Source organism: Lagopus leucura, unplaced genomic scaffold, assembly GCF_019238085.1.
Source record: "Lagopus leucura isolate 7727_CA_CO unplaced genomic scaffold, USGS_WTPT01 Super-Scaffold_100047, whole genome shotgun sequence".
Lineage (NCBI taxonomy): Eukaryota > Metazoa > Chordata > Aves > Galliformes > Phasianidae > Lagopus > Lagopus leucura.
This window is the reverse complement of record NW_024962293.1, coordinates 2,366,674-2,438,762: the sequence shown is the minus strand read 5'-3', so window position 1 is coordinate 2,438,762 and position 72,089 is coordinate 2,366,674. Positions and strand designations below refer to the sequence as shown.

The window sequence follows — 72,089 nt, the reverse complement described above, 5'->3', positions numbered from 1 at the left end:
GACCTCCTCAATCTTCCCAGTAAATCCTGAGGCTTATCAAACATTTATTGAAACTTCGCAGTTGTTTTGCCAAGGGTTTATGATAGACGGAATTTCGGTAACTTCTGAAAATTAGGAGTGGATGATGAAGTTCACATGAGGAATTTGTTGTCTAGCACAGAGTTCAAGGGCCCTGGCCCACTGGCATTTATAGAAACTAAAGTTTCACTCTAGCTTTCAGTCAAGTATGTTTTACACTACAGAAAAGCAAGCTTGTGTCAACTCAGCGCAACGCAGCCCTGAGTGCTGTGCTGCACGAGGGAAGGGGAGGACTGAGCCTGAAAGCAGAGCAGACAAACAGACGTGCTCAGCTCCTGCAGGGCTGAACCAGCTGCCTTTCACAAGTGCTAACCAACTGGCACAGCCACATGTGGCACCTCTTCCATTTGCCCAAGTCAGTGCAGGTTCAGAAGCTCCCAGCACCTTGAGCTGCAACATGCATCTCCGCGCCTGCGGTCCAGACTGGGAACACGGTCGGAGTGCTAACACCCATAAAAGCAGCACGTATTGTGGCCTCTGTTTTCCACAAGTAAGATGTTCCCAGCCAGAGGATTATAAGTGCCATGCTTCGTTACGTTTTAAACAATAAAAATGAATGACCCATCTCCAGCTAGTGTCGTATTTCTGGAAGGGAGGATAACCCGAGTGGTCAGGGACACGTCCTAAATCTATCTGCTTCATTAACCTTTGGAAGTTGGAACAGTTCTAAGGTTCGAGAAGCAATTAATATCCTGTAGGCAACAACATTCTTGAATGGATGACCCAGGATTTCAGTTACACCTGAGCAGAAAGTAACACCTCACCAAGTGCTCTCAAAGAGCAGCGAAACAAAAAACAAAGAACAACGACAAAAAACACCCAAAAATCTCATTTCAAAGTGCAGTGAGAGGTGATAAAAATCGTAGATGACTTTAGTTAGCCATCTGTAACAGGTAAATGCAGGGGTATAACTTCCTGGAGAAAGGTCTGTATGATTTTCCAGGGTTATGAATACATAAATAACAATGGTCACTTCAGAGGGACAGAAGCTTTGGGATTGACCTTTCCACACATTTCTAAGTTACCTGCTGACCCAGTAAAAGATTTTTCTGTTTGTTCTCCGCATCAATCATGACTATAGGAGATGTAAACATTTCTCCATCTACCTCAGAATGGAAACCAGAAAATAATCACCCAACCTTTACAATTAGTTGTTTACACTCAAGCTGCCTTTCAGTAAATGCATGACTACAGGAATTTTTGTGTAAGAAATTCATAGCTTTATCCATGCCATGCATTACTGCCATTCCAGAAATGAAGCCACCCTGCCCAGGTTTACCAAGAGCTCCCTCAGTGTTCAAGTACAAGAGATCACTTCCCCACCATGGAATCAAGAATGGTTTCAGCTGTTTGCTTCTCTGAGGGAGGAGAAGCAGCATCCACCCCACTGTGCCCACATCCCAGAATGTCCCCACGAATGGCACCCTGACCTCCTGAGGCGCAGCTACAGCTGGCAGCCCCTACAGCAGGGCCATTAAGAACAGGCCTGGGCAGTAAGCAGCACAAAGCCGAGCACTGCAGGTTCAGTACATTCCAGAACCTTTGTCTAGTGAGGACTTCAAGCCATGATGCACATGATATTATTTTGATGCACATTCCAACTCAAAGCAATTGGGAGACTTTTGGAAACTCAAAAATCAAAGTCTGTGAGCGCAATGATTTCACTGAGCAAAGATATTTGTGATATTTGTCTGATCTATTTTTGATTGAAACCCAGAAATACCTCAATCTGCATACAAATATTAGTTCAGTAAGCATTACCTGCCTCAGCTATTCACATCTCTATTTTGAGATAACAAATGGATATAGCCACAAATAAGGTATTTTTTTCTGTACCAGGTAGGCAGCCACTGGTATCAGATATCTGCTCATTCCCTGCTACTCAACCCCAGCAGCAAAATCCCAGCTCCCTGCAATCCTTTGTGGATTTTTAGCCCTTTGACAATCTAGAAAAGCAAAAAAAGATCTGTACCCACTTCTTCTGGGAGGAGACAGGAGCACATGGTGGGGTGGGCTGTGTTACTGCCCAAGGCCAAATAGGAAAACTATGGCAAGATCTTGTGTAAAGGGCCTTCCTTCACTCCTTTCGTGGCAGCAGGAATTTCTACTCCTCCCCACTGACTGGGTTTTCTCTTTTCCCCCTCCATGTGCTGTGTTACAGTGGTCTGGCCGACACACGTTGGACTCTCAGCACTCACAGAACCCAGAAGGCATCGCACCCCCAGCATGGCTGGGCTGGAGCCCACAGCCCAACAGTGCAGCAGGAACAACAGAAATAGAAAAGGATGGTAATTTTTACCTTGGAATGCTAAGCTGCAAACCGTGGAAGGAACAGAATCACTTTCTGTGCAGCCCCCCCCACACCAGGGGCAATACCATTTGATTTTAAGATTTCAGCTCAGTGTGCAATGATTTGCACCTGGTGATGCCCCTTCCTCCCTCTGCTTTCCCCCAGCTAAGTTTCCCTTTAGCTCGCAGGGAACACGCCAGATGTATTTCAGCTCCTCTCTAAAACAGTCACAGTTCACATCTCCTTTAAGACACAGAGCCCATCTCAGAGCCTTCCTCTGCTGCACACCTTTCCCCTGTGGCAGAGGGATGCAGAGAAGTGCAAAAGTTGGCAACAGCAAAAATCAGAGCCTTCAGGTTCACACAACACTGGAATTCCCAGGCCTTTAGGATTTACTTTCTGCTCTGTCACAGTGGAGAATGATTTCAGTCTGGCCTACTGAGTCACAACATGATGTTTTAGCACAGGTATTTGTCAAGGAGACCAATAAAATGAAACAAGTAGGGTAACAAGGTAGGAATTAAATACAGCGGGGAAAGCAACAGCAACGATCTTTGCTTTAAAAGCACAAAATTGGATTCCTGTTTAGTAAAGCAGATGCTTTTATGAATGTCCGGAGAACAGCTAAAGTTAGGCAATAATTGGCAGGGACTGACCTCGGGCTCATTTGAACGAATGAAATTCAAAGGAAACTTGTGCTTTCACAAAGCACTGCTCTATTCACACGCCTTTACCCCAAGCACAAAATTATTTTGAGAAAAAGAGAAGCAAAAACTGCACTGCAAAGGAAATTGATGTTTTTGAAGATAAACAATTCATCAATGTCAAAACAAACTCCTGGGTTTTGCTGTTTTACCCCAGAAAATGCACACGCTGCCAGAGGCTCCCACAAGTTAAATGACAGAGTTGTCTTCAGATGGCATCAGTACCAAAGCTTGCTGCTAATGAGTTGCAGATCTGCATCATAATTGACCATCCGGATTTCCATTTACAAAAGCAGGATGTGGTCAGCAAGACCAAATACTGCTGCAGAGCCAAAAAATAAAAATTACAGAGAGATTTGCAGAGTTAAGGGTACAGTAAGCGACATAAGTATCAGCCTAATTGCTGCAGACACTGCGTGAATGTACCAGCCGCTGCTGCCCCGCTCTGCACGCAGTGTGTGACATCAGCTGCTGCTGTACCTCCTCCCAGACATGGCCGTCTGCGGCTCTCGCCTATCGCTGCCTATCGCTGCCTATCGCTGCCTATCGCTGCCTATCGCTGCCTATCCAAGGAGTTAACGGCCACGCCGCCCTACTGGGCTGCCCCAGCACTCTATCACAAGCACCGTCAGGGGCCCATGCGCAGTGGCTAATTAAAACAATTACAAAGACAAAGGAGGTATCAATAGCATTCCAAGCAGCAAAGAAAGAGATGAGGTAGTGAAGATTTAAACCGTCAGTAGCTGAGCTCTGCGTGCCGCTCCGGGCGGTCCCACGGCACGGCCAGGGCCGCCTACCGAGCCGCGGAAACCTCCCCGTGCAGACCTGCGGTGGTTTTGTGTTCGGTTATACGAGGTTTTGTGGTTTGAGCCTCTCTAAACGGACTGTGACATAGATTTTTTTTTTTTTTTTTTTTTTTTTTTTTTTTTTTTTTCTGCCAGCAATTGCAGAGATAAAATAGAAACGCTTCGGTTTTCATCACGGGTTTTCACAGACGAGGTGGATACACGTATGTCAGGGAGAGAAGCGACAGCAGGAAAAGGAACGGCTGTGACAACGAGGGAAGTTCCTCAGAGCCTGCGAGGGGTTCTCCCGAGCGTTTTGGTGAACGCAATTGCACAGCGCAGCCTGACAGCGGAGCACGCGCTGTGCAGACGCACCACTCACCTCCCGAGGAGCATCGACGGCAGCGGTCGCTTTGCTCGCGCACGGAAATGAAGGCTCTCCTCCCGCAGGGCAGCCTCGCCTCGTGTCGTCTGTGCGCCCGACAGAAAACGGAACTTCACTCAGAAACGCTTTCGCCCAAAAAGCTTTGTTACAGCGCTGGGTTCTCCCTGGGAGCGCAGGGCGCCCGCGGCTGTGTGCAGGCGCACGTTGTGCGGGTTTACAGGAGTTCGGTTTGCTAAATTAATCGGGCAAACCAAACGGCTGAGCTGGGTGTGTCGGCCTGTGAATGCATTCTGATTCCACTCAGCTGTTCTTTTAATCATCGGGATAATTAGCCCAGGTGAAACCTGGAGGGGCAACGACAGCTTTTTCTGATTTCTGCCTCTGATGGAAGAGAAGGGGCTGAGAATGCAATAACTGGAGAGGGAACGGCCACTGAAACACAGGGATATGTATGTGGACACAGAAAACCGCAGATGTGGGCTGTTTTTCTAAAGAAACATGCCTGAAAACACATCTTTAGTGAACCTGGACTAAGAATTTATATTAAGGTCTCCTATGAATGTGTTGTTTCCCCCTGAACAACTACTGTGGTAATTAACAAGGCACTGCCATTCTACATGCACCTGAAAAGCTGAAGAGCAAGAGAAGGATGCTAAAAAGATGATGTGTATCTTTAATAGATTCTAACAACTCTATAACAACCTGAGAAAGCTTGAAGTTATGGGGAAAAATGTAGTTCTGAAATGATTGTTGTGTGGTCTTTGTTCGCATGCAGCTCTATGCACACAGTTTGCAAATATGCTGAAAGATCCCCACAGCAGATGAAAGGCAACGTGACACAGTTTTCTGTGTATTTAACATGTCTTACTTGGGCCAGATTCTTGGTTTTATTACACAAGTGCGCCAAAACGTCAGGGAGATCATAACAGAAGAACAAAACCACAGGAAAGCTGTGAATTCAGCTATCAGAGCAACCCTCACTTCTCACTGCAAGTTATCCAAAGGGCAGTGCCAGTTTGATTGTAGTTCATCCAAAACTTGAATGAGGCTCTGATAAGTTTCAATAAGTGATCACCAACATTATTCTTTCACAGCCAATGCTGCACGAAACCCAGATTTCTTTGGGGAGGCTTCATGCTCATGGTGTCACACCTCCAGCATGGGCACGGTGTGAATGACTGCCCAGCATCAGGAGGATTAAACTGACACCAAACTGTTTGACCACGTTTCACTGCAGAACAGAAACAACGATACTACTTGCCACGCAGGTACATAAGCACACAGTGAATTCATTTAAAACCTGAAAAGTCTTCTTGCTAAATGGAGTCTGATTTGTTCCTGGGCATCCAAAGCCCAGCAAAACCGGCACCGTTAGATTTTATGGCAGTCTCTAAAGCCACCACCTCCCAGGCGTGTGCAGATCATTGCACAAGGCTGTTTGCTTCACTGCTCTAACAATGGAAGATGATTTCAGTAATTTCTGCCATTTCTGTGTCTCTGAGGTGGGAGGGCAGAGGATGCGCGCCTGCTTTACAGCAGGGCCATCAGTGCCATAAATTCGCAGCTCCCGTGTCATCGCGCTGACTCCCAGCATTCATCCATTTATTCTGCAGCTGGTAGCTTGGCCAGCAGAGGCAGATTGGGTATAGGAGTAAATGTGAGGTCCCTGAATCAAAGGAAAGTGGAAAAAAAAAAAAAGGAAGACTGGCCGGCCATTTGTGCACTGTAAGCAAAATCTTCCCTTATACGTTCCCTTGCACTTTCCTAACTTTACCTAGTTTATAAAGCTGGCCACGTTTGTAACATGGGAAACATGAGAATTTATTTTCTTAGCTACAAAGCTGTAGATATCAGCAAAGTTGCACCGCACAGCTCAGGGGAGAGGCTCCACACGCTCCATTTTCTGAGAAAAGCAGAACTGAGACAGTGTCCCTGAGTGTTATTAACCAGCACCATTGCTTTCAACGCATCAGAAGGAAGAGAAGACTTGAAGCCCTGTTTGTATAATGATGGAAACGCTGTGCTTTATCAGCCTGCTGTCTCTGGCCACCAGCACTGGCTGTGCCATCCCTTAACGCCGCTGCTCTGCCTCTCCCGTGCCTCAATTCTTGCCACACTGATCAGTGTATCCTCACCACATCCATATCCTCAGCACATCAAGACCGAATTTGTGTCACTGCTGCCTTCACACAGCTGCACATAACGCCTGCTGAGTCGAGTCCTGCAGAGCTGGCTGTGGGACTTCCCTACAAAACACCAATTTTCTGCCCGTCAGTAATTAGGGACATCAGCATACACAAGTAGGAAAACAACCAATGCATGCGTATTTGAGAACTCCATTTCACTTCTCACTCAATGGGAGCTGGTTCCAGAAAGGAATGAAGACTCTCAGCTTTCTGGGGACTCCTTGAAGCTTTTCTGAAAGCTCGGGGAACGTGTCCTACACTTACATCACAGAAGCAAGATAGGATTCTGTAGTTACACTTTTATTACTGTGATAAAGATGGCTTTACTTTTATGGAGGTGGACTTACGGAGAATGCAATACCTATAAAGCACAGTGCTGGGGAATTCGCAGACGTGTTGAGAGCTGTGCTCAGCTCCTGCAGCAGGTTCCTTCCAGCTGCCTTCTGAGCACACAGCTGTGCTGAGCAGAGGGGCTCTGAGGTGCTCAGCCCCTGCCTGACCGCAGCTGCAAACACACCAGGCTTCCCTTCCACCTCCAGGGCTGCCCGGCTGCCTCCTGCATGCATGGGAGGCCTCACACAGCCCTGGAGGTTTCATCAGAACGTTGTACTTACAGCACAGCCTCCCTTCTCCTGGGTTGGGGATCGGTTCTGCCCACTCACAAGCTGATTTTCTTCCTGTAACTCCAGAACTCCACATGTAGTGCTGCTGCAGCAGCACATTTCTGACCACACAACTGCCGTGATTTGCTGCTCCTCGGGGCAGGCAGCACTGCTGTCCAGGTTTTGGCTTGGATCGTTTCAGGAGCATTCATCTTGCAAGATTGCCAGGGGAATGAAAGCTGAAGTCACCAAATAACAAAGGAACTGAAGCTGCTGTGTTTTGGAGAATTCTATCAAATTAAAAATTCTCTGAGAAATAATTCCTTCTGCTTTTAATAGCGACTTCAGAGTTAAAACCCCTTTACATTTAATCAACCTGCTTAAAATTCTTGCCCCCAGCAGGAAAGAATCTCAATCAGAGGGAGACAAACATTCATTAAGCCCTGTACAATAAACCTGCTCTGCAGCCAAAGTGCTATTAATATCATTTTACAGAAAGAGGAAATGGAAGAATAGTGAGATGGGAGTAACTCGTTTGGGGTCACAAAAAGGTTCACGAAGGCACGGTAGAGTAGTAAACCTTGAATCAGAGCTGCTTCAACCCAGAGCAGTGTGCCCTCCTTGCTGTGCTTTGCCATGCTGCCTGCCAATTACCAGTCATTATTATAAGAAAAAAAAGAAGGCAATAAAGCTTATAAAAAGCAAATACACTGATTTATCAAAGATCTCAACTTTTGTGGAGTGAGACTTTAAAATGTGATAAAATAAAAGTGACTCTTCTTATTCTCACTTCCCTTATGGACGAGCTCTGTTGAAAAGGGATGCTTCCATGTCTTTGCAGTGCCCAGATACTGAACAGAACAACCCTGGCACCTCTCCCTGCTGGCTGGATACCAGTGTGAGGCTGCTACAGGTCTGACTTGAAAGCCACTGGAAGCTGCTCGTGGTCTCTTGTAGCACGGCACTAACAGCACTCAAAGGAACAAAGAGAACCAGCAGTGCAAGACCTGGCACTGGTTATCACACCAGCTGCTTTACTACAATATTAGATCACTGCAGCTGCAAAGTGGAGTACTAATTCAATGCTGTGTGCAGGGATTTACACCTGTGGATGTTACCAGAGCTGTGCCCTGGCTACGCAGCAGCTCGAGGGACAAGGAGTAGTGCTGTGCTAGCTGTGTGCTGACTGGATGCTCACCTAGGCACCCAGCTGCCCCACAGCATCCCGTAGGAGCACTTAAGAGCAGATGTGAGCTGCTGCTCCTACAGCACAGCCTGTTCCCAGCCCCTGCTTACACCATCCTAACACTGTGCCAGCATGAGTATGGAAATTGAAAAGCCATCATGACTGTATTCAAAAGGCCTGCAATACAGCTAGGATTGAATGCAAGCAAAGGGCAAAAAAGACCCAAACCCTGCAATGTGTAACAGTGCTCCCAGTATGTGAGCACTCAGTGCAGCCCTGTGGGTGCCCCCAGCACACCGAGCTCTGCCCTCCCCTCCTGCACTTCCCCTCTGCAGGTTGGTTGGCCCTGCAGAAGGAAATAGGAACTAAAAGGACTTTTAGTTGACTTAATTAATGCTTGTAACACTAGCCAATTGACATCAGCACCTTGTCTGTCACTCACTGTGGGAGGGGGAGATGTGTTAAAAATAACAGCCAATTTCCGCTCCTTTAGCCTGAGCTTTGCTGCAAGGCAGCAGCAAAAAGCCAAGGCCAAGTCAGTTAGTGACATCTTAAGGCTACTCACAGAACTGGCTGTGTTATATTTGCTGCATTTCATACAAAGAGAAGAATCAGAGCGCTGCTGTTGCTCAGAGCATTTGCAGGCGGGCGCTGCTGGGCCACAGCTGGCAGTCAGCAACATTGCTGCTATGCAGCAGCAGAGCTCAGGTCAGTTCAGAATAAACATCGTTTAATTTAACAGTCCTCCTACTTATGAATCTGAGAACACATGGTCTGAAACTGAGCCAGCACAGACAGAAGGACAGGGATTCATACACAGGGCATGGCAGCACAACGTTTCTCCACCGGCATCACAATGGGCACCAGTAGAGGTGCATGAGTGCAGAATGTTTGAGCATTTTTACGTTTGATAAGTGGTGTTTTTTAATTTAAATAACTGAGATGGTACCTCATATCCATTTGCTGAGCAAACAGCGAACTGATCCCATTGATACATTGGCAGAGTTTGCCAGTGGAGCCTCTTGGGATCTCTGGCACAGAAAGGACAAACCGTGGTATCAGTACAACTACTGACACACATTTTTAATACTTAACTACTGGATTTATATATAATCAGAGCTGATAGAGTTCAGCATAGAAGGGTATTTTAAAGTGCCAATAAAACCACTTAGCTTTTACAACGCACTTTGCTTACTCCTTTCCCCCCTTCCTCCAAAAAAGGCTTTTCTTTTGAACTAAGCAATTTATATGTTGGGTCGGTGTTATAAAGTAGGAATTTATAGCAGATTGCAGTGGAAGCTAGAATAAAGGCAGCTTGCTTTTAAATGCAGCACAGAGGGAACTTTACATTGATAGGATTATCACCTGTTTGTACGTGGGATGCGGTCACTGAAGGGCCGCAGATCCCATCTCTATAACTGCCGCTCAGATTGTTTGCTTTTCTAACCAATTCCTTATACTGCAACTTCCCTTCGTCTCGTTTAGCATCAGCTGGGCAACACGTTCATCTGCTAGAGCTGAACTGCGGAACTCACCGGTAACACTGCGCTGTATTTCCATTTAACCTTCTCCTTTCTAAACCCCACAGTAAACGCTTCACAAGGCCGGCGATAAAAGCAGCTCTGAGCCGGATGAGCACCGTAAGGCCATCCTGCGCCTGCACCACCCCTTTGGTCCAGAGGCGCTCAGCAGAGCACAGGACTGCCAGGCTGCCTTTCACCTGCCCTAGCACTTGGCCCAGCCCCGCTGCGCCTGCACACACGGCACCCTGCAGCAACGGGCGCTGTGGCCGCACGTCTCAGCACAGCGCTGCAGAGCACAGCAGGCTGCTGCCAGCTCCCACCTGCATGCACAGTCGGCTCCCTGCGCCCCCCGCTGCAGCCCCAACGCTTTGAACCCCCCTCCGAATCCCAACGAATTCACACAACCGCTGACACTGTACTGAACTTTTGGGGCTGGCAGCAGCCAGCAACTTATTCATGCCGGACCTTTAGAGGAAAGTTCTCACTCATCATCCATTATAAAGAGCTCTGTCAAACTGTAACCGTTTTAATTTTACTACAATTGCCCCTGGAGGAATTGGTGAAAGTTATACCAGCTGTACATTTATTTCACTGTTTTTCCTCCCTTTTTTCTGATCATCAGTCTGTCAAGGCTATCAAGATTTACATTTAAATGTAAAACTGGACTGTCCACCAAACAGCCTTTGAAGCTATTAGCTGTGAAAGATAATCAATTGGGAACGGCCCCCGCAGAGCATTTCTCAAGCAGAGTCATCACCAAAAAGCAATTTTGCTGGCAGGCTTTAAAAAAAAAGAAAAAAAGAAAAAAAGAACCACGAATATCCCTGTCCAATAAAGTTATATCCATGGCTGATCCATGTGGTTTTACAACTTAGGAGAAATTAACGTTGTTTAGGAACATTGATTCATACGTACAATAAATCAGGAAGTTTTTTAGAGGGAGCAAGAAGCAAAGGTGGGAAACATCCTCACAACCCCATCTGCCTGCAGAACCAAAGAGAGGAGCAATAAGCAGTAGATGGGTCGGTCCTGTTGGAGCTTAAAAGCAAGGCATACAGTCAACACCTCATCTGCTTTGCAGCTATTACACGGCACCTTGCCAGGCTGGTCTGACACAGTGCAGCCATTTGCAGCCCCTCTCCCTTATCAGAAGAAAAAAGCACATCTCACAAAGAGCTCTCATCTATTAATTATGTCTGTTCAGCTCCATGCATCCCCATTCTCCCCAGTTTCCCTCTAGGCCACGGGTGGCTGTGCCCATCCCAGCACACATCGCTCACCACGGAGGAACCGCAGCTTCCTCAGCCCCACTGCACCCATCAGGTGCATCACTTCTCTGGGGCACTCAGCAGCACTGCTCCCACAAAAACATATTCATGTTACAGTACATAAACACAGCCAGTAAGCAGAGACATGCTTTGGAAATACGGAGCTGCATCTGTGTTAAGATGTGGGGGTGAATTTCCTTTAGAAGCTGACATCTAAAAACATCCATGGATTTCCAGCTTCGCTACGCTTCTACTTTGTGAGCAAAAGAAAAGTGTTAGAAATCTGTCAGAGCTGCTCTGTGCATTAACCCCCTGCTCCCTGCACAGCTCCCACACCCTGACCAGCCCCTGCAGGGCCAGACTGCAGCTCTGTGTAACTCCTCCTTACACACAGCCCCAAGTCCTGAAGCTGATGGAAGTTACAGCAGAGCATTCAGCAGCATCACAGCAGCAGGCAATGGGACCCACACATACTTGTTACACAGCATTCTAATACTACAGGGCATTAAAAACCCCTTTGCTTTGTCTCTTTTTGTCTTTTTTTTAAACCTTTTCCTACAACATTGTGAAGTCTCTAAAAGATGAAAGACGGCCGCGTAACCAAATCTCGTGTGTTTTATGAGCCTTTCCCCATGTCTGGAACTGGAATAAAAGCAAAGGCAGAACTGAATACCTGAGAGAGAAAAGGAAGCTCTTCCCGCTCAGATTTTTAATTCGCAATGATACCTGAGCTGTTATTTCCTCAGGACAAATAGAAACTTCTGTCGCCTTCTGAAAGGTCATTTGGGTAAGTGACAGGAGAGATCAGTTTCTCTTAACAATATTGGTTTCTCTTCTTGGAATTTGAGCAGGGAGGCTGAAGGTTCTCCATGTGGAGATGCAGGCGGCCAGCAGGGCTCCCAGCCACGGACCTGAAGGTGCAGAGAAGCCTTCCTGCTAGGGAAATAACAGTGTATTTACAGACATCAGATCATCACAATGCAAAAAGGATGACAGGCGTACGAGCACAAATAACCCAAAGGTCAGAAATACACACTGCACACAAAGCATATCTGAGAGGAGGCACGTTTGGGCATGCCTGCATCACTGCTAAAGAACGACTTCAAACCACACAACAGAAGGTACTTTCCACTGCAGTCGGATAACAGCAATAGAGCTCTGCCAAAATGATTGGGGAATACTCTGAAGGTAGTTTTTTAATTGCACAGCTGATGTGTTCTGTACACATTTGGTCTTCCCCCCAGAGCCCACAGAACGTGCATTGGCACAGCTCAGCACTGTGTCTTTCTGCGGACACAGAGCAGTAGCACACAGATAACCCTACAACTAAAGGTGGCGAAGGCCAAATCGGTGTTCTTCCTGCTGCATGCTTCTGCCTCACACAAGCAGAGGGCAAGCACATTTAGCAAGCACTGCAGGGAAGCAGCCTCTGCCCATGTGATGCCTGGGGCTGGTTTTAGAAATATGACAGAAACCAAGCTTGGGAGGGCAGAAAGAGCAGAGGGCTGCTCACCTGGAAATGCACGCACCACAGCTTAGTTAGCTGTTAGCTGCTAACATTCGTGCTGTTAGCTCAATTTCTTTATGCAGTCAGAGACACTCAGAAAACAGGGAGCTGTAACACCCTGTGATTCTCACTTGGGATCTTGCAAGCAGGCTGCTTAAAAAGGACAGAGTTTATAGAACAAAATTAACAGTGAACATGTGGAAGGAACATACCATAGCCTATTTAGCTGTACATTTTGCTCTCGGGAGCAGCTCAGTACAATGCAGTGTAAGCATCACCCATTTTGTGCAGTGTGAGGTGTGCTCCCAGCCAGCAGCCCGGTTTGCTCGCTTTGTGCAGAGCACATCTTGGTGCTCACCAGGCAGGGCATGGAGATCCTGAGGCAACAGGAACAAAACCCATCAAAATATTTTCTCCTGGAAAGAGACAAGTTGCTGCAGAGCTCTGTGGCTGTGGCAGAACTCTGGGAGGATACGCAAGCTCCACAAGAGACACTTGTTATGAATTACCATGCTCTCTCAAGGGACAGATCTGTTGATAACATGAAGAATGTATGAAATGAACTTTAGAGATTAAAACAATCTGCTTATCCCAGCTCCAGAGCACAAAGACCATTACTGTCAAACACAAAACAGAAAACTGAAAATTGCTCCCAGTTCAGCCTTGCTTATCACTTCTATTTTTGGGGGTGGAGGGAGGAATTCCAGATTGTTCACTTAAACATAATGCAATCAGCTGAACAATGCTGAAGAAGCAGCACTAAGCTTTGTCTATTCATTCACACCATTTGCTATCTTTCCTGTTTATCTCAGCCACACACAGGAGCAGAGTGAAGGCCAGCCTTTACAATATGACAGATCTGCTGCTTTCCCATGTTACAAGGTAAACTTTTTTTTTTTTTTTTTGAAACTGAACTGCAGATAAGAGAACTGTGCAACATTAAGTGTGACATGAGATTGAAGATGAGATTCCTGGATGTGCTGCTGCATCCCCTGAGCACAGGTCTGCTGGCCAAGTGCAAACTCAGATTAAGTGCAACTCCAACCAGCAGCTTTGTGAAAATCTCATTTTCTATCACTGTTGCACTGTACTGCAATTCTGCAACTGCAAAATACACACAGGCCAAAACCAATCATCAGGGAGTCAAAAATCATCAGTTTATGCTTAGTTATGAGATGGTAATTCTGCTTTGTAGGATATCAACAGCAGAAAACCGTACTTTCTAAGTGAATGCTTACATCTATGCTTTCTGAAACTCACAGAAGTGGTTTTGGAAGTATTTTTACCACCTGTACCCAGGAAAGAGTTAAAAGTAGGGAACTTTTTAACAGGAGGGATACCATCAAGGAGAACAGACTGCACTTTGCATTTATCTGGATCGCTAGCACCACCTATAGCTGATACAAAATACTTAATGCAGGAAACCCTGCCCAGGAATTCAGATGTATCCAGGAGTGAAGGAAAACCAACCTTTTGCTGGTGTTTACAGCAACTGCTGGACCAGGGCACAGACAGCCTGATGGTTCAAATCATGCATGCACATATGCTTACGCTTGGAGACAGGTTAACAGCAAAGAACTGCTGCTGTGCCACGCATTTCAATTCAAACACAGCACAAGGCTAGGAAAGAAATCTTTGTACCTCTAATTATTCATGAATCATCTCCCTCTAACTGATGTGTGGTCTACTCTGGCATCTGTAAGTGGAAGGACACACTGCCAGGCAGTTCACATCAGAGATCAGAAGACCAAAAACGTTGATTATTTGGAAAGTATTTTTCCTCTGCTCTAAAAGAGCATGAATTTTGAATGAAGGATTAGACAGGCAGAATGGATCTCTAAAAATACTATTTCCCATCAGTAATGAAGGCAGGTTACTGGAAAACTCAAGTTTAAGCAACCTTTGAACAAGGAACACGTTTTCAAGAACAACCTGTACTTGCAAGTTCTGATGGAATTTTCCCATCTATATGGTAGAGCTGAAAGCCTTCGCTGTACACTGAGTCCATAACCCACAGAGGGAAGCAGCAGGGAGCCCCCCCACATACACAAAATAAAGGCTGGAAAACAAAACAAAAAAGCAAAAAACTCAAACAAGACCAATTCAGAAAGTGGCCCTGATGATATAATCTCCGTAAGTTTCCCAGCATGTTTCTAACATAAAGCAATCACTCAATGTCTTCCACTAGCAAATACCATAAAATTTTACTTGACTTTATTTCCCCACGAGGGAATCTCCAAGCTAGTTTTGATAACAGCCTCTCTCCAGCCTTCCTGCATGTTAACAATCGTCCTTGGGACGCTGCCTGGCTGTGAAACCATCCTTCATTTCTGCAGTTCCGGGGACCCATGGAGCTCACTGTTTTCTCAAGCCGAGAGTCTGTTCTCAGCTGGATCATTCTGCAGTGATGGCATCACTGGCTACAAGAACACCTGTCAAACAGGACTAATGCTGTGTAATGCAGAATACAGCCCAGCATTCATTCTAGATATGCACATCATTTCATGGTAAATTACTATCTTGTGATGCAATGCTAGAGTTGCAAACCTTGGATTAGAATCTCTTTATTTTATATGTTTTAATTGAATGAATTCACTTTCTTCCTTTTTCCCCTTTAACTTGAAAAGAACAGCGCCAAAGTGGAAGGGACTGCTTCCACACATGCAGCTTCAACACATACCAGCCAAATAAAAACAAAACTTAAGTAGCATTTGTAAAAAATATATTTGTGATTGTTCTGTTTAGAACACAGGTAACTCTGACACAGATCATTGTACCACATGTAAGATTTGCAGCAGCGATCTTGCTGACAAATTTAGCAATTACTGATGAGCAGACAAAATTCTTTTGCCTTCTAAAAACAATTGACTTGGTCTTCTGCATTAAGAACTTCCAAATCAAGCATCACATGCTACCAGCTTCCACTGAAACTAAGGAATAGGTCACATAATCTACGCTAGGCCTGCATTAGCCCTGGTTGTAGACGTTTCTTACAGATCAGCTACCAGCCACATCCACCCAATGCATACACAGCATGCGATCGAAACAGGCCTTACTTGGAAACGCATTCTGGGTGGCTTGGATCATCTATTTCCTGCATCTTTTTGTGTACACAGGAAAGAAGTCTGATGTGAAAATAAGTCATCATAAGGTGAGGCTTTCTTACTTTAGCCAGCACAACATGAGAATCATCTTCAGGGAAGCTTGGTGAAATAATGCAACACATTTTACAAAGGACACATCCTTCTATTTCAGTAGAGGCGTATAAATACACGCATCTCTTTTCCACATACAGGATGTATGTTTCCATGTACAGACAAGAAAGATGCGTACGGAAATATTTGGCTTTATAGGACAAGTTCCCTATTCACTTCCACCCTGTGCATTTCTGCTGAAATTTGCTTTGTGGCTAATCTGGTATGGAGTCTGCTGGACACAGTAGAGCTGTATGGGCTCCACTCTGGATGATGGAGTAGGTCTGTTTAGGGGCTTCTGTGTGAGAGGATGAAGAGAAAATGGGAGGAGGAGGGGCTGAAGTGGACACTGTAATGCTCTGACCTCCATCACTAACCACAGTCACTTCTGTTGCTCCTTCTTGTATCAAGGCATTCAGGCCTTCTAAGTCAGCGCAGCTGATTCCAGAGCTGGTGATGAAAGCCTGGTTTGCCGAAGCCTCGTGGCCGCTGACAGCGGCAGCAGGAATCAGAGTCTGATGCAAAGCAGTTCCATCACTCTGGTCATGGGTTGTGAGAAGAACTGCTGGCTGGGTCACAGGCCCTGCTTCACTCTGAGAGCTGGGAGGTGGCGGCGGCGCCAACAAGCTGACCTGGCCCAGAAGCTGCAGGCGGCTGTTGGCAGAGAGCTCCTCCTGATTCTGGCTGACTAACGCAGGGGGCACAACGTTCACTGACGCAGCCTGAACTATGCTGTTAGTCTGAGGGACCTGGTGACCCACAATGATCTTGACCCTTCCCTCATTATATGGAGAAACCTGAGCAGCCTGAATCGGGACCTGGAGGTGACTGACGGTGATCGGGGCACTGGCCTGTCGACTGGGGTCCATCTGGAGCTGCAGAACAGCCAGTTCGTTACTTTTAGATCCACTGTACATACTGTGCTGCTTCTTGTGACTCCTAAGAGAATCTTCTCGGACAAAGGAGGCGTCACACAGATCGCACTTAAATGCCTTCTTGGCATCTAATTTGGCAACCTGCCTGGAGCCGCCTTGCTTTGGCCTATCTCCTTCCTTCTTCTCCACAGTTTGCTTCTTGGTCTTGACTTTGTCTCCATGAGCTTTCCTCATGTGAGTTGTCAAGTTACTCCGCTGCTTGGTGTCAAAGCTGCAGAACTCGCATTTGAACGGACGATCTTTGCAGTGAATTCGCTCATGCACTTTCAGAGCTGCCTTGTTGGAGCAAGAGTAGTTGCACTCTGAGCACTTCACTGGCTGCTCGGGCTGGTGAGTTCTTATGTGGTGTCGAAGGCTTGTTTTGTTTCCACACTGGAACTCACACTCTGGACACTTGAGAGTATTTTCCATGCTGTGTTTTATACGAATGTGTGATTTCAGGTTTCCTTTCATAGCACAGCGAACCTCACAGTACTCACACTTGTAAGGCTTCTCACCAGAATGCACACGCATGTGCCTTTTCAAGTCCGAGTTGATTTTAAACTTAGCAGGACACATCTGACATTGGAAAGGAGCATCTCCTGTCAACAAGGAACACATTTCAAATTACAGAGGAGACACAGAGATCCATTTTTCTCCTTGAGACCAAGGTTACAGTGAAATACATACAGTTGATTTGTTCTAAGTATCTGTAGCCTTCCAATACATTTTCAAGACACAGGGAATGTAAAGCGCACGGGATTTATCACCTGGACTGGCGTAATTGTGTGCAGACTCTCAAGAGAATGCCTGCCCACACTTACTACTTTTATTTGTATGTCAGGTAATCTCAATTTCTAGTTCATTTTGCTTGTAAAACTGTTCAGCGCACTCCACAGAGTGACTGAAGTTTCTCATTTGGACTCCTTCAGCAACAGTGGCTCAACTAGCATTGAAAAACATTTAAAATAAACACTGTAACAGCTGCTCTATTTTTGAAGTCTAAGAACACGAACACATGCACACCTCGGGCCTGAAGTACAAGATCCGCAGTGAGACCTCTGGGTTAGCTTTGAGCCCAGGTAAGTTCCAGGCTACTACAGAAACAGAACAGCACTGCAATCTTATGTCTATGATACAGGAAAGTGTATGGACAACGTCAGGAGACTGCAGCACAACTGTGCTACAACAGTGATACAGAAATGGGGGACATCACAGGCACATACAAGAAGCTAAAGAAGAGAAATGGGAGACTACTGAAGCACGCATGCAAATATGTGGTATTTGCATCACAGCTAATATTCTTCTACAGGTTCAAGAAAATCTAGTATCAGCTTGTATCCATGCAGTATTAGTTCACATCCATGCAAACAAACATACAAAATATTCATAACATCACAGTTTTTATGAGAGTAATCCTGACCCCAAGCCTATTTAGCTGAAAGTTTGGCCAAATTCTTAACTGCAAAAGCATGAAAAAAAAAATAAGATCATCAGCAGGATTGTTAGCAGCCTGGTCGTGTCAATACCTACACAAACAACCACACACACTGCTTGGATCTAACCTGCTGCTGGGCAACCTCCTGATTTGCAGACCCACATCACAACACGCATGGCCAAACCAAGCTGTACATCACTGATCAGAATGCAGTCAATTCCAGAGTAAAGAACACTTATGGCTACTAAGAGAAGTAAATAAACACAAAGCAAATACCCCAATCCTACTGAATAACACCCCTCACCTTTTTCTTTATTTGAAATATATGGTTTTCCAAACTACCCAAGCATAAAGTTTTCTGGCATAATTTTGAAGAAGTGAGCAATTGTATCACTGGGTGCTAAGATGTGCTTGGTGCAGGGAGGAGGAAAACAGCAGGTTTGGTCCAAGTGTTGTTCCTCCCTACCAATCAAACTGCAAACAGCTAATCTTATATGGTGGGCCAGACTTGAGAGACACAGATAAGACCCTTGATGCTCCCAAGGATCTAATTATTTACTGATCCATTAAGCTCTATCAAATTAAGAATACCTTAATAAGCAGCTCCAAAATGAAAAGAACTACCAAGAGTCAGACCTGTCTTCCAAATGCTTCTATGTACTTTCAGGAAGGCTGTGTTGTCCCACTAGATTATATCCCAAGAAATTCACAGCAGCCTGATGCCTCCATGCTTCTGAGAATTCCAACAGGCACTTCCTGGCACTTCGATGGGACCTGCCTGCCTTTTAAAAACCTTCCCAATGGCTTCCAAACTTTTACAGGCCTGAATTTTGGTATCAGCTTACCCGTGTGGGATCTGAGATGTACAGTCAGCTGGCTGGAGTTGCGGCTCGCATAAGGGCAGATCTGGCATTTAAAGGGACGCTCATTGGAATGAATGCGCTGGTGCTTGTTGAGACTGCTGCTGTCAGCAGCTGCATAGTCACAGTGCTTGCACTTGTAAGGCTTCACCCCAGTATGAGACCGCATGTGCATCTTCAGCTTGTCTTTGCGACTGAAACATTTGCTGCAAACATCACACTTGTGGGGCTTGTCTCCTGCAAGGAGCAGAGCATCAAAACGTGAAGAATTTTTGCCTCATAAGTGTGTTACTGAAAAACAAACCCCACTAACTAAACACTTCCAACCAGCAGTATGATTAGTTTTCAGACACTGGATATAGGATTTCAATTGTCTGCTAAGGCTTCAGAAGGCTCACAGGAACTTTCTCCCTGTGTCATCAGTGAATATACGGATGTTATAATTAAGAAATATACAGGCTAAACCAACAAAAAGTAAAATAAAGCAACCATACAGACCTGTGTGTGTTCGCAGATGACGTTCCATGTCCTTCATACCATAGGAAGTCTTGAACTGGCAACCTGACAGTAGTAAGATTGATGAATGCACACCATTAAATTCATGGAAAAATCTAATAAAATACTAACAACAACAAACTACTGTATTCTGTATTTTGTTTGTTCCTCAAGAGCATTTTTGGTGGGCAGCTGCTTCCTGCATCACTTGTGTAGTAAAAGCAAATAAACCAACAAATCTATCATTACCTACACAATCAAAATGTGCCTTTCAAGAGAAGACAGGCTAACAAGAGAAGGAGCCTCAACTTCTGCTCCCACTGATATCACAACTCATCTACACGAGCGTCTGCATATGTTTACTGCATACTGTCTTTCACTTGTTAAGTTCTCCACATACTTTCACTCTGCCCATCCTTACAGACATGCTAACTGACCCAATCACACAATGGTTTGGGTTGGAAAGCACCTCAAAGATCACCCAGTCCAGGGACAGCTTCCATTAGACCAGGTACCTCAAAGCCCCACCCAACCTGCCCTTGGACACTTTCACGTACAACAGTGAGCAAAAATGTGACAAGACTGTCCTTATGTTGCAGTGTGTGCAGACCTAGGCCAGTGTCTGTACACAAGCCTGCTGAAGCACCACCAGAATACATCACAGTTCAGGACCAAAGCCTAGGACGTGTGAAACCAATAGCAGAACTACTACTGATATCACTGGCAGTGCATGCACAACACAGTCCACATCTTACCTGGATACCAGCAGTTCAGTTTCTTCTGCGTAAGCGAGGAAGTTGACTTTCTTGATCGTGCTTTCGGTGGTGTGGAGACGATAGCAGCAGCTGGAGGCTCACTGCTCTCACTGGGCAGGTATGTTTGATAGCCATGCTCAAAAACAAACTCCGGCGCAGAAACTAAACATGTAAAATAGTACAATTTGGTAACATTAACTTGTCCACTCAGTAAAATCTTTCAAATTACTTCCTAATCTCATTAATTACGGGCACTCATTAATTACAACCATACCATTCTGTATTGTTTCAAGACTTCTTATAAGTAGGGTGGTGAGGGAAAGGAGAAAGGCTTTTCTCTCCCTTGCTATCCTGCTATCAGCTGATAACTCTGCTCGACCTTTTATCACCCTAAGCAGGCCCACTTGTTTCCCTTTCTGAATCTTATCTGGCTGATCTGTTAAGTGTTCTGTGTCTTCTGCTGACTGTTCAGCTCTTTCATTAATAAAGTTCTGTCTGTTTTTTCCAACACTGGCTGTGCTACAGCCCAAAGGAGAAAAAAGAAAGCAAGTTATTTACATGGCTAATGTTGTCAAAAAGCATCGTGCAAATAAAAAAAGTTCAGCCTCTTTCTGAACTGTATTGCTTTCAGCTGTTACTCGTAACAGTTAAAACTTTGTCAGCCCAAGCACCAGCTCTTAAGTCAATTAAATGTTACACCCCAAATGAGCAGAAGCATATCATAGCTCTCATTTTAAATATGAGTAAAGAGAAAGCAGAAAAGTGATTCAACCAAAATCCACGCTGAATGAATTCCTGGAAGTGAGCTTCGAATTCAGTTTGCTTCGCTGCTCTTCCAGATTCTCTGTGCCAGTCTGTCTATGCAGCTTAAAAGATCTGGATTTCAGAAAGTAACTACATACAGAAGGACAAACCTTGATCCATGGGAGGAAATTCTAGTTTTACTTAGACTCTGCAGGACCGGGGCTTCCCTTCAACCTCTACAAAGGCAGGAATGCTGAGCTGTGTTCTTCCTGCCCATCAGCTGTGGGAGCAGAGGCAGGAATGCAGGCCTGGGTTGGAGCCTGACTACAGTTCCCAGCCTGCTGCTCGCCAACAGCACCCTGATGGACCCGAAGCGCACAGCGATCTGATCGCTCTTCTTAAGTGCTGTTTTAATTGGCTCGCACACAACGCTTACATAACAGTCGGACACGAGCCGCTAACTGGACTTTCAGCTAACAAACGAAGCCCACCGCTGTCACACCGGCACCAAGGTCGCACACCACTCGTTTTTCTTCCTCTGCTTACATGACCGCAACGCCTCCCGCGTTCCCCAGCGCGGCCCGAAGGTGACGGCGCTACCTGTGATGGTTTGCGTCTCCGAGGTGATGGTTCTGGTCGTGGTTTGCGCCGAAGGCACCGTTTCCTCGGACACGAACTGCACGGTGCTGGTGGCCCCGGCCGCCGCGCCGCTCAGCTGGCAGCCGCTCTGCTTGTGGGCCACGAAGGCGTCGAGGTTATTGAACTGCTGCTTGCAGAGGCCGCAGATGTGGATGTCCGGAGTGAGCTCCACCAGCACCGTGGTGCCTCCTGGAACTGGAAGTACAGCGGCAGGACCGGCAGCTCAGGCCGAGCCGACGGCAGCCGGTTCCACTCACCCCGAGCCCGCGGGGTGCCGCGGCCGCACGGCCCGAGGGGCGGAGCCGCGCGGCTCCCATGGCCGGGCACGGTCGCCACGGGCCCCGGGACGCCGCGGGGATCCCGCCCAGCCCCGCCGCTCCGAGCCGCCCGCCCGGCGCTCCCCGCGCCGCTCACCCAGATTCCCGGGTTCCCCCCAGCCAGGTTCCCGGGCTCCGCTCCCGCCCGCCTCTTGCGCTACTCAGGTTTCGGGGCCCGCCCGGACCCACGCTCCAGTCGGCTTCCGCCGCGCGGGCCCCGGAGCGCGCATAGCCGGCGGCGCGCGGCGGCACTTACACTGCACGGGGCCGGGGAAGGCCGGCGCCGCCCCCCCGCCGCCCGGGTTCATGGCGGCGCGGCCCGGCACGCCGCCTCCGCCGGCCGCGAGGCGCTTACCGCCGGCGGGGTGCCCGCCCCCCCGCCTCCGGGCGGCCGAGCGGGGGCGGATGTGGAGGAGCCGAGCATGCTCAGTGGCGGTCGCGCTCGGTTCCTGCCGCTGCCGTGCGCCCGGCCGCAGTGCACGTGGCAGCCCCGCCTGCCGCTCGGCGTCGCTCCCGGCCGCGCGGAGCCGGTCGACTTCGGACCTCGTGTCTGAGCGGCGTGGCGGTGCGCTCTGAGCTCGGCCGCTCCTCTCACCTTGCAGACCCTTTTCCATCTTCGTTAGCCGTCCTTCGGACATCTCCCATGGGTTTCTTTGTATTGTGGTGCACAGAACTGCAGGCGTTACTCGAGGTGCAGCTTCGCATGCAGCATCAGCTGCCGAGCAGAATCACATGCTGCAGTAACTGCTGGAAGCCAGGCTGGTGAGATTGGCGCCATTGCCAGAAATGCAGCTTTGTTTCCTACACTCCCCTTCTTGCAGACGTTGTCCTCCGCAAGCCCTCACCTGTCCTCCAGTTGTGCTCAGAGCCATGATTTAGCAGAGGGTTGTTAGGGCAGTATGGTTAGGTCATGGTTGAATCGATCTTTAAGGTCTTTTCCAACCTGAGTGATTCTATGATTCCATGCTGACCCTGGATCTCAAACATCCACCTATGTATCTGCTTCATTTATATGGACAAATAAGAATCTTATGCCTGCTGAAGTTCCTGGAATGCCTCTCGGTGGTTTTCTGGACGCAGGCTCAAATGTCCATCACAGGCAGTCCTCATGCTTAGGTGTGTAGAAGACACTGAGATGATGGCCTGCTTAGGGGGATTGATTATATGTGTGCTGAGTGCATCCTTCTGTGCTCTGCTGCAACAAACTGGCTCAGCCATTTGGGAGTGCCGTGGTACTACAGCTTTGCCTTGCCTTATATTTAAGTGCAGCTATTCAAGGACACTAAGTGGAGAATGGAAATTACAAAGATTATTAAATTCAGATATGTGCCTTTTGCTACTTAAATTTCAGCAATCTGAAAGAAACAAATGCTCCATTTGCTTGCAGCCAGTGAATACTCAGTGTCTGACAGCTGAAGTCTCCCACAGACATCCCATGTAGGCACGCTCTGCACCCATCTCGGGCTCCCTTCGCACATATGTTGGACACCAATATTCCCTCTAGGCTGTGTGGGCTCTGCCCACAGAGAATAAAATACCTGGTGATGGTGGTAAGGCAGCTGCTGAGGGAGCAAAGCGAACAAACACAGGTAGCTGAAGGTCACAGTGTGGACAAACATGAATGAGAAAAGAAACAATATTATTTCTGGTACTTCCTCACAAATTTGGTTTTGCTTCTAAAGGATTTGATGACTGAACAGATCTAACTGTGTATTCGTTAATAAACTCCAAACAGTTTGCGCAGGCACTGAAGATACGCAGAATTTCAGATGCCAGTTCATATTACAGCTGCAGTTTTACTTTCCTGGGAAAGCGGTGTCTGCCTGACGCTGCCGTTGACCCATTTTGCCAAAACAAAATAGCACAGCCACGGGCTGTCAGGGAGCCGAGATGAGACAAAGGGTGAGCATCCTAGTTCCGGCCTCTGAAACCTGCTAACTGTTCAGTAGCACAGTAATGCTGGATGCAAAGATCAGATCTGGCTTGGTTCAAGACCTCGTGCGTGTTGTGAAAATATTTTTTGACTAATAATTTTATGAATACATTCAAATGCTAAAGAAGAGAGTAAATGAACATCCCATAATGCACCTTACTAGGAGTTTCGAAATTTATTCAGAAACCCCCTTTCCTCAAATGATAAAAGTCAAAGCGTTTATGTTGGCTCTGGAAATGTAGCTGTTTTTATGCGAGGACAGGGACACAGCCAGTACCTGCATGGAACAGAAACAGGGATATGCTCAGTGCTGATGAGGCTGTTTTGGGAGTCTATCCAAAAGGAGCCACGTCTCTGAGTAGGAGCAATCGACCCAAATCTCTTTTTCCACAGTGCAGACTGAGCCGTGGAACTGAACGCTGACTTTTAACTCATGTTGCTGTTTTCTCCAGAACACCGTGACCCATTTCCAAACTGACAGAATGCCTGCCTGCCTTCTATCCACCAATTACAGCTGCAGTCACAGGTGTGGAGTATAATGTAACATATTTCAATCTATTTCTCTCCCAGTTTAACGCCTTTTAGTTAGAATACAAGCCTGCTTGCTTTGACTGGAAAAGAATGAGCATGTTTTGTTAGAAGTGAATTTTCATTTCTCCGAACACTGGCAGCTAAGCAGGCTGTGTGCCCCCTCAGACTGCCACAGCAAATACAGCAGGTCGGAGCACTGATGTGCTCGCTGTTTCAGACTGGGTGTCAGGGAGGCAGTATTGAATTGGTACAAGGATGATCTGAGGTTACGCTGCTGTGTCAGATATGAATGGCTTCACGTCTGGTGCATTACCAGCTCTTTTAGAAACATTTGCTTCATTATTAAATTGGACAATATTAAAGAGATATGTTGAATTTACTTAAGGGAAAGGATTCAGAGCTGAATACACTAACTGGCATCTGAAAGAATAGTTCCCTCCACCCCTTGCCACCATTCCTTCCAGTTGTTTTGTAGGAAGCTGTCTTGTTGGTCAAGAGCAAAACAAACTGCTTCGTTTCCTGTGCTGGCAAGGGCTGAAGGCAATTGGAAACGTTTTGGAGTGCTTGTCTTGTTCTTCCCATCTCTGGTATTTCCCAGAATGCTGCAAATGCAGTCAGATGGGAATTTTCTGTCTTTCTTCTCAGTGGGGGAAGAGGAGGTGGGGCCACATGAACATTTTCCATAGGCCTATTAGAGTTTTGATGATGTCTGTGTTGAGAAGTGTTTTTCAGGTCCAGGCAGTTATGTGAGGTTAAAACCAGAGAAAGACACCTGCATTAGAAGAGTCAGCAGCTTCAGTGTGGGCACCTGAGGTTTAAGTCCTTGGCCTTTCATATTTCAGGAGAATACGAGGTCTCAAATCACTGTTTGGCTTTTCTTTTTTTTGTTTACTTATAAGGTTAGAGGAAGAGTTAAAAACAGTTTGTAAGCACCGACCTCAGCCTAACACAGAGCATGAAATATTTAATAAGTGTCTGACATCTTTAGGATAACATCCACCTTCTGATCCACTCTTCTCAAAGAATTCCTGACGTGGCATCTGCAAATATAATTCTGTAAAGACCCATCTTTAAAGATATTAGGCTGTACAAAGATAATAGCTGTACCGCTGCACAAGAGCCAAAGCACACACGGTGTGCACACCATCTGCGTAGCAACCTTTGCAGATTGCTCTTTGAGGCTGGCACTGCTCACTGCTTTGTCTTTCAGTGCTATTAGCCCAATAAAGGCTCGATTCTGGCTTTGTCGTGAACATTGAAGGTATCATTATTATCTTATTAATAACTAATAACACTTAGAGATCAGGACTTTATTGAACGATGTTCTGGACAGAGCTTTCATTTCACTGGATGAGGATTGATGTCTGGGAGTATAACACTGTGCTGAGCACTTGAGTCATTGAGCAGAGCTGGGCTGAGATCACACTTGACACTATTTCCAGCCTTTAAGGCATAAATCAGTATGCATGTGTAATCTTTGTCACCCTTAACCTGACTGAAATGAAAACACTGCACTGCTCCAGGCTGCCTACAAGTGCAGCTCAAGCAAACAAGGCCCGGAAAAGACAAATGTCAGTCATCAGAGAAAGAAGTCAGATAGAGGCATTAAGAAGTCAGGCCTCATCAGGCCCTGGAGACAGGCATCTCTGGGCACTGCGCTGCACAGCGCGGCCTCGGTGCTTTGCTGGAGACAGACGCTGATGTCCAACAACAAGTGGGCACAGGCACACTTCTGCCTTCTGACCGAGCTTCCAGCCAGCCCGCTCACCTGAGATCACACAGGGCAACGTAACCTGCCTTGCAAGCTCAGAGAAAGGAAACCTCAAACTTATTCTAGTAATGGGAAGAGAGCTATTAGCTGAGCCAGCAGGAGACGAATAGAGAAATCTCTTTAAAATATTGCGCCATTTGCTGTTCCATTTGCCTTTCACACTGCATGGATGAGGACAGTTTTAAAAGATTGAAAAAATGTGTAACAGAAAACAGAGGCATAAAAACATAAATATAGGAGAACATACCAAAAAGATGTGAAAGCCCCCCAGCACTATTGCAAGAAAAGAAATTGAACTTGTTTCTAAGCTTGTGGCCACTGAAAAGGGAAAGCTTATCTCTGTGAAATGCCCTGATGTGAAAACATCATGAGTGAGATTGGAATGTGGGCTGGGGAACCGATGAAAAAAGAAATGTGAATTGTAATTAAATATTTCAGATATTGAAGATGGAGACAAATGAAGGGTGGATTCAGAGAAAAAAGCAGCCAGTTGAAGTAACTTAAAGATTAAAAACCAATTCTTAGCATTTCGTAATTACATTGATGGATAATGACAAACACAGCTACAGAAATCCACCGAGCACAAATTAATTATGTTAAAGTAATAGGTAATCTGTCTCTGTCTTGATAACATATAATTATATTATTTTTTCAGATGTTTCAAAATAACGTCATTTCAATTCGTAGTGCACAGCAGGTATTTCGCTGCTTAATGCATTCGGTGTTTATACAACATTTTCAATGTCATTGTTTTCCTCTGCAATAAATAAAGTCTAAATAATCATCTAGGACCTTCAGCTATGTCTTACTGCTGCATGAGCTGTAAAGTAACTCAATATTAAAATATTATTCACCGAAATAGCACATTGACAACTGTGATTAAGCCTCAAATAAATATTGTAACAAAACAGAAATGCATTTTGATGTTGAGATGTCTAATTATTAATTGTCAGAAAGCAGACCTAAACCCACAGGTGGAACTTTTCAGCGTTCTATGGGTTAAGTACGCAGCGATGCTGCGGCATCCTTCACACCGTGGGAAATCCAGTCATGTTTAGAAGAGTTAGCTCTTTTGTTTCAGGGTTAAACTCGGGGGGTTTCTGATCATCTGCCGTCGCTCTGCAGCACGCAGGCTGTGATTCCACCGCCCGGCAGCCTTGGCCCACGCAGTCCCCTTGTTCTGGGGGCGCCAGGCTGGATGCAGGGCAGTTGCACCAGTGGGCAATGCCCAAACGGCCCAGCTTTGTTTCTGCGGAGCCTTCCGTGCCCTGGATGGGCTCAGGCTCTCATTGTCCATAAGAAAATGTTTTGTGCCCCCACCTCCCCCGTTTTTTACATTTTTTAAAGTTGCGTAGACTTGGGATTTCTGCTGGAGTATCTCCATTCTAAAAGAAAAACAGTATTATCTATTATCTGCAATGCAGTTTTTATTTGCAAGTTGCTTCTTGGCAGTACTTTTTCTTCCTGCACATCTCATCTCCTTATGTTTCTGTTTCAATTCTTTTTCCGAATGCAGACTGGTTGTTCTGAAAAGAACTTTTAAAGGAAACTGAAGTTCTGGTGATGATGCATACGTGACATCTGAAAATTTGTGCAGTGTATTTCAGCACATTTTGTACAAACATAAAAGTACAGTAAAACTCCACTGGGATAAACATGATAACTAATAGGTGCAGGAGCTAAGACTGTACAGCTCTGGTCTAAAATTCAGTCATTTTTATTATTATGTTTGTGTTAAAAATGGAAAGAAACACCAGCAGAGGGACTCCCTTGATACTCAGTGGAGTTTTGCCTGCTCCCTAGCAGGGCATAGAGGTAATTTTATTCTAGAAGCTTTTGAATGCTTTACAAGTAATAGAAACCAAGTGGGAAAAGCATATTCCATATTTTAGTCCTGACATTCTCATAGAAAAGCATATATAAAAAAAATTAAAGATTCAAAATTCTTGCCTGTGATTCAGTACCTAAAGACTTTCTGGTGTTTTTCAGAATTCCCTCGAGATCTATAAATGCTTCTGAGCCAGAAGTACCCATTGCAGCTATCATCACTTTTACCACTTTATCAAACTAACGAGCCATTGAGCGATGCTATTCCCAGGTTCAACTCTACTGGGGAGGGAAAGCAGAAAACAAAACTGAAATTTAGACGGAATGGGATTCCTAAGAGCCTGGACAACTAGAATTTATTAATTCACACACTCCAAATCTTACAAAAAATCATCTTCTTCTTTCAGTTCCTCTCTATAAATCTTGCTGTCACGCCTGAAATCTGTGCATACAAAAAGACTGCTGAATTTCAGTGCAAGCAATGCCTATCAGTCTGCATCAAAACCACCTTTATCAGCTTTCCCCCGCATTCAACTGCAGTTTGTGAGAAGGGCCACAAAGAGGAATGTTTTACTGTCAGATGGCGGCGGGAGAAAGTTCTGCTCATATCCTCACTGTTCAGGATAAACCTTTCCAACTTTTACATTAACAGACTTCTTCAGCTAGGTTAGCTGATATTAGATAAAAACAAGAAGAGAATTCTTTTTGCACCATGTAATCATGCACTAAATACCCTGGCCTGGGCATTTCAGTTTCAGGAGTACAGCTCCTGACAACTCCATGTTTTTCTGGTGTGAGCTTAGCAGAATTATTCAAGTGAGCAAGAGCTGAGTTTCTTCCCACACCACTGCAGTTACGTTCTGCTTTGTTAGAAAGATAAAGTGTATGATACACTTCCAGTGGAAATTCTAATTGATTTGGCCGTCACAATGAGAAGAAGTATGACCTCATCTCTGCCAGAAACAGTCTGTGAAGATCTCTGCATTTTGGCCGTGTATCCCTGCTGCTGTTATAGCAGGCACCGGAGGACACTGCAGCTAGGAAATTCTAGATATGGATCTATAATTACCAAAGTATTTACATTGTTAGAATCCGATTATGAAATCTGAAGAAGTCCCTTCAATTTTGCACCACATCTTAATGCCATTATTCCTGAACTGCCTATCATCCACTGCACAAAAATGATGACATAACTGTAACAAGTTTTAATTCCTCTGCAAGTAGGCTTTGGCATGGCGTTCATCGTGCCAAAAGATGTGCTTTGTTTGGTCAGACACTGAAGAGATCACGAGAAGGGGTAAAAAATAAGGGGTGGCACCCAAAGTTCCTTTAGAGTAATATCTGCATACAAAAATCACAGCTAGGGAAATATTTTCTGAACTTCAACTACTGCTCATTTTCATTTTACAATTAAATCACTTTCCATCACGGTAATATTCCCCATGGTCATAATGTGTTTGCTTTCCAGGAATCCTGTAACAAAGTCACTCATCTATGAGCAGGCTTCATGCATTTCAGATGTGGCAGTGTATTCATTGATGGCAAGCTTTAAATTTGCATTGGAAACCTGAACATCAGAATTAAAGTCGTTCAGTCAAGAAGGAGAAATATCATAGCATCTTCCTGAAGGCTGAGTATCAGCTGCATAAGCCAAGCTGCTCACAGAGAGTGATGGAATAAAATGCAGCTCCACAAACTAGTTTATGAACATAAATACTGAACAGAAAATAATACACTCAGAAATGGAGAAAAATGAGATGTCTAAGGGATACATACACTTATTAACCCGGATCTGGTGTGTGACCTCTCCAAAGGGTCTTGCAGTAATGGTAAAGCTGTGATGAAAAGGAATCTTTCAAACTGGGATCTGCTTTTGAAATAAGTAGATACTGTGTCCGTCCAGTTTTCATGTTTTAATATAAAACACGCAGAAAAATAAAAGCATAGTAATATTTCCCTGTGTTTTCCTTGGAAAACTGAATGTAAAACATTAACTACTGAATCTTGCCTTCTCTCCCTTTCTCCTTTAGGACCAGCATCACTCTACTTTCTGCAGTATCTGTATTGATGAGTTTTGCATGGATGGTGTTGTCCAGAAGAGGGTGCTGTCTGGTTGCATTTGTAATTTTTCCCTGTTCATACAGAATGACTGATACAATCGAGTATACTTCAACGTCCCTTCACACCTTATTTTATGTGAAATTCCATTTTAAACAGCATAGTCTAGCTCTGAAAACTTCAACGCCAGCATCAGATCTAGCTTTTTTAGGCAGAACACCTAGCAAGTTTAAATTTCAAAGGTCCTTAGTGTCTCTTAACTAGTTGCTACCCACACCTTACTTACTTAAGTTACTTAAATGTAACTTAGGTACTGTAGTTGCTCTTCCTGGGCTATTGAGAAAATTCTCATGGAAATGAGATGTACATCTTGACTCCTGGCAGTGCTCACAAAACAACAAACCAACAAAACCTCTGAAGAAACAAGTGAAGAGAAATACACTGCAAATCAGACTTAGCGATTTTCCAGTTTGTAACAGTTTGATTCTCATTACTGAACGAATGATCTCCCCCTGCTCAGAGATGACACTGCTTGCCTTCCTTTTGCTCATAGTGAGAAACCAAGGAAGAGGAGACTGCATCAGGTTGAGGCTGTAGGGAAACGTCCTCCTCCTTCAGATCCAGCTGCCTGAAGATGCAGTCACTTTCAGGTCCTTGACACCGCTCCCCAGGGTATTTCCACCAGCACCAGCTCACAACAGGGCAGACATTGTCCGTGCTCCCTACTGTGTTTCACTTCATGTTTGCGCAGACAGCCTTGGTTCTTTTGGAGGGAAGGGGTTCAGAAACACCCAGACATCACTGTTAAGGACCACAGAGGCTGCAGAGAGGCCAGGCTCCTGGGCACATGGCGTCCTTTCCACTCGCAGCTGGTGAAGTGCAATTTTGCTCACACCCAGAGCTCACCCTGAGAAGATGAGGACTATCAGATGCAGCAGCTGCTGATTTCCTCCAGCAATCATTTAATAGTGGGTCCTTATGGAGATGGGGCCTTACCCCAGACTTCCAACCCCACTGCACTGAGGGGAAGGAGGCAACGTCTCCTGCACTGCTCACTGCTGCTCACCCGACCCTTCTCTACACGCTCAAACTGGCCATCAGTGCAGGGCTCAGTGTAAAGCACAGGTACTCGTGTTGGCCTCTCCACCCAGCGCTCACTTTTACCCAAGTCGTGCTTTCGACTCCACTGCATATTTTTTTGGCAACCAATTTTTGGAAACCAGCAAAAGTTTGCGTGGAGCATCTTAGGGAGAAGCGGAATCTGTTGGGCTAATGGGCTCCGTGCAGAGTTCCCATTAGTAATGCCTCCTGTTTATGTTCAACAAAACCTGACTCGTACATGTTGTGGTGCCTTTGCTTCCCAGTTTATGCTGCAGCTGTTCTGTGCAGCAGGTAAAAGGAAAGGTTTTAATTAAAACTGACATTGCTGCACCTTGTGCTGCCAGTGACAGTCCTGTTGAAAAGTATCATGAGAAGTGTGGAAGCCCACTGTATGAGTGTGCCCTTCTGATTGCAGCCAGTATTAATGTGCTTCTGAATCTGGCAAGTGAAAACATCCCTTGAAATAATCTTTTTGACGGGAAATGGCTTTTCTGACAAAAATCACTGTGCAAAACATGTGAACATACGTTTCATTGCATATTTTGGCCAAAGACTGAAGGAAAATGCTTTAGAAACTATCAGCAAACAAGGGCGTTCTCCATTGTTTTCCAGTGATGGGAAATGATGATCAAAGAAAAAATAAAACAAGTGAGCAGATTAGAATTTTTCAGTTAAGAATCAAATTTTCACAGAAATAACTTTCTGATTAATTTTCAAGAGAGGAAAGTAATCATAAATGTCATCCCGTGTCTAAATAGTCTGCATTTGAGCTCAGTGCTGCCCTGCTGCCTCCGTTTAAAACAAGCAGGACTCGGTTCACAATTTTGTTTTGCACCACTTTGACATTTCAGGGATTCCCAGGAGCAGAGTGACTGCAGTACAGCACCCATTAACCCTGCCTAGCAGGGCACCTGAATCCTCCACTGTGAGAATGCCTCACACTCTCTCCTCATCTGCTTCTCCATTTAAAGCTGCTCTTTTCCATTATGAAGGAATTAAAATACTTACAGGAGAACACTGCACACTGTAACTGTAGAAAGTGCTTTTGTGTCCTTCTGCCATTGCATCCTCAGTATTTGGGGATTTGCTGTGCAGAAGGGAACCCAGTGATAGACTTGGCAATCTTCAGATCTAATACAGCCGTATACGGACTTCATTAGCCTGTAATTTCCTTACGTATGACTGAGATGAAGCTTAAATGATCCTAAACTGTGGGGAAAAAAGCATGGCTTGAAACTACATTTTCTCCCCAACTCATTTTGTGCAGTCAGCCAGTAAAAAAAATATCTATTCCTGATTACATTATTTCTAATTGTAAATATAATTATGAATGCATAAACTGAGCCACTGAGGCATGCATTTAATAGTGAAACCTGAAGTCATATTTCTTCTCACAAATTACAGAAGAAGTCAAATAGCTGAGGATCTCTTACTATTAAGAAATTGCAAAACTTCCATATCATCACTTATTCTGATAGCGATCACTTTTTGTTTACTGCTGCTCAGAAGTGTACTCGAGTAGAGAGCAGAAAAATTCGGAGAAGAAAAACACATCAATGATGAATTAATAAACATAATTGTTGGGAAAATATTCTGGTGAAGTCTGTAGCAATGGGCTCCCATCAGCATGCCGTGTTTCCAGCAGGAGGTTGGACGATGGAAAAACCAGCAGGCGGATGAAGGCTGATGGCAGATAGGACACCAGCCCACGGCCCGAGCCAGCAACCACATCTGTACGTTCTTATATCCTCTTGTGCTCTTCATTTCGCAGACAGAAACAGAAAGACAGGCCTAGCCTGGAGGAGTTCACAGCCATGAGATAAAACTGCAGTGAGCTGGCAGAGAAGAAAATGAAGGTGGAGATGACAGGAGAGAGGTTTCACATTTGCTTTTACAATTCTAGGGTTTTTTTAAAGTATTATTATTGTTTGTTTTTTGATTTTGAAGTTGAACATTTGGCTGCCAAAAGTTCTACAATGCACCATTCCTGGCCCCCCCCCCCCCCCTGAATCCCACCAGTTTGGAAACAGTGCTGTAATCTGGGAGGCACGAAACAGAGCATGGAAATTCCACAGCCACTTGATCAATCCTTAACCTAACGATGCTGTTTAGTCTGCAGCTGCCACGCCATGCTGCAGCGGTGGGAGTGCACAAATGGTGAAAGAAATGCACAATTCCTGCATATTTGCGGGGATCCCACTGAAGTTCTGGGACAAATAGCATGAGATAAACTCCAGGGTGTTTCATGTTAAATGGGAAACCAAACAAAGCAACTCTTTGTAATTCAAGTGTGTAACTGATGAAGAGAGAAGAAAGCCCAAGGGCTGACCATCATCTATTATCACTTCATTACATAGCATTTATGTTACATGAGCAATTGGTGGCATCGAGCAAGATCCACGGCTTCACTGTACGAAGTGCTGAACATGAGACAGTCAGCCCCCCAAAAACCTCTCAAAGTAACTGCAAGATGGCAAACAACGGAGACCATATGGACAAGTAAAGCAACAGCAGGAAGTGGGAATCAGTGCCACAGTTCAGCATGACACGAGTTTTGATCTGCTTATGAGTTGAATGGATTCAGGCTACAGTTGATAAGCTTATCTTGAAGTAAGACAGAAGTTCGGCTGCTGAAATTCCTACCGTTTCACTGTCATTATACAGCTGAAAGTCAAGAACTGTCAAATTACATGAATAATATCTATCCATATTTAATACAGTGAGCTGTTGACAATTGCCTCTCATCCTTCCCTTCAGTGTATCAGCCCCACGAAACAGTTAGGAATGATCACACTGAATATAGGCAAATCCATGGCCACGTAACCACGCTCCAGATAAGAAATTCACCGTGTCTAAAATGGAGAAAAAGAGCAGATAGCAGCAAACACAAAAAACTAGAGAGATAATTCTTCCTGGACCACAGCAAGGAAAAAATGTTGGAGATTGTGCTGACACCACCAACATTACAAATACTACCAGGCTAAGTATAATGCAGACTAGACTTTTTTCCCCTCTCCGTTTGGAAACAATCACATTATATCTTCTTATAAGATATGAGAAGGATTGTTATCTCACGTAATGAAAACCAAATGACAGGCAGATAGACTTAGTAGCTGTTTATAAAGTCTTGTACAGTATTCTCAATGGTATACAGATAAGGAAATCACATAATTGAAATGGCTACAAACAGCATTAAAAAGGCATATGAGAAGAAAATAAGGAGATCAAATGCAGAAGGCAGACAAATTTCAGTTACCGATGGAGGCGTTCTGGGAAGGCAGATCTCGTGGGAGCACAGCACAGCACCTCCTGCTGCAGGCAGTGCTGCCAGCGCCGCTGCCATCCGTCCCTGCAGGGCCTGGGGCTCGCTGACCTGCGCCCGGCACCAGCCCTGGTTCTGTCTTTTGTTTTAAACATTAACGTCCTCAAGGATATCTTGGCTTGAGCATCTTCAGGAAGAGGAGGCAGGAGGCACTGCTGGCTGCTTCTTGCTGCTCGCTTCAGGATTTTGAAACACAAAGTCTTCCCTACCTATGTATGCTTTTAACTTTCTCAAGCACCTGGGGAACATTTTTAACTGCAGGTAGAATAAGAGCAAATGAGTTTCTGCTTTGAAGCAGATTTAAACTGAACACACGTTGCTGAAGTGAGTTTTGCTGGAGTTACCAGACCTCACAAGCCTCACAAACCTCAGTCAGAGCACCCAAGCTGTGTGCTGCAGCACAGCGTTGCAAAGGTCAGGTCGAAGTGTAAGTCCTTACATTGCATGAATCTCCTTTCATCAGAGAGGGAAAAAAGACTTCAGCTGGACAAATGAGCTAAAATCATAAGAATCTTGAGCAAACGTCTCAAGCATTAATTATTTATAGAGAAAGACGAAGAAAATCATCAAAATAATTGAGCAATTGCAGACAAATACCACGATGCCTTGTATTGCCAAAACCTCATCATTGGAAATGTATATGTCTGATTTCCAGCTTTATTAATGAAACAAAAAGGCATCTACAATAGATAAATAATACATCATATGGAATTCACACAGTCTATTTATAATAGAGATCAGTGACACCTATCAACTCATATTAAATCACTTCACGCATATTTTGCCTACTCTGCACTTTGTCAATCTCTGCTTCCTATTTCACTGCTGCAGCAGCTCCGTGTAACAGGAAAGTAATGCAGAGACCAATTGAAAGGTCATTTAAAGAAAGCATGAAAGAATGTCGAGAAGACCAGCAAAGGTGAGCCCTATTTCTGTGCCTTAATGCTGATGCTGCTGCATCACCTCCTCTTCCTACAGACACTCAATGAGTGAGCCCTGCAGTTACAGCTCTGCAGTTACAGCTGTACAGTAGCTGTTAGCTTGCAGATGGGCACATGAGAACTGAGGTCCTATAATGAATCAAGGTCATGTAGTACAGGGTACAGGGCAGGTTGGGGCCTGGGATGAAGGTATCCAGCATCCTTAGCTGTAAGCACTGAATTGTCTTTCAGCCACCTGTGCACCGGTTAAAAAAAAGCAGGGGATGATGAGGGCTCTTTGAAAAAGAAAATTATTTCTGAGTTCTTGCAAACAACACAATTAAAACGTAACTTGGGTATAGAAATACCCTTCAAAAACAGCATAAATAAGTTATTCTACTGAAGAATTATTTACCAGACGAAGAGAGAAATTTCTAAATGAGTCCAGAGATCTGTAAGGAAAAAGGTATTAGTTACATCATCAGAAATAGGGCCTAAAGAAGCTGAAAAACAGGGATTTTACATGCAGCTTTTAAAATATAATTAGTGATCTAACATAAATAGACGTCACTGGCTGCAGTAATGTCTGTGGCAAATAAATAACAGTCGAACACAATAAAACTCCCCGTAATGTACTCTGCTGTAATATTGATGGCAGCATATGGCAAACATCTGACAGCTGTTAAACAGATGTGGCAATTAGCAAACCTTATGGTCCTGCTGTTAAGATTATTATGCAACACGTTCCCCAGTAAAATGAGATGACTTCCTACTTTCTGTAGCTTTACACATGTGCAGTGCTCGTCTAACGTCCCATCTCAGCAGCACTGTTAGCTGATGTCTCCTAACCCATATTTTTTTAGTTGATGCCTCATAGGAGATTTAGAGAAACCCAGAATTTAAACAAGAACAATATCAATTCAGCCGTGTAGCAGATACCTCAATTATAATAGCTAATGGACAAATTGAGAGATAAAAAGACTTTTCTATCATGTTGAAATTCAATGAACAGTTTTCAATTAGGCTCTGAGTATAAAAGGGAAAAAAGAAAGATACTTTTCCTTGATGTTAACATTGCAGGAAAAGATGAGAGTAACTTCGCTTTTTCATTATACAGAAGAGGTGCATATAATGATGCATATTTAAATTATAAATCAGGTCACTATCTGCCAAATGAAAGCAATATCAATTAGAGCTAAGGTGGATCAGGCTTTAAAACTCCTTATATTTAATGACAAAAGTATGACTGTTACCCTCACCCAGCCAACAAAGGGATAATTTAAGGCAGTAAGAAATCAAAGAGTGATGTCACAAAAATAAGCCCTCGCAGCTTTTTGGATAGTATTATTATAATTAATAGACTTCCAATGACTTTTTTTGCCAGTTATGGGCTTTCACAAAAGCACAAATTGCAGGCATAAAATATAAAAGTCTAAAGAGTGGGTTTGACTAAGGTTGACTTGAGGGTCCTTAGCCTTTCTACTACAGTAATTCCTGTAAAATAATAGTTTCATTTATAGGCTCAATTTATAATGTTGAATTTATGCCCGTTCATCTGATATCAATCATGATAATAGCATGATCTATTGTATGTCACTTGTGCTAATGCAAATTAAATATCATTACATTACAAAAAAGCCCTACGTTAAAATAACACTGAGGGTGTATCCTTAACACAAAAAAATTAATTAAGGATGAATTAACATTTTGGAGTCAGTCTATATGCAGATAATAAGTATAAAACCATATGTTTATTAGAGATACAATTACAAACAAGCAGAAGAAGCTAAGCAAAATATAACACAGATTCACGCTCGAGTAGCAAGATTAACACCGATATTTCCCCCTTCCCATTGCAGTTCAGGCGGAGGAGCAGTGCATTACCTTTCCTTTCAGCCACTGTAGATTTCAGCCTCTGTCTGCCCCACAAACATCAGGAGCCCACTCCCAAGCCCTGCAGGCACAGCCCCTCGAGGAGCCGTGTCTCTGCGGGCGATCTGTGTGCACGCCTCTGCTGCTGTCTGCCAACTGCTGTCCCAGCTGCTGGCACCAACAGGAATTTCTTGGGATGCACAGCAGGGCAGTGAGTGGTGAGGCTGAGGTGCACCCAAAGGGCTTGGAAACTTGGTCATTTTTTTCCCCCTTTTGGTCGTCTTCAAGCTTGAGCGTCACTCATGCCTGCTTACATGGCTCCTTAAGGAAGGGGCAGGATCCCCGGGCTGCTTTATTTCCTGCAGAATTCAAGGGAATTTTCCACTTAAAATTTGGGACAACCTGGAATATTTGTGAGAGCCGTCATGCTAACAAGGGACGGCGCAGTGTTAGGAAGAAGGAGAATGGCACTCAGCTCTGTTGGACCGCTGGGCATTGTTTGCTCAGTTCTGAACACTTGATGGCAATTGTTTGTGTTTCCTTCTTGGAATGGAGAGGGCAAGGTCATTTTGCTGGGAAGCGTTTGTGAATTGCTCTGGCTCTGTCAGTTCTGCAGATCAGATGACATTTCTCAGCCAGAAATCAGACACGGGGACTTTCTTTTGAAGGGTATTTACAATGAGAAGATCCTGCTCATTGGATTACAGCTGTAGGTACCTCCCTTATCGTGGTGCCTGAGCACTTGCCAATTGCAGTATACCCACCTGTACACTGACAGCTACTAAGGCATCAGAAAAAGCCACTGCTTTTATTTACTGGCGTAGAAATGAAGTACAGAGGGGCCAACGTCACACAGAGAGCAACAGAGAAGGCGACCCTCCCCAGCCCCCAGCAGACGTGGCGTTCCTCCTCCTGCATCTCTGCGCAGTGCTTTTCCACTGACCAAGTCCTGCGTACCTGACTGCATTCCTCAGAGGTGTACAGAACAAACTCAGAAAGCGAAGCCCTGCCAGAGGCCCTGCACACCTCCTGCTGCACAGCAGGCTGCTCTCAGAAGGCGCAGTCATCATTCACATCTTCCCCTTCCAAATGGCGCTGCTTGTTTCCAAAGCAGACCTGACACTCCTCACCACTCATTGCTACAGATGTTAGAGATATTCTTTTAATGCTGGAAGGAAACACAAACCTCCTAATGGAGATCTTGGCAGCCAAGCAAAAGGAAAATACATTGTTTTAAAATATTTTTATAGGTTTTTGAACATATACATGCTCTGACAGCGATTTGGGAGTTTAAGAAGTCTATTATTAAATTTCTTTTAAAATCTCTGTTTACGAATTCTCATATGCTTCTTTGGTTGCCTACTTTATGTATGAAAATGCTGGGCTTTCCACTGCGTGTGCTCATGCTTTCACCCGCTTTCATAAACATTTTGAGAATGTTATCCAATGTTCAAAGCGCCGTGCTTGTGCTGAGCACAACTCTTTGCCACAAGGCAAAGCCAAGTGTTTAACAGCTTTCAAGAAGGTTTTAGATGTTCATTTACATTTATATAAGAGTGGTTTTAAGTCTGCAGGTCCAGGACATAGCCATTTGTCAAATGATAAGGCAATCAGCAAATGATACACACGTGTATCACTGCACACAGTCTACGTATCTGCTTAACTTCAAACAACTGAGTGAAGCTCCGCTCAAATTCTGAAAGTTTAAACATGGGGAAATATCTGCCATGTTGGGAACATGGCTGTGACGAAAGCTGTGTGCCAGTTTCTGCCCAGTGCAAGAACTCCACAGTAGAAACGGGTGGAATAAACTTCTTACAAGATCTTCCGTGCAGATCTCCACGTCACCACGTGCTGCTGGTTGATGGATACACAGAGCTGGAACTGCTCATCTGGCTCCTGACGGGAACCCAGCTGCAGTAACACACCATCCTGGTGGCTGAGAAAGGCACGTTCTGAGGTAGCTGCACTTTGCAGAGTAGGTTGACATTCTGAATCAAATCCTTCTATATGTGGCTTGTATTTTCCATGAATTATTCAATCTGCAAATAATTTATTAGGTGAATTTAACCCCCTTTTTCTGTTCTTCATAGATTGCCCTTGAGCACTTTTTAATTTTCTCTTTGAAATTATTCACTGAGTACTTTCTGTGAATAATTTTTAGGACCAAATTCTCCACAGCATTAAACTGTTCCAACCTGGCTGCAGCTGCATGTGAGGTGCCTCTGGGCTTTCATGCAGACGGGGTGGGACTGGGGTTTTGCCTGCTATTCCTACACCTCAACAAAGGGCGAGGAGATATGGCAGAGCTTCCTTAGACCTAGTTCCCATAATAGAGGACTCTTTAGTAACAGCAAAACTCAGCATCAGAGGCAGATGTGGACTTGAATGTTGTGAACCAGTGAATGGTTGGTGGAGTGCTTTCTGTTCACTCTAAGGTGAACATTGCCCCGAGTCTGCTTACAACACTGAGGGCATCTGCCCTGAGATGCAGGCAGAAGGCATCCTTTGCAATGACCTCCTTGCAACGCTGCATGGCTGCAAATAAAAATCAGGGCTGATGTTACCAAAAATGCCAAGAAGCACAGTGAGAGCTGTCTGACGGTGCTCATTTTCCTATTGGAGAAGGGGATGGGAACACATCTTTAAGAAGTCAATAGAAAACTCAGAGTTAACAGCAAATGAGTAACTGCCCAAAACTCTTCGGGAGGTCACAGATTCAGATTTCCTCAGGTTTCATACTTGGTTGGTGGAAGCAGCGAGTGCACCCACAGCTAATTCCATTCATTGGGAAATCAGAAGAGAAAGGAGATGGAATGGAAAAGAGAAGCATCAAAAGTGCCAGCACCAGGAAGAGATAAAACCAAATCAGTATTCAAATTACATGCGTGTCTCAATTTTGCTTTGTTATTGTGTCACTATTTTGAAAAGCCCAAATTATGCTCATAAAAACTTAAGCTATCCATACATATGTATGAAAGTATTCAGCTCCAGCAGGGTTGAGACAGACAAATCTGGTAGTAGGTTTCTTTTCAGGTTGTGAGAAGCAAATAATAATCAAGTGTAGTTGAGTTGTGTGAGATATTGGAGTCCCGGAACCACCTCCTCTGTCTCATTCCACCCCGAGCGACAGGGAGCAGCACCAAGGATTTCTCTGCCCCTTCAGTCCAGTTCTCAGAGAAGGTTGCAACAAATTTTCATGGAAGTCAATGCATGGAATGAGGTCTTTGTCAACATCCTGCTGCACTAACCCAGGCTTGTAGGCAGTGACACAAGTACCAGGATTGAGTGGAGCAGGCAGGTCACGTAGGGAGGACTTCACAGAGGACAAATCCCATCGGTTCTGCGCTGTAACATTTACCCCATGTATTTGCCACCAGAAGGCTTCTCCAGAGAACACTGTTTTACTGTCTGCTCATTTGTCAAATAGTTTTGTTCACCTCTCCTCACTGATTGTACCACAGAGTGTAAACCCAAACGATTCCTCCTGGTGCACAAATAAAAACCTGTTCTCACAGCATAACTGTGTATCACCTCTCCATCTCTCACGATCAGTTCTGGTATCTTGGAGCGCAGTATTTACTTTTGCTTCATTATCTTCAGGATTTTCCTCTTTTCCTCCATTCAGCTCCTGCTTGGTGAGTAACATTTTTATACAGCGTTGCTTTATTTTTGTGTGCCAGCATCCAGGACACCGAGGCGCAGATCAGGATGCTGCCGCTGAGCTTTACGAACACAGATCACACAGACAGTGCCTGCCCTGGAGAGCTGTATTTAAGAAGGGATTTTATACAAATGGGATTAAAGTTTACCAGGCAGCCGGGGGAGGCGGCCCATCTGTACAGCCACGGCGAATCCATCTCAGCAGTGCTCTGGGAAGCACAAACAGTGCAGAAATCCCTCGCGGTGACTGAGAACGCCGATAAGGGACACGTTTGCACTGCTCCCCACAGTGGCTCTTTTGAGCGTAAAGCAGTTGGATGAAACAAGAGTAACATTCAGCACTTGCATGGCTCTTCACAACTTCCAAGGACTGCAAAACATCAACTGATGAATCCCCACTGCGCCGCAGTGAGGACAGCAGCTCATCCCCACCTCGCTCATCTTCCTGATGAGGCAACCTGTCCCCTGCAGCGCAGCGCCCACCTCCTCCACGATGGGATGGATCTCACCCTGAAGGAAGGTGCATTGCCCACTCTCCCCATCCCTCATCTTTTTCCTCCCTTTTCTTAGATTAAGATATTTGCCTTCAATGGAAAAAAGTTTATTCACATGGGAGCATATTATAGATGGACTTCACTATAGGCTAAGATGTACGTATTTAAAGCACTCATGTTGGATAAGAAAAAACATGGCAGCATTTGCTACAGAAAATAGAACGTAAGAAACAAGATCAGACTGAGAGGCTGGAAACAGTGTCAGTGGTACGCATGCACCAAAAGGTAGAAAACTGATGATATGTGTGACTGAAAGGAAACAAGCAGTGGTAAGGGCAGAGAAGGGCTGTCAGCCATGAAGACAACAAACACTACAAGGACCCATGCTTGAGATTTTCAAAGCTCTGTGAAGGAGTCGTACAGTTCCAGATGAAATCAGTTGGATCTCAGGTAACTCAGCTCAGAATTGCATATGGGGGAGATTCCACACAGAACAACATGACATGGAGTATTCACAATGGCAGCATCGTGACTGATGCTGAAGGCAACTGGTGTGCAGATAGGCAGCTACACTGAGATGTCCTTGCTGTTCACTCTTCCCATCCAAACTGGCCAGATGAATTAACTAGCAATGGGGGTTTGAGTCTGTCCGCTTTATCCATTAGCAGAAGAAGAAGAAAATAAATATGAAGATGACTGACAATCCTGGCTGGTGGTTGGAAGGCACCCGGCAGCCGCTCGAGAGCTTTGACTCCAGTCCATACCTTTCAGAGGAAACCAGCAGCAGTGTACAAAACCAGTCACAAGGTTATAAAGGTGTAGAATCATCTGCTTTCCCAAACTTCTAAAATGAACTGCCTCAGATCACAGCCCATGGTTCTGATTAGAGACTTCGAAATATTCAGTAGTAACAACCACACCAAAGATGGGTAACGTACCTACAGCCTTCCTTCAGGAAAGCTGTATTCCACTCAATGATTGCAAAGTAGCCCCAATTTTAAGCGCCTCTGCCTCCATCTTCAGCATATTTCTCAGGAAGATTAGAAAATTCTCCCCTGTTCTGTGATGAATTAACTTTGTTTGGTCATATTTTTTGAGGGGGAAGGGGGAATTACCATGTTACTGTATGCACAAGAGATCAAATGCATGATTAAAAATATTTATAATACTGATGTGGAAAAGAATGATATGTTAAACAGATAAGCATATAATAATGCATGTCTTACCCATAAAGTTTAATTTATCCCTTGGGCAGGGCATAAACTTTGCTCAAGAACAACATGTTTTCCATCTATAGATTGCAGAGCTAAACTGCTTAATTTTACAGCAAATTGATCACTGCTGTAATATTTCAGGAGCAAAATGATCCTCAACAGTCAGTTCGGTTTCAAAAGCCAAAATTTATAGTTCTGCTTCTGATTTAGTGATAAGGTTTTTTAACATATTGGGCATTTCATCACTTTCTATCGGGAGTCAGCGTTGAACCAACAAAGAAATATTTTTTGAAATCAACAACAACAACAATAATAAAAAAAAAAAGGAACATAAATAATACGCCTCCCACTGACAGAAGGGCTTAATATTCCCTTCAGACGGGTAGGAAATTACTCAGATTCCCGTCCTTGTAAACATGTGTCCTGGCCTCGATGGGAGACGTGCTGTGCCGCCCTATGGGGCGAATGGCACAGATCCGAGAGCAGAACCTCCTTCCTGAGCGCTCAGGAAAAGATTCCATTTCTTTTCCCACGTGGCTGAACTTCATTTCACCCAATGCAAATAAAATTTAGTACATCTAAAGTTATTTGACACTTCTGATATGTTTAAAATAAATGTGGAGAGATTTAATGATGTGAAAGTTCATGACTCAGTAAAGATTGCTCCCTAGCTGGGGTCTTAGGATAGACACCTATAAAATCAAATTATTATAATCACAGGAGTCATGAGAAAAAAGTAGGCCCTGCTGAGCTCTATTCACCGAGTTTTTGCATTCATTATACTCCTCCTAGTTATGAAACAAAGGGACGAGGTAGGCTGAAATCTCAAAAGGTTTTATCAAGTCATTCTTTGCAGCAGCATTTTGTGATTACTATGGTGAATTTTTAGAACGCCGATTCATGTGCCAAGAGAGGAGAAAAAGACACGACTCCTCAGCTACCTCCACCAACAGCAAATGCTCAGTTCTAACAGTAACTCCCCAAATGATGGACACTGGCAAAATAAAAGTAAGTGCACGGGTTGTCTTTATGGGAGAGCGTTATGCTCTCCAATAAATGGCCCAACTTAAGGACAATTATAGGCAACACGAAGGTCAGATTTTAAGAGGCTAACTCGCACTGACTCGATGCTGTCTGTGATTTAGGAGACAAACAGCTCACCAAACTCCTTCACACACACGCGCGTTCCCCATCCATTGCAGCACTCCATCAGCAAGGCCGTGTGATTATATTTCGTTCAGCAGCACACATTTACACACAGGAGAACATGTATATGGCTGTTTTATAATCAAGAAGGTTATTTCCCAAAGCTGCTATTGCCTTTATGCATATATCTGCACACTGACCTGGGACACACTGAACGCACACGCAGTAATTAGGTCATTTACTTAGGCATGATATTCCTTCTGAGGCTTAAAGGGTAAAGCGTCTCTCTGCACACAGAGTGGGGTGCAATGGTATATTTTTCATGTTTGTGTTTTATAATGAAGGAAAAAATGGAAAGGGAAGGATCAAATGCCAACATTTTCGTGAGGAAAACAATAATTATGGGTGCATATTTCACCTGCAGTTATTTACAAGCAGAGTTTAGATCGGGGAGATGTCTAAATCCCTGATGGAAGCTCGCCGTCAGCAGTGCAGACACGTTGTCTGGCCGCAGCCTGCTGGGCTCAGTGGGATTATGCTGGGGAAGGAGCAGCCAAGCACTCTGGCTCCCTTTAAAAACCGAGGCGAAAGGTTTCAGCTACAGGCTCAACTGATTGAAGTGCACATGTTCTTCTTCAGCCAGCTACACCCATTAGCTGACCGAGCAGGTAAACCCTCCCAAGTTTTCGCTGGTAGGCACTTACATGTACAACGTATCCTCAGCTTTAGAGGAGTGGAAAAGCTGTGATTGATGTTAGCCAATATTTCAGACTCATTTTCTAAGGCTCAAAATTCAGCTTCGGAAATATACACAAGGATTCTAATGGGAGAATGCACTAGAGATTGCCAATCTTCTTTTAATTAGAGTTAAACATAGGAAATCCTCTACCAATCAGCTGCAAAGAACTGTCTGTGGACAACTTAGTGGCTTTGTTTTGCTTTGCAACATCTCTCTTGGGTGGTGCTCACATCAGATTCCTCCTTCAGGTGTTTGTGTGGCAGCTGTGCTTCAGCCCCCCCATCCTGGAGCTGGTGCCAGAGGAACCACACTGACAGCTCCAGCCCTCAGCATGTGGGACTGCATCCCCACAGCCTCCCTGCTCTCAGCATGGCCCACTCACAAGTGGCCTTACAAGAAACACGACTGTAATTATGCTTGCCAATGAATTTATTGTCTTGCCAACGAATGCCCCACACTTGCATTCATAAACTGTGTGCACCCAACTCTCAAGGTGAAAATCAGGTGGAACCACGGCCTATCAATCCTAAAGGATGGAATATGAAAGGCTCCAGGCATTCAGGAGGATGGGTTCAGGTTCAGGAACCCTAACCAAACATTGCAGTGAACGAGATCACAGTTTTGAAAGTTCAGCTGCAAACCTACCTTCATATCAGAGTATTTTTCCCTCTCTGCTGTAGCAGCACTAAATGCAGTTTGCTCTCCTTTACCTGCTTCCTTTTTGTGTGTGTGTGTGTGTGCATTCCTGGGGCCCTGCAGTTCCCTCCTGCTGTATTTCAGCCTGTGTGCTCTCTTTGCATGAAATGCTCTCTGTCTATCTCTCTATTATTATTCCCTCTAAACTTTCTTTGTTACCTGCTCCATCTCCTATTATTTCTACTGTGTCATCAAAAACTGACTCCGTACAGTCTGCCAATTAGCCTTTGTCTGTCAGCACATTCATCAGCATCCTGAAGAGTGATGGTGAATGGCAGAGCATGGCAGTGCTATTTGATATGCAGTCGTATGTCCTTGCACACTGATGCACCGTTGCAGATGAAGAGGGAAGACGTGGCTTAGATTTCCCAGAGACAAAACTTTTGGGAAGAAGCAGACACAATTAGCGACAAATGAAACAGAGTGAATTACAAAAGCAGTGCTGGCAATGCTACAGAATTAACAGCAAAGTGCACAGAACTTCTTTGCATCTGGAATTGCCTGCTACGAATGCGGACCTCCTGTGTGTGCAAGAGACGAAAGTCTGACACGGATATTTCCAGGAGACAAAGAGAATTAACAGCATAATCTGATACTACATACCTGTGAGTGGGCAATGCAAACACAGCTGCTTCTGTTCCTGTTACAGCGTGACTTCGGTGCATGACGCACACTGCATTCTTCTGTGGAAATATATAAGTATGCATTATTCAAAATTCAAATATTAATGATCACATAAATATTCTATGATCTTGGCTATTACTTTCAGAACAAACATTTTAATTTTAAGATGTCGTATTTGTAAAAGCTGTATTTTGAGTAAGAAAGAGAGAGAGGAAGCGAGAGGCAGACCCCGCTGGAGGTGTCTCGGTGCCTTGCCATGCTGTCTTTGCTCAGCAAATACACGGCATGGTTAAATGTTTTTTAGCTCTGCGGGGTTCACCTCCTTCAACATTTGCAGCGCTACTATTGAAAAGTACAAGGAGAAATAGAAAGCAGATGCACACTAGTTTGTGTTTAGATGAACTGTAGGTCTGAAAGTGCACGCCAGTAGGTAGGATTAGGTTTATGGGGCTGAGCTTCAGAGCAGACTTGAAGGATATGCAGGACCAGAGCAGCAGGATTAGGAGAGAAGCCCATAAAACTCCAACCCTCTATCACTAGATCTTCACTAAGAAAGAGATGTTTCCAAATTAATCAGAAAGCAAAGTAAAACAATAAATTAAAAAACATTAAGCACAAATGAGACTTATGACTTGTCTAGACAATCTGGATCAGAATTTCAAAGGGAAGGAATAAGAAAATTATATTCATGCCAAAAGTCAGCTTTTGTGTATGCAAATGGAGAGTCATTACCAATGTTGCGAGCAGATTTCCAGATATCATTTCAGAATCAGCCTGCCACATCTCAACGAGCCCTATTTTGCAAGTGCTCAGCACATGCCCCTGGAGCCAGATTCCCAGCAGAGCTCTGCAGTGCCATCACAGTGGGGTGGGATGCATGAAGCACTCGGAAGAAGTTGGCTCTCATTTAATTAAGTGGAAACAAAGTGCTTTTGGAAGTGTAGAGCTGAGTGTGAGTAATAACATACAGAAACTGTCCCAAAAGTGCTGTGCAAATTTGCACACTTTATGTCCATTAATAGCTGTTGATCTTGATCAGTTCCCCTGAATCATTTCCATTTCTCGGGGGTTCCTGCACACATCCAAGGAACCAGAGAGAGCCCCACCACTGCTGTGCTGCAAGAGAGACACAAACGGGAATGAAGTGTGCACAGAGCCCTCCTGCCTCGTTGTTCCACCTCTCAGTTGTGACAATGCAACAGTTTGATTTCATACTTAGAAACCATCACACCTCACTAGAGTGTTTATTTGTGATTTCGTGACCAGCATTCATTTGTTCATGCCCTCAGCATCACAGTTTACTGGCAGCAGGACGCAGTGCTCCAGAAGCATTCCCTGCAGGGAAGCTCCATGCTGAGGAGCTCCATGGAGGCTCTGGCTTGCAAAACATTTGGGATTTGGTTGCATGTATTAGGGAATATCTAATTAGTGCATGTATCTGTCTTGGTGATAAACAGAGATAGTTACAATCGTTTGTATGCACAGAGGCAAGAAGTCAGTTCTAATACAGTTAAAAACACTGAACAGTCGATCTCAGGAAGAGCTGTACAGGGGCCAGGGGAACTTGAGAAACAAGATGTCTGCAGAAAGATCTACTGGAATAAGATGTGATGACAGCCCGTGCATACAGGTACTGCTTGCACACTGCTGACAACAAACGAAGCAGGCTGGCTATGAGCTGAGTGCTTGGCAGGATGCAGGGCAGGAGCAAGCCTATGGCCACAGGATGCTCCTGCAGGCTCTCGGAGGCTCTGAGGCTTCTCCTCACCTTCCTCCTGTCTCACTTTTTGGAGAAAGTGCAGTCATGGAGTGGCACAATGGGGACAGGCCCTGTGCTCCAAAGGCCCGAACTGTTTCTGCGATGCTGTGGGTGGCATCCAGGCTGCACCCAGGTGACGAGCACCTACAGCCAAGGAACACCACGATCAGCCTCTTGGCTGACTTCATGGAGGAATCACCTTCCTTGTCTCAGCATGCTTCCCTTTGCTGCATCTGTGTTAACTGTGAGGTTTTCACGTATTTGCTTATAGGTCTGTGCCTTTCCATTTGCTGATGGCAGAATGAATACATTATGCCATATTCTATGTCAGTGGGTAAGCTTCTGTCTCTCCAGCTTCCTTTCCATTGCTAACAAACTCCTGGCAGAGGTCTGTACCACTCAGTGACTCATTAGTCACGTTAGGAATTGCACCTCGTATTGCTCTGCAGAGAAGAGGTGCTCAGCATCCTCTACTGAATGAGCGATCGGCTGCCAGGGCCAGAACCGGACTGGGAGCTTGGAGGAATAATCCTTCAGCCATCGGGTCTGACTTATTCATGCTGTTAGCATCTGAAACTGCTGCTGACCAAATGGTGTTCAGCAGGGTCACACCTCAAGGATGCAATTCATTTTCCTTATAATTACTGCTCTGTTCTAAGAGCCCAGAGTCTCTTTAAAGAAAGTTTATCTGTGGGCTCAATAAAACCACTCAAAACCACTGAAGAAATAATCTTTAGAAACGTCCCACAAGCACTGAGCATGGGGAGAACTGGGAAGAGCTGCAGTCACAGCGCATTGCTTCCTATCAGCAGCTCTTGGGAGGACGTGGGAGCCGACACCGAAAGTGCTCAGCGAGGGAAGGACGATGAGAGCGGCCAGCAGGTGCTGCAAATGATGTTTCCATTGGGACTGCTGTCATCTGCCCTGGGCGCACGGACTGCAGCTTGCTCTGCACCAGCCAGGGAAATTGAAACCTTAAGGGATGTATCTTGCAGTCCTTCAGCTCACGTGACGTGGTGCTGGGAGTGCTGTTGTCCATCTCCAAACCCAGTCCTCCAGGTGGGTTTTGGTCTGCTCACTTCAGCCTGACTCACACCTCGGTTCACAAGAATTTCAGACTGATGTCAGCTTTGGACCCTTATGTCTCCTGCAGTTCTGACCCTGCTGGCTCCCTTCAGACCAGGTGCACGTGCTCGGTCAGTTTTCTCTGCAGCAGGAGGCAGACAATTCTGTGCTGCGCTTAACCTTTGCATTTTCATCTCCTGTAATTCCTTCTGATACATTTCGCCACATGATCTTCAGATAGGATTTGTGTTTTCTCTTGGGCTATTTCCAGTGTCCTACATATGTCAGTAACTTTCTGCAGAGTCAGACCATCTTCCCTGCAGAATTTCCTATTGTCATCACTTCTGAGCCCCTCTGCAGTTGCTGCCCCTGTTAATTCCCTTAAAAATATATTCAGTTATGTGGCACCAGCAGGTCTGTGTTGCACTGTCAGCCCGGGATGAGCTGCTTAGAGACAGACATTCCACTGCTTTTGCACAAAATCTACAACATTTTTTCTAGTCATAATATCGTATGGCTACTTAGGTGATGGGTCACATACACAGCCCTACTTTGCTTTATCTAGTTACGTGTGTTCTGCTATGGAGATGCTATTTGCTAAATGCTGGAAATACAATGCAGTTGATATAATAGCTATGATTTTCCTTATTCCTCAAAGTAAGTACATGCACTGCGTTCCCCATACATTCCTGTGCAGCCACTTCTCAGCACAGAACTGTAACACACTATGTTACAGAAGAGAGATTTTCATGGACACAAATGGGAATTAAGTGTCCAATTCAATAGACTTTTAATTGGAATTGAGCAACCACAAACCCTTTGAAGAACTCTGCTACGCTGAACCTCTTAATTTAGCCCCAAACTGTTTGTTGATGGGAATCCTAAGGCAGCTGTAGGTAAAGGTTTCCTTTGGCTCCAGTATCCACATCACCATTCACAAAACTTGCAATGAGTTCAGCCGTAATAAAGTCCATATTTGGCTGAGAAACAGACGTATTCTGTTGTTGTTTTTTTTTTTACCCTATAGCAAAACCATATAGAAATGTTATTGCATTTAGCAGGGAAATTAAACGTTCCCCTCTGTTTCAGGAAATAAGTTATTGTGTGTTTCTTTCAAACACAATTCATTAAAAATTTGTTCTGCAGTGGCAATGGGCACTTTCTGACCTGAAGTGGGGGTTCTTCTAATGATAAAGGCATTTCTTCAAATCACAGTTGTGCACATTATACATACCTTAATAAAATCCAATTGTTGATTATGATGATTAGACATTTAAAAAAATCTTTTTCCATGTTTTTTCGGATCTGTAATTTCAACACATACAGAAATCTTTAAGTACCAGAAAAACAAACATCCATAAACAATACTGTGAATGGTGAGGAGCCAAGGCACGAATGTGAAGGGGAAATGTCTTTTGCACGCTGTGCTGATGAAAAGACGACCAACATGCTAGAGATTCTGGCTGAAGTCACCAAGGTTGCTCTCCCCACTCACTCATACATTGCAGCACTTTTTAGGACAGCGTTGTGTTTGCTTTCATCTGTTAGTTTGGTGCCTGAGGAAGTGGTGCAGTGGTTGGTTATCAGGCACTGTGCTCAGTTCTGGGCAGAAAGGCAGTCCTCCTCGTGTTGGCAATACGTCTGCCATCTGCACATGTACATCAAGTGCATGTTTTACTTTCTTCCTTTGTATTCCACATATACTGCTGCAGATAAGGCTAGACAAATGCACTTTCATTGACAAAGACTCACAGAATGCTTTGGGTGGAAAGGATATTTGGTGATGGTATCTTGCACAGTTTGTCCCCTCTGCACCACGGCAGGATTGATTGCTTTATCACCAAATGATCCCTGATGGATGAGTTTTGGGTCTGGGCATCAGTTAAAAGCGAGGACGATAATTCAGTTTTACTGATGCCACTGAAAGGGGAAGTTAATCTATTAAAATGTTTAGAAGTTTTACAATTTCCCATAAAGTGTTTAAAGCTGAACGTCTCAACCTCTGCCACGTCGTGACCTGTTCTTTCTTCTTGTCCCCCCTTTTATCTGTGCTTATAGCATGGACTAACCCTACTGGCCTCCAGTAGGGCTTTGAGGGAGGCAAGGTGGCCTTTCTCTATTAAAGACACAAAGAATCTCATACACAGATCAAAAGGAGTGGTGAGATTTGTTAGCAGCATTACAAATAATAGGGGCTAACAGCCGGGGGTGGCCAATGTCACGTCTCTGGCAGCACCTCCCTGGGCTCACAGCCTCACATCCCTGCCTGGCTCAGGGTGTGCTGCCAGCTCTGCTCCCACCTGCATGAAGTTCTTGCAAAAAACTCCTGGTGCACACCTGGTGAGGGGTCTGACAGTGGTGTGACTGCTCAGCCCAGTGTGCCCAGTGCTGACCCCTCTGCACCTGGAGACACCCACCCGCAGCCTTACAGAGGTGACTGGCTGGCAGGCAGGTGACATCACAGCAGCCCTGGGGCCCCGTGACAAGAAGCAGTGACAGTGGCACCTTTTGGGAGCACGGTTTCTCCTCGGGATGATGCTGTCCCGTGGCATCTCAAAGGCAAGGCTTGTGCAAAGCCGCCCCAGCCCCAGAGCAAGGCACAGATGTAAATGTGAGAAAGTCAGAATAAAGGAAATTAATATCTGACACCTACAGACACGTGCACATAAAAACGTTTATATAAAAAATCAAATAGTTTTTCCCAGAGAGAGTGAGCTGCATTTGCTGCTCGGGCTGTGCCAACACCCTTGCAGCTGACGGCACAGCCGCGCGCACTGCACACACGTCACCCACGCCGGCACAGCCCGCTCTCCCACCGTGTCTGATGCTGATTAGGAAGGTGTCTGAAAGCTCAGCAGAGGAAAAAGCGTGGGACAGAATTATGATAATGGCAGAGACAAAGGCAGGAAAAAAGGCAATGGATATTATCAGCACACTGCATTTTTGTGCAAGAGTCACGCGATGGTAAGGTGTTTTGAATAATGCAGCTGGCAACTGCCATGAAGAAAAGCTGCCTCTGTTGGATACTCTCAGGTATCCCGTTTGGTCCCTATTGGATGGGAACACAAACATCTGAAACATGCCAGAGACATCAGCAGGTGGTTTGTGCTGGGAAAGCCATGGAAAGGTGCCCCCCTGTTCTAGGATCAGCAGGCATGGCCATAGGAAAGCTCTCTGTTTGCCAAGAAGTTAGCAGGTTGGTGTCTCCGCTGTTAACTTGGTGAGAAGGATTCTAAGAAAAGAGGAAAATTCAATGATGAAAAGATGAAAAAGAAGTTTAAACTAAACAGTGGTGGGATGGCTAATGGATTGCTCAGACTGTAATGGTCACAACCCAAAGCCTCTGTGCAGAGGAGGGGCCATCCTCCATCCATTTGTGCATCCCATGTCTGGAATGGTAATTCTGCTCTCTGAGCTACCTCTTTTTTTGCTTCAAACTGAGCAGAACCCTTTCTGAATTTCTGGAAAAAAAAAAAAGAAATGAAAAAAAAAATTCTGCTGCTTCTTCACTTTCTGACCCAAAACACTACAGTGAGCAAAGTATTATAAAAACAAAGAACAGGAAGGGATGCAAAGGTCTGGTGAAGGAGGGAAGCTCCAATGCCCAGCTCAGGACTGTCACTGAGCCGTAGGAAGGCTGGCACTGCAGCTCAGCAGCAAAAGCTGAATTTCCTCTCCCGCTCGGATTTATTTAGAACACAAGAGAATCCGAGTAGAAAGAGACACCCTGGATCCCACAGTGCTAATGTAGCAAACCAGCAGTAATAATTACACTGTTTTTGTCTGTGTATGACCATCCTCCCTCTGCTTGCCCTCCCAGGCTTCGGGCGCCGATTTCCATCCCTACACACAGCTGCTTTACAGTTATTCCATACACTTAACTGTTAAACACCCAACTCTGGGTGCTCCGCTATCTGCACCGCACAAACCCCAAGGGCTGCGAAGCTCCGACTCGGCACACACCCGCGGGCGATGGAACTCAGTCCGCCCCTATCGGCCCTCGGAATTCCGTCCGCATCAGAAGGCTCGCAGTGCCGACGCAGCTCCAAGCGCTGCAGGGACGGGCTCAGCCCGAGCACCGCGTTCATCTCCGCTCCGGACAGCACGGCCGGACCCCGCGGCGCAGCCCCGCGAGATGCACGCACGGCGCTGCGCTCCGTCAGGGAGCCGCGCTGCTCCCACCGCCAGCCGCGTCATCCGCAATCCGCCGCCGTAATAGGCTTTGTCTGGTACGGGGCAAACCCCATTAGGCATGAAAAGGCAGAGCTACGGAAAGGAGCCGGCACTGACAGCCTGCTTAATGGGGAGGGTTCTGCAGGACAGTGGGACTCAGCTGGTTTGGAAAAAATACACCATGCAGACACACGCGTTATATATATTTTTTTTCTCTCTCTCTCTTTTATTTATTTTTTGTGTGTGTGTGTGTGTGAGGGTAAAAATAGGATCTCAGTTTGCTGAATATATTCTTAGCTGCTGTGCGCTATCATTCACTGCTAGCTTTACAACTGTTGTCCTGTCTGCCTTGGCCCAACCCCATGGAATAACCTCCACGTCTTTTGCCGCTTCTTGCAATCCTTTGCACAGAATTACATCATATAAACAAATGATCTGGGGCCAGCAGCAGTTCTAAATGCAAGCAGGCAGCTGCACGTGTAGAAGCTGGTACAGCTGTGCAGGAGGTGCTCAGCACTGCCTCAGATCTACCAGGCTGGGATGTTCTGCTGGGATGGGACAGGAGGGAACGACAAAGCAATGCTGGGCAGTTACAGATGGACAGTGTAAATATTTAAGCATCCCATGCTGGCGTGCAGAATGTAAGGCAGGCAGCTTTTGCACTTGTAATTTCTTTAAAATCTTTTCGTTTTCTTTTTACTAAGACCCACAGATAACGGAAACTCGGGTTTTGCTGAGCAAATGGAACATGTGTGCTTGAGCCTGGCCACAGCTCCAGGTCATCATGAGAGGCTTGAGCAAAGGGTCTTCAAGGCTCATTTCTGTGCCTGCAGACCTTGTGACAGACACTGCACACAGCCGGTGTTGTTAAGATTAGGACTGCAATTATTTTTTGCTGATTTGGTCAGCTTGAGCTTTTCTAGTGGAATTTCTCTAGAGGGCAGTAAGGATTCAAAGCAGCCTCAGTGCGTAAGTGTCTGTATATAAATTTGGTAGAAATGACAGATCATCTTTGCACAGCAGTAAAGGTTACAAGAGTGGGTGCACATGTAGGGTAGAGCAGCTAAAAGCACATAAAGCGTACTGTACACTCTTCCTTCTCATAGCATCACCCAGGATGATATTTCATTGCACATTTGTATTCTAAATTACTTAAAGTATTTTGCTTTTAATCTTGTTGCGAAAGGGCCTTTCTGTTAGAGAAGATTCAGTTCGGGTTAGTGGAGGGCATAGTAACAGGGATACAAATTGGAAAAATGAGCCAAGGGTCCGTGTGAAACCCTTTGATTAACACCCTGGAGGGCTGAGACAAGAATTTCTTCTGCGACTCCTACCTATTACTTCCAGAAAACTGAGGATACAAGAGCTGGAGCGAGGTCACAGTGCAGCACACGTGCTCATTCTCTGGCTGCAGTGTGGTTGAGCAAGCTCAGGTTCAATGGGACACAGGGACACAGGCCATGCTGCAGGGCAGGTGGCCGGAAAAAGTGATCAGCAATTATATTCCAGCCAATACCTGATAATGTGGTGTCCCTGCTTACATTGAAATTTAAGCTGTTTATTAGGCTTGGCGATGCCATGAATGACAAAAGATCTTTGTGTGATCCTATAATATCTTTATGTAATGTAATAGAAGCTCTCTCGGTTCCAGGGTATTAACCATTTATCGTTGATTTTAAATAGGGCAGGTGTGGTTGAATTCCAGCCACGCTGTGTTCAGCCAGATGCAGGCAGGCTCACATTTCTGCAGGTGCCTGTTCCACTGATACAGTGAGACATAAGGCTCAGAGACACCAGAGGTACAAGCAGAGAGATAAGCTCTGAGATCCAGTTGTCTACAGTGCCAAAGAAAACACCCCTAAAATCTGAGTTCAGCTTGGTGTGCAGACTTGGAGAACTGAGCAGAAAATGTAATTTATGATCCAGTCATTCAGGGAGCCACTGGATTTCTTATCTGTTACAGCAGTGAGGTTGCCCAGATCCACTTTACTCATGAGTTTACAACAGCGGCTGCTGCTGCTGGATACTTTCTATTAATGCTTCACATTCATACAGGCTCCCTGCTCCCGGCAGCACCTCTACACCCTCAGCTGCTTACAGCAGGGCTGCTCACGCTGCCACTCACAGCCCACCAAGGAGCACACCGTGTGCTGCTGGCAGCGACTGCACAGCTCGGAGCGGCTCTGGCAGTGGGGAGCAGCCTCTGTGCAGCACGGAGTGGTGCCCACATGGCCCTCGTGTGCAGCCACGTTTGAGAACGTATATGTATTTGTGCAGCATCATCAACATGTGGGCAAGTGCTATGCCAAAATTAAAGTTTGGGGCAGAAGTATCAAGGCTAGCCTGGGCACTTCAAATCGACAACCAAAGTGCAACCTTTCAAAGCAACTGAAAATTAGAATGGTATGAACAATGTGAGAGTGGGCTAGATTTTATTGTGAGATTATATTTTTAAGGAATACTAAATTTAGGATCTAAAGATGTTCATACTTGAATATATTTAAATAATTAGTCTGTAAAATATTCATCCTACAATCTGTATTCTTGCTTTTCAGGTGTCTTAGCATCCAACAAATCCGTATTCCTGACCTTAAAAAGAATGTTTCTTGCCTGAAACAAATTTAAACAATAATGTAAGATGCCATAAAACCTGAAACCACTTATGTCAAGTCAACAGGAGATTCCGTCACGATAATTCCTTCCTCGCTTACAAAACAGCTTGGAGTCTGGCTCGGCTTCACCCAGCACCTTCACCTCTTCTTTCCTGTCCTGCTCCTGCTGGTGCAGCGCCCTGCCCTGGGCTGTGCTGTGGGGTTACCAGATGCCTGGGCACCCCTCAGCCCTGCTGACAGCCGTGCTGGTGCAGGCAGCACTGCACTTGTTGGGCCGCTCTGAAGATCTGATCCCCAGGGAAAGCAGCCCAGGTTGAGTCACCCATGTGTCACCTCAGTGGTCACAGGTGCTTGGTCCTGGCGGCGATGTGAGGAATGTTTTCCTGAGCCAAGGCCATGTCTTACAGGTTCACTTAACACAGACACTGCTCTAGGATCTTCATGAAGGATGGTTGCCAGCCCTGTGTTTGGCTCTCAGTAGGGCACCGAAGGCAACAGCTGAGCAGTGGTGAGAAAACCCATCCCCTCCTCACCTATGGTGCTGTGTGTGATGAGATCCTTGCTGAGCATTTACTTCAGAAGTACTCAGGTAGCTTTCACTCCACTGTTAGGTTGTTTGGTACAAGCACTGAGGCTCATAAAGAGAAGTACGCCTTCAAAAGAGGAATATCTGCCTAAAACAGATCTATTTCAAAGCCAGTGGCCCAAAAGCAATTGATGTTTGGGGTCCTCAATATAATTCAAACCACGCTCTCCCTCAGAAAAAGCTTTTAGTTAAGGGGCTATGATTTTAAAAGGCTTTATACCCCACATGTGCACTATGGATCATGGAACTGGGAAGCAGTAAAAGCTGAATACAGCTAGTATAGTAGGGACTGACAGCATTATGACTTTTATCAGTTGTAGGATAAATAAGTCCAGTCTTAGTAAGACAGTTAAGCCAATATGACCATGCTGCTACGCTAAAGATTTATGGCGCACCGTCCACCCTATAAAGCAATTGTTCAGAAACCAAGGGCTCTAAAATCCTTGTTCGGACAAGTCGTCCTTGTTCCAAGTTCCACTGAGCTCCCTTCCCATTAGCTAGAGCAATCTTCCCAAAAAGTACCAGAGAAGTAAACAGAGTATATGAGGTGCAGGCCAACAAACGCAGCCTTTCATGCACAGTCCAGCTTGCCTTGCAGGAGCATCTGGAACAAGAAGCCAAACATCAGGAATTCATCATCTGGAAGATACCAGCAGAGCAGACCTGGAGCAGCTTACTCTTGGCTCAACTGGCGACATCTTCTATTGCCCATGCCAGAGTTCCCCCATCTAACGACTAAACAGATAAAGCTACTTTCCAAATCCCTTTCATATCAGTAAATGAAAGACACAGATGCCAAGTGTCATAACGAAAATATTTTTGTGGGTTATTCGGAATTATTGGGAAACCCATACTGGACACTGCTCCTGGAATGCTATTTCAGTTGTTCTTTTCCAGCAAGAGTACTTTTCTCCAAAAACATAAAGGCCTGAAAGGATGAAGTAGATCAGACTTAGTGGCTCAGGATCAGTCAGTTGCTCTTAGTGCAGTTAGAAGGAGTTGAAGGGAAGATGGGTGGTTTCAGGAAGATACCTATGGGGAGATGTGTGCCAGGATTCAAGCCTGGTGATTCATAAGCTGTTCGTCAGTAGCTGTTAAATATCTGCTTTTTGCCAACGCTCACTGTTTCAGTCTGCCAAAGATACTGGATAAACAGTCGCTGTTAAAAATTTATAGTTACTCTGGGGAAAACAAAAGCTTTCTGTGGCATAATGCAACATCATAAATTAAAACTTTTTTTTTTTAAATTAAGAAGTTACATCATGTTTTGATGTAATGTGATGTGGCAGGTCATGCTTTTAATTTTAATAAGCTTAAAAAAGAGAGAGAGAGAAAGAGAGAGAGATTTGGGAATATAAATATTGCTTCTGAACCTCTAACATCTCCTGGTGGAGGCTAGCAAAGCAGGTTCACCTCTGCCACCCGGGTTCAAGTCTTATTTCAGAAAAACAATTTGAAATGACTTCTGGAGGTATCAGCATCAGTTAATGAACTGAATTTCCACTCCACAGACCTTTCAGGAAATTGCCAAACAGCATTAGCACTCCTATTGTATTTGTCATACTTAGGAATTGCTGCACTTTGAAAGCGCTGTCATCTCCAGCTTACCTTGTTAGAGGCACCTTGTAACATCCAAGCATCTTCAATTAAAAAAAGGCACCTGGGAGAGCCAGGAGTGTGTTTCAGTGGTGCTTGAAGTCAGTTCCCACTGATTTCAGGAGCAGCCGCAGCACTCCAAGTGCATCTCTGAATAGCCAGTCCTTAAGCAGAGGAATCTCATTTTGGACTTCAGAACTGAGACCCATCAGATGAGCAGTCAGTCACTCCAAGCAGCGGCAGCTCTTTTTGGCATCGTGTGGTTATGACAGAGCAGAATTCATGTATTCACGTATCTTTAAACTGGTGTGAGCTTTCTGCACATCTCAGACGAGGCCTGCAATGTGGAACACAGAAGTGATAAAGTTTAGGTTCTCTTTTCCAGAAAAAAAATTCTCTTTTGATGTTTATGCATGAGCCAGCACAAAGGGATGCGAGCCTTGATTTGAACCCCTGGAAAAACCCTGATGGAAAGAGTCATACGTACCACAGGACCACCACAGAGGGGAAACAGTTTTCTATTCAGCACGTAACCTCCTGAATCTTACTTTTTTAATATTATTATTTTTTCTACAGCTCAGTCCTGACCAGAGCCCTGCATTTATTTAGTCATATCTGACAGAACGTTACTCGATGGCCCCTGCTCATTTCTCACTGACATGCTCTGACTTGGCCATATGTGATTCTCGGAGGGCGATTGCCCTCGTGGCACGTTGGCTTTGGCTGCGGAGGAATCCTGGAGCTCTCACTGCCTCCGCTGGCAGAATGTTGGCACTTTCTGGAGAAGTCTTGCATAAGCCTTGGGAGAACGAAATAGGAAATGACTACTGTAACGCAGCTGAGTAATGCGGTTCATTTCGAACTGCTCTGACAACCACCTCACCCTCTGCTCAGCCCAAAGTAATTGTTAGGGGCTGTTTAGGTCCGTTCCCTTTCATTCTTCTTTTCTGACTTGCTTTTTTTTCAGTTCTCTTATTTGTTTTACAAATAGTTTATTTTTCCATCCTGACTCTCATCTGTATACTTTTAATCACATTCAGAATAGAGGAGCAAGGGTGACCCATTGTCCTCACAAGTGACATCTAGTCTCTGACTTGACTGACAGGAGGTACCATTAGAATAAGCATCCCTTCCCTGACAGAGGCTATCCATGTTAACATTTCTGTTCTCTGGGCTATATATTTGATCTTACATAGCTGTAAATTATGAGTGACTCCATCAAAGTCAGAGGCATTGCTCCAGAGCTAACATGGTGTAGGTCAGCTCAGATTCATGCTTTGGGGATTTCAGACGTCTCGCTGGGGCTCCTGTTGCATTGCTGGTCACTTCTCTCATTCAGCTTTGTACGTGCCTAGAGTAAGTTGGCAAGAGTGCCCAATACAAGTGCTTATCACACGAGTCATTGCCTTGAATTTCCTGAAGATCAGGTTCACGCTGGTATTTGAACTTGGTTACAGAGACAGAAACGTACAGCACATTACTGTACCGTAAGTCATATCAGGGCAATATCAAAACAGAGTAAAAGTTAAACAGAATGTCTGAAATCATTTCTCTGTGTACACAGAGTACATCTCCTTGGGGTAAAACTGATCTTTCAATTCAGAGTGCACATGGAAAGTAAACTACTGGAGACAGAGAAAGTTCAACATCATCAACTGAAGAGAACTGGACGAGATTGAACTTGAGACAGTTAAACTGTAAATAAGAAAAAGATTTTGCCTTCAACTCCACAATTTTACACTCATATTCTATGAATGTTTCCAGCACTGGCAATTTTTCTACATCAGAGACGAGCTCAGAATGTTAGAGGAAAGCTGTGTGGCAAAGGACAAGGAATGCAGAGTTTGACTCATGTGAGAAGGAATGCGCTCACCAGGAATAACGTTTACAAAACTCATTTCAGGAGGTTCAAAACCACAGTGAGATCAAAAGGTGCGTGATCAGCACAACTGGGAAAGCAGAGCAGAAATTGGTGTTGGGAAAGTAGGAAGGGCCAGAGGTGGGCGAGTGCAGAAGGCTCTTTGTAACTGATAGAAAACAGAAAAAGGGGTTTTAAGAACTTCGTACTTTGTATTCTCTTAGATAACGAGAACATAAAACGTCTGGTTCTCATCTTTTTTACACTTATGTAAAATTAGGATCAACTCAACAAGTTAATGGAGTTACATGGGTTTAAATCTGGCATAAGTGAGATAAGAAACAGGCCCATCAGTTCATTAAGGACTTCATTAACTGTGACTGGAATATCTTGCAGTGCCTGTGTTCCTGCAAATAAAAACATGCATTTGAGGCCACAGGAAGGTATTCTGCATGCCCTGATGTGTATGCATCCAACCAGCCGCCTGTTTCAAAGTCAGAAGCTAGAGGGCTCTGTATAGTTGCATCTCGTGTGGGTGAATATGTACAATACTTGTGCAATAGTGGGACTTGTGCAACAAGAGAGATGCACACCCAGGTGGGGCTCACCTGTCATCAGCAACAGGCTGGGTGCAGAAAAGTGGGCACAGGTCTGAGTGCACACAAGACCTCCCATTTAATTCAACTTCGTTGTGGCTTATTGGCTTACAGAATTATCCTGTTTATGTTTATCTCACTTACAAATAAGTTAAATATATAACTACATTCCACTCTGCTCTGCTTTCTGCCAAGGATATGCTTATGGTCTTATGATGCTACTCAACCCACTCTATACCAATTTTACTTAAACATCAAAATAAAAGGATATTAAAAACTCGGTCCCCAGGAAGGATCTGGAAAGCAAGGGAACAAGCAGCTCCCTCAAAGATCTCATTCCTCTGCATGATTGATGGGCTCCATTACTTTGACTTTGCTGTTTGATCAAATGGTAAATCATGTAAATATACCGTGCGTGAGAGTCAGAGCAGTTTGAAAGAACTGAAAATTTTTGTTTAAGTTATAGGTCAAGCAGCAATTTCCCAGAACAGCCCATCATGGAAGCAAAGATTTTCTTCCTTTTAAGCACACATCAGACCAATCTAATTTACTAGGGAGAAAATTCACTTTAGTGCAGAAGGACAATCCAGATGTATACACTATTTACGCCCTTGTTAAGTGAAAATTGGGATAAGTGGTACTAAGTGGGTGCATAGATCTTAAGCTTGTCCTCTTCAATTGGGTGAGTTTTACCCTTAATAAGAAGTATAAGTAGAGCATCAGTGTTGTCTAGATTCTTATGAGAACCATTAGCACACAGCTGAGATTCACCATAAAGATGCAGTAGAAAGTGTAAATTAATCGAGTGCTATTTTACCAGCTATATACTTCTCATGTAGTGCTTCTCACGTGTAAGCTGTGGACTCTATTATGTCTTGCCCAAATTATGCTGAATGAGAGGTTTTGAATTCATTTCTATCATTTCTACATGGGCTTTCCTTATGCATTTCTGCTCAATTTCTGCTATTTCTTCTGCTGAAAATTTATCATATCACAAAGGAATGCTGCAGACTATTTAGTCTTGTGTGACTTGCTACATTTGTCCTTGGAAAGGTCTACATCAACAGAACGCAGAGGAAGGCGAATGAAGCTCAGCAAAGCACATTCAGTACAAGCACTCAAAGCAAACTGGACCACAGCCACAGTTCCTGCAGTCACTGAAGGACTGAACGATAACCGTGATACACAAGCTGGGAATGAAAGGGGATTCCAAATATGTCTGAGGTAGGGAGAGCATCAGAGGACAGCTTGGCTGGGATTTTCAGCCATCTCTACAAAGGTGAGCACTGCTGTGCTGCACTGAGCAACATAACAGCTATTTCACCAAACACTTCTGAATTATTTAAACAACGTAGAGTTAAACCAGTAAAAAGAAACTGATTAGCAGGATAGGAATCACTATGATATTGAGGACCAAAATGTAGAGGGAAAACTGATGGGATCTGTATCAGTTTGATTTTCAGTTATTTATGTATTCAGGCACTCTGTTCTAGTTTTCCTATTTTGGGTTCTAACACTTGTTTGCCAGTTTGACTTGGTGCACATAAATCCCATGTAACTGACAAGACTGAGGTTCCTTACGTATGAGTGCCTCCTTCACATAACCCAAGCTGAGGGGTCAAGGCCCAATTCTCTGGTTCCCAAGGTACATTACTTCTATTATTCAGACAGCTTTAACTCTCCTGAAACGGGCTGGATTTCTGCAATGAAGGACGATGCCAGAGAACGCACAACATCAGCTAGAGGACCTGTGTCCTGGAGAGGAAGGACCCGAGTCCTTCAGTGATGGCTGCAGTGCAGTTCCCACAAAACTGAGGGCTGACCGACTGCTCCTCTCAGCGTGGTGGCATTTCTGCTTCCTAGAGACTGTCACTCCTACCATCTCATTCCCAACCTCCAAGCCTCAGGGTGATACGGAAGGAAAACACTCTAAGTATCCTGAGAGCATTTCATGAGATGTTCTCAAGTAGGCAGCTTGAATTGCTAATTAAACTTGGAAGACTCTCTTTTCCTGTTTTCTCTTTTTTTTCAGCTTGACCCCAAATCAGCTTTATCTCTGGTTCAAAAAGCCTCCCTGTCCCAGGGAAATGTAAATGACACCTCCATGTGTCTTAGTGATTTTGGCTCATGCCCTAATGCCAGCCACATCATTGCTTTGTACATCAAAAGAACGCTCTCTGACACAGACATTGGTTTACCTTAGCTGGAGTGACTCATCACTTTCCCACAATTAAATTTTTGGGCTCTAATGCAAAGCAGACTTATCTGCTTTGACAGGACAGTATGGAATAAACAAAAAAGACTAAATTTGTATTGGCAGCTACCACTGCGCTGCAGTTATGAGTAATGCAGCATAACTAGAAAGGACACCAAGCACCAAGAAATCAAAATAGATTCTGTAGCTGGAGAGCCAAAAAAGAAGAAATATCTGATGATCCCCTGACTGTAACTGACTGTTCAGTATTGTATCAAGAACTCTCTGGGAACCAGAGGAAGAAAACATTTCCAGTCTTCCCTTTCCTGCTACCTTTCCCTCTCCCTCTCCCTTGCCCTAATGGAGAAAACACACAGCACAGGATCAGATGAATTCCTCCAAGCCCCCGGCCCCATGCTTCTGATGGGCTGGGCAGCAGCCAACCAGAGATGCTGGGCATGGGGACAAAACATGGAATTTTGCTTTCATGCTCTCATCACATTGCTCCATTACCACGTCTGTGCACACAGCCCAATAAACAGCACCTACAAATAAACAGAACTCCTTGGCACGTGCTTAAGCAAATTAGGCCATGATTACAGACAGTTAAAAATTTGGATTCCCAACCTTTGTACACTTCTCTTGTGATGTTCTGTAATTGCTAATCGCAGCAATATCTGTGCAGGGTAAGTAATTCAACATGACAAGTGTTTTTAGCAGCAGGTGAATAGGATCAGTTATTGAAACAGCTAAACTATTGCCAACGTTGAGAGAATTAGATACAAATGTGAGGTCCAAAGAGCTTCACTCATACCAGATATCAGCACAAGCTGGAATAAACACAGGACATTATTAGCCTGACGTGGAAAAAATTAATTTAATTAGTTTATAAAAGAACAGAATGGCTTGGCTGGGTTTTGATGCTTTAGCATCCCAAACAGAGCAGTAATGTCACACAGCTCCACTTGTACATTTGGATTTTAAATGACTCACCTATTGAATTGTATGTCTAATCTGGCAACCCTTGAACAGTACTGTACCAGACACAAGGTTCTATTTTAAAAAGCTCACTGCCCTCCGCACAAGGGAGTGGTAATTAGCTGTTTGTGAAGTGTGAGTTCACTGCTGGATTACATCTAGTCTAACTTCTGGCTCTCAAGCAACACTTGGCATTCTTTATTCAAAACTAATTTAAACCTTCATTTTACACTCTGCAGCATATAAGTGATGTCTGGAGGACACCCCTGCAGCTTCAGTAACACCGTGGGAACGCACGTTTTAACCTTACTGCGTGCGCCCAAAGCCTTGGGAGGCTGGTCTTACAGTCACACCAACCAGATGGGACGTGCCAATAATGTCCTGTGCCATCAGCATGGAAAGAACAGCTCTCTGGAGAAAGATGAATGGACGTGGCTCTGTGCCAGCACATTTTTGGACTGCCACGAAGAGGTCTTCACTTTTAATTAATTTTTAAACACAGAGCATCAAGGACATGATAGCCTTAATGAGATGTACAGGACCATCTCCCATTTCTCTTGTCTTGAAATATGACATGAAATAACAGTTGCTGGATGTAACCAGAGAGAACCTCCACGCATACATGCTTGTAAAATATAACACAAAAAGAGATAGATGTGACCAGACCAGCACATGTCCTGCAGGAAACAAAGTCCACAGTTTTGCTTTACAGATCACCACAAAGCAGTAAGAAGTTTCAGGCTTTCGTAGGTACATGTAGTCTGGATCCCAGCGTACGCTCAGAATGACAAGCGACATTTTCAATTGAGACTGCCAGTTCTGGCTTTCCCTGTGGCAGCTTCTGAGACCATCAGTGAAGGTCTGGGCTCTGACCATGGGGGAGCAGCTCAGTGCTGCCGGGCACCTTCAGCCTCCTTCAGGCACTCAGATAGCAAATAACACAGCACCCAGACGCTTTTCATGAAGCGATGTAGAAGTTGCCATTAACCATTAAAAGTCAGAATGTAACAAGGCATAAAAGTTTATTGTGAGTGGCCCCCTCTCACCTAAGTGTTAGCTAATGCCGGGCTCTTCAGCCCTATCATCCTCCAGCCCTCCGAGACAGTGACCACGTCAGCTTGCTCCTCATAAATAAATCCTTGATAAACCGGCCATCGCCTGAGAACAGCAGGGGCTTTAAACTGGTGATAGCCCTTTTGATCTGCTTGGCCCGTCATGCCGGAACACCTGTCTCACTTTGGCGGGGTCTGGAAGCAGTACTTCGCAGCTCATAGCTCACGCGCTGTTTCTTAACCCCTGCCCTGTTTACCAGAAGTTGTTTTATCTGCATTTTTGATGTGGGCTCTCTGCTTATTTCCCAGCCACCAGTTACTAAATGGAACTCCCATATGCATGCACATGTACACACGTGGCCAAGAGACAGTGACCACTCGTGCCCAAAGTCAGTCACGTGCAGCCCTCATAAATTAATGCCAAAGCCCCACGTCCTTCGCACTTTTGTTTTCACTTTAAGATTCTAAATAAGGAATAATGAACATCAACACCCACTTATTCAGTAAGCATATAAGCAATTAAATTAAATTAAATTAAATTAGCACAGCCAAGCAAACAAAGCAGTAATCATTCAAGCCCTCTATTTAGGCTGCAGCCATAACGATAGGCTGAAGATTAACAAGACATTCTAGTAAGACAATTAGTATCACATTTTTATTTTTTGAAAATCTTAACCACTAAGTCAGTATGATTTTTGCCACTCTGAAAATAGGAATTTTTGATTTCTTTTACATAGTCTTTCCCCCTCACTTCAAAATGTGACAAATCCCAGACCGAACTGCTCTGTCATAAGCTTCATGTCACTGGGCTACATTCGGCATTATCTCCTCTGTACAGTTTTAGCCTGTGTTCTCCTGGGAGCCTCCACCACTTTCCTTGAACGTACTAAAACAAGGACTGGCCGGTCCAGAACAGTAACGGATGAAAACATTAGAGAATAGACTTGGGTCAAGAATTATTATTGCTAGAGGCCTCCAAAATCTAGTTATGGGTTTCAGCAAACCCTGTGGGCTCTTATGATAATGCTTTTCTACAGTATTATTGTTATATGGCATTAAATCAGTCAGATTCATGAGCAACAAGAGGTCAATGTCTGATTGAAATTCATAAGGTCAAAAAGGAAACTAAAAATCAATTTATAAGATATGAAGATTTAGGTTCAAACTATATCCATGAGCAATAAAATTTCACATCCATAAATGTAAGAAATCAGTTATTAAACTTGAGGGGGGGAAGAAGACTTATTAAGTTTTACACACACATAAGGCAGCTAACACATAATTTTATCAGACATTACTGAAATCCTATGTGTAATATAAGAGATGATGGGCTAAAATGCTAAATGGTTTAGCACTAAATTATTAAGTGATGTATCCCTAAGGTATTAAAAAGATAAGAAATGCAGAGCAGGTGTCTCTCCCACCAACTCTTGATCACTAGTTTAAGTGCATATTGATAACAAATGCACTTTAGAGGCAAAATAGTATTAGTAATATTTTTGCTGTATGAAAGCTTCATGTCAGAATGACTAAAAGCTTCTACCTGACAAAGGAGCGTTCATATATATACATATATTAATATATATATATTAAAAAATCACGTTAAATGTTAGCTCCCCGCAGAACAGAAATGAAACTCCAAGACACGGGAGTCAGTTTGATACTTACACACAAGTAAATAACGTAGGTGGAATAACAACTATACCACATTGAGAATGAGAATTATGGTAAGCACTCCTACCTGTTCTGAAACGAAAATGCATTTTTATTAAAATTACAGGTTAATGGAGATCCATATAAAACAAAGGGTGTAGAAATGCAATAATAGACTGCTTCGCTTATTGTAAGCCCAGCTTACAATAGTGTACAAAAGTGCATATGCCTTGAGAACTCCTTTTTGCTTTGCTCTTGGTTTCCTGGCGGAGCCGGCTGTGTCAGCTCTGCTGGTCGCGCAGTGCAGGCAGCCCCCCTGCACTCAGCCATGGGGAGGGGTGTCTGATCCCCGACAGCTCATCCAAGGGCTCCTGCACAGCGCCCTGAGCTGCATCCGAGCTGTGGTGCTGGGCTCTCCTGCCGCTTCCTGCTGGGCAACGCAGCTGAATGTTTACCTTACAGCAGCATTCTGCTTTCTGCTCTTCAACCATCACCATGCTGGGGGATAGGATCGTGTCCTCCTCACCTTACTTTGTGGCACTTCATCTGGACTTGGCTCCTTCCTCTTTCTTTGGTGACCCGCTCGCTGGCTGCCCAAATTCCGCCACTTGCCTCCCACCACTTCTGCCTGTTTTTCTACTATAAGTGCGGTGTTTTCTGCATTCACCACGCGCCTGCCCGCGGTGCTTTCACCAAGAAGGCTTTTGGGGCCTGCGTGGCTGCAGCCCCGGTGTTATCAGAGGGTTCTGAGGATTCTCTGAAAGTTCATTTAAGAATAAAGGAAGAGCAGTTTTTGTAGCTGTGCATAGAAGACAAGGTTTGACAATGTGAACACTGCACACGCCGAAGGCTCGGAAGGCAAATAAAAACAGGCTGTCAGTACTGTGTTAATAATATGGTTGGGGTTGGGCTGTGACATTTAGAGCTGAATATATTACAACTTCATTCCAGGTCCAGTTCTCACGCATCTCTCTCTTCTCTGAGCCCCTCTCTTCAAAACATGCTTACAGGTTGAGCATATACCTCATCTTTCACCAGTATCACCTTCATCCTCAGCTGTTTAGCTTTGATTTTTTCCAGTGCAGGCCCCCGAAGCCTGTTCCAAATCAGGGAAGGAAGGAAGGAAGGTCCCACTCCGAATACAGTCCGAGTCAGACCACAACATTTGAAGATGGACTTTAAAATGGAGGGAATTAAAAACAGAAATAAAAATAGAAATGAACACTTTCTTTCTTTTTTTGTAATGTTTTGGTTTTGATCAGTCTTTTCAAGTTGGAGACTGCTGTTCAGATTTCCAAGCTTTGCTCTCAGGCTGAAAATGCTAATAATTACTTCTGAAAGATAAAAATATGGAACTCTTGGATAATAATGTGGCTGTAGGGATTTAATGAATCCCCGTGTGACGAGCCAAACTGCAAGAGCAGCCAGCATTACGTCACCGCACGGCGGTACCAGATCTCTTTTGGGTAATCATGTAAGATGAAGCAGATGACAATTCCATTTTTTTGCAGTGATTCTTTAGTAACGTTACTGAATGCTTTTTTGATTCTTATGCTAGAAACTTTTTAACATAATAAACTTTAAATTATATGACACAAAAATATAAATGATGATGTAAAATGACATGTTGTGTGGCTAGCAAGACACCTAACCTGAAGAAAAGATTTATTAATAAATGAAATAAAGATCTATTAATGCAGTAAACCTACTTAATAACAGTTACTTTCATATTCAAAACCAAAATATTAAAGCATGCTCCATATCTGAAAGTCAAAAGTGAAAGAATAAATTAACTAAGGTTAAGAACCTTGTAGCAGCTGACTAACAAAGCTCTAGGGCATTATAAAATTTCATGCTCTTGTAATAAAAAGGATAAAGAATTGGCTGGAAGACCACTAAAAGTTAAAATAAATGAACATAAAGTAGATGAAAAAGCTTGACACGACTGAGACCACAAATGTGTGAAGACCAAAGACACAGTTTTAAGTCATTAGAGGACTGAATTAAATGCAAAATGAATCCTAGTAGTAAATTAATAGAAAATTACAAAGGTAAATGAGCTCTGTTTCACAATTACGAAAAACTTTTCTATCATTTTTCTTTCAGCACTTGAAAACATTAAAGAGCAATGAGTTAAATTCTGGCACATACCCAAAACAGAAACAATTCCCAATATTTCTGCATATAGAAAAATCACATTTGATAGAAGCGACAGCAGCACGATCACAGAAGACATTTTTGACTTAAGGTGGGAGTAATTTACCATTTAAATGTTTTTAACAGCTTGATTTTATGCAGTGTATTAAAGAAAAGGTTTTAGCTCAGTCCTGCCTTCTCTTATGTAAACCTTCAGACGAGATGATGAAGAAGATCAAAATTTTCAGACTTTTTTCATTAACATCATTGTTGCTTAATCAGTACTAAAATTGAGAAGGAGAGAAGGTAAAAATGTAGAGTTGTAAGGTGCTGAAGAGCAAAGCACAACTGAAAGCAAAGAACCGATGCTTTCCTCTCCTACAGGGAGGTAAGGTCCCTTGTCTGAACGGGTTCTGGTTTGAGCTCTGCAATCCGTGTTAGTAAGAGTGCAATCAACCACTGCAGATGTAATCCATCTCACTGCAAATGTCTATTAAAAGACCTTCCATGTAAACTGAATCTCACTTTCTGTTTTGAAAAGGTCCATGTGACATATGACCAAATTACCTCCATCATACTGATCTGTAGCCAGATGTAAGACACCGTGTTTATTGTCACAAAAACACATTCTCCACCATGGTCCTCAAAATAAACACACTGCAAGGTCTTTCTAAAATGGTGGACATGCAGGTTTGTTCCGACAACACGAGTGATGGGAAATAACAAAATTACGTGTGCAGTACGTCTGCCTCTTTACAAGGTAAGTGCAAAGGGCTTTTAGGGCTTTCTGCAGAACTTCTGGACTTCGGTTTCAGCTGCTAATTTTGCGAACCTGTCTTCTTCCAATTCATATTTTTTGGACTTTTGGCCACTGTTATCTTTTGTGGGTGCTTCTTGAAGATTATCAGTATGGTATCATCCAATGGATCGTTTAACATGTGAAAAACATGTCAGAAAGCACCCAACTAAGAAAGTAACTTATCAAACCAAGCTATTTGCCATAACTTATGATTTACTGCAGAGGAACCACCTGCTCAAAGCTCGGCCCCATTGAGTGACCCCATGGACTGCTCCACAGGAAGCATCGTGGTGTTCAGGTCTTTGTGCAACTCCAAGATCTCCTCAAAAACCCACTTTTTGCTTCTGGAGAAAAACCTAAAATCTTTAATGAACAAAGCTAGAGTTTCACAGTAACAGAGTTTAGTTTGCTGGAGATGAGAGAGGTAGTAGATCAGGAGGCCTGATGCTGTGGTACATTGCTCAACATGCTGCAGCTGACAGTAACCATTATTTAATCACTGATTTACTGCGGGAATGACAACCTGACAGCAAGACCCTCCTCAATCTGCTTTGCCATTACTCTCCTCATGCATTTATAGCTGTGAAAGAGCTTTTTTGGGCGTGCAGGAAAACACATCCTAATGGGGACATTGGATCAGTCCTGGCTATGGATGTGCTGGTGGACACCATGAGCAACAGCAACGGAGCTGCACTGACCACTGAAATGCAGCTGGCCAATCCTTGGCAAGGATTCCCTTAAATATTTAGAGAAACGGGTCAAAAGCATCAATATCTGTAGCACACTTGTAGCCACTAGCTGTAAGATGATGCAGGCAGACTACACTAATGTATGAGAGAGGATTAAATTCTGTGCTTGATTTTGGCCAAAATCATTCATTCAGTTAAAGAAATACAGCAACTACAGGATGGAAAACTTTGAGGCAGACCTCAGGCTTTGCTAAGTTTAAGGGGAGTAAGTTAAACTCTTCTGAAGTCAAAGAGCTGGTTAAAGAAGTCGAATCTTAACAACATTAGTGATCATGGACTCCTATACAGGATTTAATTTTTTTTTTTTTTTTGCAAGACTACCATCATTTCTCTTCATTAACAAACTGCCCTGTTCCTTTTTCTAGACCAGAGCTAGCACATCAATCTGACCATTTCTAATGAGATACAGGATAATACTGCGTGGACCAGACTTGCTTGTCAGCCACTGCCTGATGGGTTTAAAGTAAGAAACGATCCTTCATTAATTAACCTTCACTTTCTATGTAGATTCACTCATCGAGATGCAGGTAATTAAACCAAGGTCATTTCAAGGACTGACAGAGGAAAACCAGCAGTGCACAAGCAGTGTGGTTGTTTTGATAGAGATCTTTCAATACGATGTTTCAGTGAAATAGTTACACAAAGTTGTCCTATTTAGAATAAAGAAAACAATCTTCTTTTCTAATCAAAGATTGGGGTGTCAACCCAAGGCTAAAGAGACTTTGGACCTAACTTCATAGACTTCACATGGCTTTCAGGATAGATTAGGAAAAGAAAATATCAGTAAACTAAAGAAAATTCAAGATAAAGAAGTGAAATATATGGAACAAAGGCAGACAGAAACGTATTTGGAGATCTTGACAGTGACTGAAACCTCCCTGCAGAAAGACTCTCAATCTTGTGTCTCAATTGAAAGCAACGTTCAACAATTAAAAAAGAACTATTTCAGTTAGAAAACTGTATGTAAAAGACAGAAGTGTGATTTGTCTTAGTGTTCAGACTCCTTTAACTGACTTTTAACCCTTACAAACGCAACGATGTAAATCTGCAGAGAGCCATGTAATGCAAGCAGCTGCTCATTCACAGGTATGAGACTCCAATTACAAAACCACTGTAGCTTGGGGGTATAACAGAAATTTTTCAGCTCCTCCAAATTAGCTCTTACACCAGTCCAAGACATGTGAAGTTCCAAACTTTGATCACTGTTGAGAGCAAAATGAATATATTGAACCTGCAAATAGCCTTTAGCTCTTTCCAAGTGGTTCCCTTATAATTTGAGTGTTAGATTAAAGTTGTATGTTATAGATTTTAATAACTACCTTCCATTTGGTTTGCTGAGTACCACTTGCTGTGGATTATATGACCTACTCACCAGCATGTCCCATTATGAGCACTTAACCTTGAAAGTTGTAAAGACAGAACATTTAATCTGTTAAACACAGTCAGAATCAGAAGGTTATATAATTACAGGTAATTTGGCATAGCACTTCTAATACTTTCCAATTATTAAAATAAATTTTACTGCAGATTTTCTTCCTATGAAATGGAAAAGAAATAATAAATAGGGAGAATCAGAGTATTTGAGGACACAAATATCTGTGGAAATGTATACATAAATTTCTTTCAATTAAGGCCTTCAGAAATCATCAGTACAGTAAACTTTTAGAGGCACGGATATGCCAGGAATGAAAGTTAGTACGGATGGTTATGCAGGAATACCAGGAGCAGATAAGAATGAATCGAAGTCTTTTTCAGCAAATATTCCTGACAGGGACACGGCGTGGCCGAGGTCCACGCACAGACATTTATCCCCCCAGTCACAGTTTGCCCTTTGCTATCTGAGCGCAGAGCAGGTACAGAAAAAAGGAAGAGCAAGGAGAAAATTACTGTCCTCTTATGGCAAATTGCAAATTATTTTCATTATGAAATTAAACATCAATAAAATTAAAGTTCAGAAAAAGAGGGAATCATACACCATGGCAGATAACACATGTCGGATAGAAAGCATCCAGTTTTTATGGCGATGAGGGAAATACTGAGCTCTACAGAATTTGCAGAAGATCTACTAATTCCACTTTTAAGATAACTGATGCTTCAACAAAGAATTTTTTTCTGTGCCATTTTACCATTCCCAGGCGTTTCAGCACTTCTACAATGTCTGACTTGAGTAAGTAAGGGAGTCAGGTGTAATATTCCTGCATGTCAGAATCAGACTGAAGGAGATGACAAATTCAGGTAGTCTGGTGTTTTATCACCTATAAACTCTTAAAAAGAAAAAAAAAAAAAAAAAGAAAGGGTTTACGTAACATTTTTAAAATGGAGGTAGAAAGTGAGGTTAAAAATTAGACGCCAAAATCTCAGTGCCTGATATCTGCACCCAACATTTCTGTGATGAACCAACACCATGGGAAGAGTCCTGGGGCTGGAGTGATGCCGTAGCTTGGGACACAACACAGGTTTAAGGCAGTGCCATTAGATGGGATTTCCATTTTAATCCTCAAA

General features: G+C 44.2%; 1 protein-coding gene and 1 long non-coding RNA gene across 3 annotated transcripts; both read right to left on the bottom strand.

Annotated features, from left to right (window-relative positions):
• Positions 1-15,219: 15,219 nt before the first annotated feature.
• Positions 15,220-22,178, bottom strand: ZFP64 (ZFP64 zinc finger protein). Its single transcript, XM_042884947.1, has 6 exons — positions 22,127-22,178; positions 21,515-21,748; positions 20,171-20,332; positions 19,419-19,481; positions 18,906-19,157; positions 15,220-17,224 (listed from the first exon to the last, which is right to left on the bottom strand). The coding sequence occupies exons 1-6, from the start codon at positions 22,176-22,178 to the stop codon at positions 15,924-15,926; spliced, it is 2,064 nt and encodes a 687-aa protein (XP_042740881.1). The 3' UTR covers positions 15,220-15,923.
• A 12,045-nt stretch (positions 22,179-34,223) lies between these two features.
• On the bottom strand, positions 34,224-57,893 carry LOC122187468. Of its 2 annotated transcripts, none has more exons than XR_006181325.1 (3): positions 57,585-57,893; positions 45,761-45,840; positions 34,224-35,785 (listed from the first exon to the last, which is right to left on the bottom strand). It is a non-coding gene; the product is annotated as an uncharacterized LOC122187468 (long non-coding RNA). The 2 variants fall into 2 exon arrangements; XR_006181324.1 differs by lacking the exon at positions 34,224-35,785 and adding an exon at positions 39,151-39,247.
• Positions 57,894-72,089: the final 14,196 nt, after the last annotated feature.

Excerpts from the sequence above, each read along its gene's own strand:
- ZFP64 (XM_042884947.1), bottom strand. The coding sequence starts at position 22,178 with ATGAACCCGGGCGGCGGGGGGGCGGCGCCGGCCTTCCCCGGCCCCGTG. Across the intron at positions 20,333-21,514 it reads GGAGACGCAAACCATCACAG|TTTCTGCGCCGGAGTTTGTT; the intron begins GTAGCGCCGTCA and ends TTACATGTTTAG. Across the intron at positions 19,158-19,418 it reads TCATCTGCGAACACACACAG|GAGACAAGCCCCACAAGTGT; the intron begins GTCTGTATGGTT and ends TGCTCCTTGCAG.